The sequence below is a fragment of the Leucoraja erinacea genome, chromosome 39 (genome assembly GCF_028641065.1).
Source record: "Leucoraja erinacea ecotype New England chromosome 39, Leri_hhj_1, whole genome shotgun sequence".
NCBI classification, from domain to species: domain Eukaryota; kingdom Metazoa; phylum Chordata; class Chondrichthyes; order Rajiformes; family Rajidae; genus Leucoraja; species Leucoraja erinaceus.
In genome coordinates, this window is record NC_073415.1 from 1,975,605 (window position 1) to 2,047,693 (window position 72,089).

The window sequence follows — 72,089 nt, forward strand, 5'->3', positions numbered from 1 at the left end:
AGCCCACACCCCGACAGCCCCCGCTTATCGCCCCCCTGCTGGGGAAAATGAGACCGATGGTGGTTAATTCAAGTTCAAGTTCAATTTTATTTGCCACATGCACCAATTGGTACAGTAGAATGATTTTACCATGCAATCCAGACCGTAAAATGCAATAAAACACACAAGCACAATTGAACACAGACATCTATCACAGTGAATATCAAGGCATCTCCTCACTCCGATGGAAGGCAAAACGTCTAATCACTTTCCTGCTTCTTCTCCCGCGATCAGTCAGTCAAACTGCTGCATTGAGCTGATCGAGGCTCTCGATGTTGAAGCACCCGCCGGGCCATGGAAGATGCCACGGCCGATTTCCACCCATGCCAGGCGATGAAAGGCCCCGCGAACGAGCCAATTCAAACCCCACGATTTGGGGCGGATGAAGCTGTTTTTGCGGGAGCTCCCGAAAACCGGCCACCAACCAGGGACCAGCGAGCTCCCGATATTACACACCACAGGGCTCTCGGCCGAAGCCTCCGAAGCCCCCTGAAGCTCCGAAGTTGGGCCGCAGCCACAGCGCCACCACAACCTCTGAAGTCAGCCACCTCTATGATGGTAAGACCACAGGCTCTATGACCGGAGCCCCCAAGGTCAACTCCAACTCCACGTTGTTGGGCCTCAATGCAAATGGAGATAAGACAAGTAAAAGGTTGCGCCCCCGTTGAAGGAAGAGATTTTAAAAAAGTTTCCCCTCCACCCAACATATACACAACTAAAAATAAACTAAAACATACATCTAACAAGACAAAAAAAAGAAATCCAGGACTGCAGGCTAACCAAGCTGCTTGGGCAGTGCTTATTCATGAATTGTGTATAGACTGCTTTTTCAACATAATGCCAAGAAGAGGGAGATAAAGAGCTGGAGGATGGTCAAGGAACAACGCAAATGGACGTCGAGAATGGTATGTTAGCTTTCATAGCAAAAGGATTTGAGTCTAGGAGCAGGGAGGTTCTACTGCAGTTGTACAGGGTCTTGGTGAGACCACACCTGGAGTATTGCGTACAGTTTTGGTCTCCAAATCTGAGGACGGACATTATTGCCATAGAGGGGGTGCAGAGAAGGTTCACCAGACTGATTCCTGGGATGTCAGGACTGTCTTATGAAGTAAGACTGGATAGACTTGGTTTATACTCTCTAGAATTTAGGAGATTGAGAGGGGATCTTATAGAAACTTACAAAATTCTTAAGGGGTTGGACAGGCTAGATGCAGGAAGATTGCTCCCGATGTTGGGGAAGTCCAGGACAAGGGGTCACAGCTTAAGGATAAGGGGGAAATCCTTTAAAACCGAGATGAGAAGAACTTTTTTCACACAGAGTGATGAATCTCTGGAACTCTCTGCCGCAGAGGGTAGTCGAGGCCAGTTCATTGGCTATATTTAAGTGGGAGTTAGACGTGGCCCTTGTGGCTAAAGGGATCAGGGGGTATGGAGAGAAGGCAGGTACGGGATACTGAGTTGGATGATCAGCCATGATCATATTGAATGGCGGTGCAGGCTCGAAGGGCCGAATGGCCTCTACTCCTGCACCTAATTTCTATGTTTCTATGTTTCTATGAGAAGCAGCAAAGAACAGAAGGGAACAAGAAACGCAACTAGAGACAACTCAATGTCTTGCAGATCAACGAGAAAGAACGCAACGCAGTAGCGGTGAAGAGTCGCAACAAAAAAAGATGTGAATATCTCGAGGATCAACGAGAAAGAACACAAAAAAGGGAACAAGAGTTGCCACAAGAAAGAACTGAACGTCTCAAGGAAGATCGAGAAAGAACGCAAAAAAGAAGGGATGAAGAGACGCAATAAGAAACAACTGAATTTCTAGAGGATCAACGAGAAATGATGCAAAGAAGAAGGGATAAAGGGGTAGGAGTTGAAAGAACTAGAAGATTGGCTGAACACTGGGCCAGAGCAATAACAAGATGAAATGTACAACTCACAAAGAGAAATCTTTCTGCTGATGTTGGCGAAATGAGCAATGTTTGCCCTCAGTGTCATGCGTACCGTTTCTCTGGAGAAACTGCCAAGTTTTGCTGCATGAAGGGTCAGGTGAACATTGCTCCTCTGCTGTCACTGCCTGAGACTGTATACATTTGACACACCACAAGCAAACGAGTTCAGAGAGAATAATTGACACTACAACTGTCTCTACAGACGTCATTTGGTGCCAAGGAAGTGGTGCCACCTGGATGGAATCCTTCAGTGATCATTCATGGCCAGATTCATCATTACCTTGGCCTGAACTACACCAGCATAGTCGTTTCTTGCAGATCTATTTTATGGACCCCCAAGATAGCATTGAATTGCGAATGGGTATACTGCAAAATGCTGGTATTCAAAGGGAAATTGTTGCAATACTTGAAACCTTGCTAAGACAAAACAACTACATTGAAATACTTAAAATAGCGAAGGAAAGAATTTGAGGTTTACCAGAGGCATCAATCGTCATTCATCCAGATTGTCAGCCAGCTTCGCACAAATTGCCAATGAAGCTGCAGTTGTAATACCAAACGATAATGACCCTCAGGCAATATCATGGCACATTGTCTTGAAAGAAGGAGGAGGATGCCAGAAAACCATTTCAGAGTCTAATAGGTTGTGTGACAGTTTTCAATACGTACTTTTATTTCCACTTGGAGATGATGGATGGCATCACCAATTCCAAATGAGTAAGCACAAGATATTGACAGTAATGTGACATTATGTCTATAGGATCAGGAATCATGATAATGAATTAAACCACCTTTTCAGAGGAGGATGACTCTTTCAACAATATGTTGTTGATATGGCAGTTAAGATTTAGCCTGATAGGCTCAATTACATTCGCATGAATCAAGCATCGTCGAGATCAACAAATTACAGAGGCCTTAGGGATGTAATAAACTATAATGATGATTTGGAAAACATCGGAAAGTGCACCGTCCTCTCCTCAACATTTGATGATGAACCGAGATACATGATGGAACGATGCCAGGATGTACGTTCGGAAGTATGGCAATGCTTCATTCTTCATTACGATGACATGCAAACTGAAGTGGAGCATGATGTGACAGTGCCTCTTTCACAATCAGCAGCCGTGTGATAGACCAGACATTATTGCAAGAGTATTTGATCTGAAAAGGAAGCTACCTCACTGGACTACGTGGCCTCTTTGGCAACTGTATGGCTTTCGCCTTGACTGTGGAATATCAGAAGAGAAGTCTGCCTCATTTGCACTGTCTGATGGGTGGGCTGGGGTGACCGATGTCGCAGAGGCCTCTGCAGTCTGTCTGTCTTTTTTTATTTTTTGTCCCATTGAGAGTATAGTTTGTAGTGGGCTTTTAAATGTGTATGTGTGGAGGGCGGGGGGTGGGTGGGGGAAACTTTTAAATCTCTTCCCTGTACGGGGACCCGACCTTTTCCCTGTCGGGTCTCCGTTGTCGTTGGGGTCTAGCAGCGTGGAGCGGCCTCCAACCGGAATGACCTGGGGGCTCAAGTCACGGAGCCGGCGGAGCTGCGGACCGACCATCGGCTGGCCGGCTTCGGAGCGTGGAGAGTTCGGAGCGTGGAGAGCTGCGGTGGCGCGCGACTGCGACCCGACTGCGGTGGATGGTGACACCGGGAGCTCGCGGGTCCCCGGCGGGAGACCGCTTTGCGGGGCACCGGCAACGGCGACTTCTCCCGCTCGAATTGCGGGGTTGAAAGTGACCTGGAACGGGGCCTTACACCGCCCGGCGCAGCTTTAAGTGGACGCGGACTTGCTAGCGCCCGCCGGGGGCTCCAACATCAAGACCCGGAGCAGGGCCTTACATCACCCGGCACAGCTTTAAATGGCTGTGGACTTGCTAGCGTCCGCCGGGGGCTTTGACTTTGACATCGGGAGAGCAGGGGAGAGACAAGACTTTGCCTTCCATCACAGTGAGTTGGAGATTCACTGTGATGGATGTTTGTGTAGATTGTGTTGGTGTGTGTCTTGGTTCTTTTCTTATATGACTGAAGAAACCAAATTTCGCTTGAACCTCATGTGAAGTTCAAATGACAAATAAATGGTAAATGGTATTGTATTGATGTGGCTTGACAATGCGAGTAAGCCAAGCCCAAGACATTTTGACAGATTTATGCACGCTGAAATACCAGACCCACAAGTATATCCTGAGCTGCATGAATTGGTACTCAAGCACATGATGCATGGACCGTTCTGCACCCACACCTCTCCATGTTGGAACGATGGAAAATGCAGCAAGAGATTCACAAAACCATTTTTCGAGAGCACAAGGTGTCGACATAATTCATATGCGTTGTACAGGAGAAGATCTCCAGACAGGAGAGGATTTCAGGGACATCAAGGCATCAACCTATTAATTCTGATTGGGTGGTGCCCTATAATATATTGTAATAGCGCTCATTTGCAAAGGCATCATCGGGGGGCGGGGAGGGGTCTCTAACATTGGCTAATTGGCTAATGTCTCTAACATAGGCTAATTGTAGCTTAAAATGAATACTAATCAAGTAAACATCAGAGCATTCGATTCTTGGTCAGGATGTGACATTTACATCAGAAATAAGACAGGTCTGTCACCCAGCCTGGCACTGCCCCAGTCCCACTATGGCCGTGACCCCCACTCTGCACACTGGTGGTCAGTGGGGTTCAGTAAAGGGAGCAAGAACAGCCCTCATCCATTAATTAGGCTGGTTCAGGAGCAGGGACTCTGCGAGTGTCATTAAAAAAACACTCACAATTATATTCATCATATTATTTTTATAGAGGGTAACCAGGACAGCGCAGAGGATCGTTGGTTGCCCTCTCCCCTCCCTGATGGACATCTACACCTCCCGCTGCCTTAGCAGGGCAAAGAAGATCACCAAAGACAGCTCCCATCCTGCGTTTGGACTGTTCGACCTGCTGCCCTCTGGAAGGCGCTATAGGTGCATCAAATCCAGGACAAACAGACTCAGGAATAGCTGCTTCCCGAGAATTATATCTACCATGAATTCAAATCCACACATTCACTGACTACACCGCCCAACACGGACTTCCATCTGTATATATGTATATATGTATGTAGCGCCGTAGAATTTGTGCACCTATTCCCCCCCCCCACCTCCCTTCTGTTTTGTTTTCTGTTTCTTGTTTTTTGTGTAAAATTGTATGTATGCACTGAGTACGAGCAGCTTTCAGTTTCACTGTACATGTATAGTGACAATAAATGGCATATCTATATCTACTAAGTGGGACCCAACGCAATATTCCACCTCTCCACCAATTCCAATATTGGTGGCCAATGGGGAGGGAGGGGGCTTTCTGGAACGCTAGTATGGGTGATGTGGGCTGAAGGGACTGGTTTCCAGAGGGCTAGTATGGACATTGTGGGCCGAAATGGATTCTTGGGCTGTCGGCTCAGTCACTCAGCACCTGTTGTGCTGGCAGCCCACTCACTCGCAGCTGGTGGGCTGGCAGTTGACTCGCGGCTATTCCTTGAAATTCCATTTCAAGCAGGATGCAGGGCCACTAAAGACAGCGAGTCGTGACCTCTCCCTCCTCCATCTTGCAGAGACTGAGCCATGCCCACACTTCTGGGTTTTATAGTCCCTCCCGCCCTCCCACCAGAAGGGGCATGGCTTCATGGCGTGATTGACAGGAGAGAGAATCTCAACATTTTTAAAACATTAATAACTTTTATTTTTCATCAATGGGAAAAATCCTCGGTACCTGATGAGCAGAGGGGGACTCTGAGTAAGATGGCCACAATTCACAGCCGTATGTGGTAGCGTTTTTTCTAAAATCAATATAAAGCGCAAACAGGAAGTGGTCAAGATTAGACTTTTAATTATATAGAAGGCAAGGCAACTTTAATTAGGCAAGGCAACTTTAATCAGGCAACACAGCTATAGCATTTTCTAACCAAAGGCAACACAGCTTTAGCATTTCCATACTATATTTTCAAACCACATTAAGGGAACTGACAGGTCAGTAAAACCACTTACAGTTTAGTAGACATGTGTTCAGTGTTATTCACAGCTCAGACTGAGAGCTGTGACCCTCTCGCTCCCCCATCTTGCAGAGACTGACTGAGGCACTCAACACTTCTGGATTTTATAGTCCCTCTGGAAGGGGCGTGGCCTTCAGGAGAGAGGATCTCAACATTTTTTAAACACTAATAACTCTTGTATTTATCATCGATGGGAAACATCCTCTTGTCCTGCGCAGCGGATGGGGACTCTGAGTAAGATGGCCAAATATCACACCCGTAAGTGGCAGCGTTTTTTCTAAAATCAATATACAGAACAACAGGAAGTGGTCAAGATCAGACTTTTAGTAATATAGATAATTATACTTAATTATATATGATTACAGTAATATTTACAAGTCATATATATATATAATTTAAATGGACTGCAACACGGAAATAGGCTGCCCATGATGTAATATGAGTATTGGCCACTAGATGGCGCTCATTTCCCCGATCTCATTTTCTAATTAGTTTAATTAATTGATTTATATGCAACTTTTGGCACTGACGACTTAATTACCCAGGACTGTTTCATTTTAACAGAGTGAAGCCAAAGAAAATTGGTCTCAGTTGTCAGAGACCAATTTTCAAAATATAAGAGGTACAAATGATACAGAGGTCACACAATTTATATACACAAAACATATTGTTCCCATTATGGGGGAAGAATGCTATCTTTGTGAATCTGAGCGCAGAGTCTAAGGTTTCTAATCCTAATTCAAACAAAACACACTTCACATATAGAGCACAGATGGCTTATCACAAACTACATAGTTTCCAAAGTTTTACATACAAAGAATAAAATTAAATATCTTAAGTGTATATCTTAAGTACTACAAACACTAAATATAAAAGAATTACAAACACTAAATCAAGACTGTCCGGGATTTATCTAGAGGTGGAGGTTAAATGAGATACATGTTTGGGCCCACACTGTCATCTGAGCCATATGTTTTTCCTTTGTGTACGATAACATAATTTTTGGGCCAGCTACTTTAATATAATGTCTACCATAATGGGAACACCTCTACAGCCCTGTCCATTGATTGCCATTTTTGGGGCCCCGGATGAGTGCCGAGAAGATTTACGAGGATGTCACAGAGTCATAGAGTGATACAGCGTGGAAACAGGCCCTTTGGCCCAACTTGCCCACATTGGCCAACATGTCCCTGCTACACTAGTCCCACCTGTTCGAGCTTGGTCCATATCCCTCAAAACCTGTCCTATCCATGTCCCTCTTTCTTAAACGTTTGGATAGTCCCAGCCTCAACTACCTCCTCTGGCAGCTCGTTCCATACACCCACCACCCTCTGAAAAAGTTACCCCTCGGATTCCTATTAAATCGCTTCCCCTTCACCTTAAACCTATGTCCTCTGGTCCTCGATTCCCTTATGCTGGGCAAGAGACTCTGAGCATCTACCCGATCTATTCCTCTCATGATTTTATACACCTCTATAAGATCTCCCCTCATCTTCCTGCGCTCCAAGAAATAGAGACCCAGACTACTCAACCTCTCCCTATAGCTCAGTGTTGCCAGGACTCTAGGGTCTGAGCTACATGGAGAGGTTGAGCAGGCTGGGAATCTATTCCTTGGAGCGCAGGAGGATGAGTGGTGATCTTATAGAGGCGTATAAAATCATGAGGGGATGATATCAGGTGAAGACCCTTCTTCAGACGGAGAAGCAGGGGAGAGAGAAACGAGAGATATAAACGGTGATGTAGAGAGATATAGAACAAATGAATGAAAGATATGCCAAAAAACTAACCATGATAAAGGAAACAAGCCATTATTCCAGAGATGCTGCCTGTCCCACTGAGTTAGTCCAGCATTTGTAATATTAGTGACTCTAGCTTTTTGTGTCAATCTTCGGTTTAAACCAGCATCTGCAGTTCCTTACTACACGTTCCCAGTTCTGTTTAGTTTATGGTCACGTATACCGAGGTACAGTGAAAAGCTTTTGTTAGGTGCTATCCAGTCAGCGGAAAGACCATACGTGATTACAATCGAGCAAGTTAAAGTGTAGTGGGTGGAACAAACTGCCAGAGGAGATACAGTGGTAAAGGCAGATACAGTAACAACATTTAGAAACATAGGAAATAGGTGCAGGACGAGGCCATTCAGCCCTTCGAGCCAGCACTGCCATTCATTGTGATCATGGCTAATCATTCACAATCAGTAACCTGTGCCTGCCTTCTCCCCATATCCCTTGATTCCGTTAGCCCCCAACTGCATGGTTGGGAAAGGTTTGGAGGTAGATACAGGGAAATACAGGTAGAAAGATCCGAAACGTCACCCATTCCTTCTCTCCAGAGATGCTGCCTGTCCCGCTGAGTTAATCAGCATTTTGTGTCTATCTTCGGTGTAAACCAGCATCTGCAGTTCCTTCCTCCACTGCCCTCACTGACTGACTCTTGTCAATAGTGTCTAATTCTCAGACAGACACAAATGCTGGAGTAACTCAGCGGGACAGGCGGCATCTCGGCAGAGAAGGAATGGGTGACGTTTGGGGTCGAGTCCAAAGAAGAAACGTCACCCATTCCTTCTCACCACAGCTGCTACCTGTCCCGCTGAGTTACTCCAGCATTGGTAGTATTAATGTGACCAAGACCATTCTTCAGACTTGTGGCTTGCGATCACTCACTTCTCTTTTCTCCGTAAATCAGATTACAATCACACTTCTGCTCAGCTTATTTGTGTTGAATATCCTCTGGTCATTTCCCCTGCACAACTAGAGCCAGGGTCTAGATCCTGCTGTATTGTGCCCCCTGTTTTGGGGACCCGACGGCATCTCCAACAATGTCCGTCATCCCCTGATGCCTTGACTCCACCCAGACCGACTCTACCCCTTGTGTGGGAGAGAACTGTAGATGCTTGTTTATATCGAAGGTAGACACATATCAGCTGGAACCCTACTTCAGTCTGAAGAGGGCTCCGGTCCTGAAACGTCACCTGTTCCTTCTCTCCAGAGATGTTGCCGGACCCGCTGAGTTACTCCAGTACTTTGTAACCCTCTGTTGCTCTCATCCCAACTACTTCATGTTCCCTTGGGATTGGAGATAATGGGAGATGTTGGTGGCATGGTGACGCAGCGGTAGAGTTGCTAACTCACAGCGGCAGAGACCTGGGTTCGATCCTGACTCAGGATGCTGTCTGTATGGAGTTTGCACGATTGCCCTGTGACCGCGTAGGTTTTCTCCATGTGCTACAGTTTCTAAAGACGTTCAGGGTTGTAGGTTAATTGATTTCTGTAAATTACCCAAGCGTGTAGGATAGAACTAGTGCACAAGTTGCTTGATGGTCGGTGTGGACTAGATGGGCCGAAGGGTCTGTTTCCACGCTGTATCTCTGAACAAAACTAAACTAGTGTGCTGGGATCGCTGGTCAGCATGGACTCAGTGGGCCAAAGGGCCTGTTTCCACGCTGTGCTCTAACTAAACAAAACTAAAATAACTCTATTCCACTCCAGTTCTGCAGATGTAGAGGTGGCTCAAGGCTGACATGAGACTTTAAGCACATGATTTCTGCTTTCCAGTTCAACAAACCTGCATGTCAGCCTGTTGGAGTGTTGTTTGTAGAGCATCACCATTTCCTTTATCGCTTGATGCATTAGTTAGATTAACGTTCTCGCCCACTTCTGCTTTGCTAGCAAGACCTGAACGAATCTCCAACCATTCCACAGCAGAGCAGTCTTGCTCGAGAGATATCGTCCCATCACACTATGTGCCGCTTCTCGATCATTCTAGAAGCATCTAGAAGTTGCACTCCCACCCCACCGCAGAAGTAACGAGAAGACGTCGTCGTCGGAAGCTTCTGGAAGCTGAAAGCACCCGTCGCCTCTTTCATTGGAGTGTGTCCCATCCATAAAGCTTCAAGTTGTTATCACTGAGGTAACTCGCTCAATAAGTGACAATGTTTTGTTCGACCGGTGATGTTGAAGTTCTTGATCTGACCACAGTTAAAAACTAAATTCCAGCATAAACCCAGAGCACTAACATGGGCAGAAGCTGCACAGTGAACGGTAGGGCTCTGGGGAGGGTGTAGAGCAGGGGGGACTGGTAGTACAGGTAGACACAAAATGCTGGAGTAACTCAGCGGGACAGGCAGCATCTCGAGAGACGGATGGGTGATGTTTCAGGTCGAGACCAGTCTTTAAACTGTTTGACAGGCGTGCTACTGGTACATAGTTCCTTGAAAGTGGCATCACAATAGATAGGGTGGTCAAAAAGCCTTTTGGTTCAATGGCCTTTGTCCATCAGGGCATTGAGCATGGAAGTTGGGAGGTTGTGTTGCAGTTGTACAAGACATTGGTGAGGCCGCATTTAGAATGCTGTGTTCAGTTCTGGTCACCGTGTTACAGGAAAGATGTTGTCAAGCTGGAAATGGTGCAGAGAAGATTTACAAGGATGTTGCCAGGACTAGAGGGTGTGAGCTATAGGGAGAGGTTGAGCAGGCTGGGACTCTATTCCTTGGAGCGCAGGAGGATGAGGGGTGATCTTATAGAGGTGTATGAGGAAATCATGAGAGGAATAAATTGGGTAGATGCACAGAGTGTCTTGCCCAGAGTAGGTGAATCGAGGACCAGAGGACATGGGTTTAAGGTGAGGGGGGGAAAGATTTAATAGGAACCTGAGGGGTTAACTTTTTCATGCAACGGGTTGTGCCTGTATGGAACAAGCTGCCAGAGGAGGAAGTTGAGACAGGGACTATCTTAACGTAACGTTGAAGGAATATTTAGACAGGTACATGGATAGGACAGGTTTGGAGGGATATGGACCAAGCGCAGGCAAGTGGGACTAGTGTAGATGGGGCATATTGGTCGGTATGGGCGTTGGGCCCAAGGGCCTATTTCCACGCTGTATCACTCTATGACATGGTGAAAACACACAGCAGGTCAGGCAGACTCCATGGAGAGAGAAACAGAGATCATGCTTCAGTGTCTGAAGATGGGTCTCGACCAGAAACATCACCTATTTCTTTTCTCCAGAGATGCTGCCTGTCCCGCTGAGTTACCCAGCATTTTGTGCCTATCATTGGTGTAAACCAGCATCTACAGTTCCTTCCTACACACTTCAAGTTTCAGGGCCAGCTTCTGAGCTGGGGAGTGGCGGAAACTAAGTTAGTAGCCAAGAAATCGGGCAGAGGGGTGAGAGGAATGAAGGGAATATCTTTGATGGGGTGAGACTGACAAGTAAATGTTTTGGTTTGAATGATTGGGATCAGTCTGAAGAAGGGTCCCGACCCGAAACGTCACCTACCCACGTTCTCCAGAGATGCTGCCTGACCTGATGAGCTACTCCAGCACTTTGTGTCTATCTTTGGTATAAACCAGTATTTTCAGTTCCTTGTTTAAGAAAGAACTGCAGATGCTGGAAAAATCGAAGGTAGTCAAAATTGCCGGAGTAATTCAGCGGTGAGGCAGCATCTCTGGAGAGAAGGAATGGGTGGCATTTCGGGTCGAGACACTTCTTCAGACTGATGTTGGGGGTTTCTACATCCAGTAAACTTGCTTTGTTAACTGTTGCCGACCTGGGCCATTCTTATTTCCCACATAATGACACAATCCAGTTTTGCAGGAAAAATAGAACTGGAAACATAGATACTGTAATATAGTTTGGTTTAGATAGACACAAAGTGCTGGAGTAACTCAGCAGGTCACTTTAGTCTATTAAAATAGGATCAGAATATGTTTCTTTATGTTTAACTATACAGTATATCTGTCCAAATGTCTTGTGAAAGTCATAATTATATCAACAACTACAGTCCACCCCAAAAATGTACAGGTGTGTAGGTTAAAATGGCTTGGTATCATTGTAAATTGTCCCGAGTATGTAGGATAGTGTTCGTGTGCAGGTGGGATTGCCAACTGTCCCGTATTAGCCGGGACATCCCGTATATTGGGCTAAATTGGTTTGTCCCGTACGGGACCGCCCCTGTCCCGTATTTGACTGCTACTACTCGGGTCGAGGGGACTGTCGGGCCGGAGCGCTGTGTCCGGCCCCGCCTCACCCGTCCCGACGTAGTGCAGCCCATGGAGTGCAGCAGCAGCAGCAGCAGCGCCTCCACCGTGTCCTTGTCGCTCGGCAGCCCAGCCAGCTGTCCGACCTTCGGACCTTCGCTTACCGCCAACAACACCACCCTTCCTTCTCATGGCCGATCATCGGTTCATGAGTTGGATGGGGTACTGGACTTTGCTCGCAACGTCGCGTGGCTCGGGCCAAAGCTCCTCAGCTGACCTGCCGGCTGGGCTTTGTATGCAGTCCAGCACCCGGGCCAACTCATTCACACAGCCACGGCCGAGTCAGTCAACGAATTGCCGTCGGGAATTTGTCCCGTATTTTGATCTTTTGTCCCTTATTTGGAAGTGAGAAAGTTGGCAACCCTATGTGCAGAGTTAGTATAGCTGGATGGCATGGACTTTGTGGGCTGAAGGGTGTATTTCCATGGTGTATCTCAAAACTAATCTAAGCTCCAGGTACCGATTACCCTCTGAGAGAAAAAATTGCCCCTGAGGCCACTCTAAGAGTTCTGTGTGTATTTGTGGTCACCCAGCTACGGGAAAAATGTCATTGTTGGAAAGGGTGCAAGCGAGATTCAACAGGGTGTTACTGCACCTGGACTTGCGGGCTTGAGATACAGGGAGAGGTTGGATAGGCTGGGACTTTGTTCATTAGAGCGTAGGGGGATGTGGTGACCTTATTGAGGTGTAGAAGATCATGAGGGGTATGAATAAATTGAACGGTAACATTCTTTTTCCCCGGGTATAGGATTTTAAAACTAGAGTGTGTCGGGTTAAGGTGAGGGGAGTGATCCAATAGGGACTTTAAGGCAACTTTTTCACTCAGAGGGAAGTCCATATTTTTGAGGACTTTCGGCCCACCGAGCCGGCGCCGACCAGCGATCCCCGTACATTAACACTATCCTACACACACTGGGAACATTTTATAATTGTACCAAGCCAGTGGGTGAGGGAAGGGAGAGGAAGGCAGGACTATGTCTTGATTAGTGTGGGTGTCAGAGGTTATGGGGAGAAGGCAGGAGAATGGGGTTAGGAGGGAGAGATAGATCAACCATGATTGAATGGTGGAGTAGACTTGATGGGCCGAATGGCCTATCTCTGCTCCTGCCTCATTTATATTCTTATAATCTTATAAATATTTGTAGAAGTTACTGCCTGATAAACTGAGTTACTCAACAGTTTGAAGGCTTCTGACCCAAAACGTTACCTATTCCTTTTCTGCAGAGGTGTTGCCTCACCTGCTCTGTTCCTCCTGCATTTTTGTCTACCTTCGATTTTTTACAGCCTCTGCAGTTCTTTCTGAAACATAGTTAGGGCATCTCGGTTAGCATGGCCAAGTTGGGCCGAGGGTCCTGTTTCTGGTGCAGCATGTTAAATATATATCATTAGATCTCTCATCACAACTGGAAAATTGGTTTAGTTTAGTTTCGAGATACAGTACAGACACAGGCCCTTCGGCCCACCGAGTCCACGCCGACCATCGATCACCCGTTCACACTAATTCCATATAATCCAATTTTCTCATCCACGAGGGTACAATTTACAGGGGGCCAATTAACCTACAAACTTGTACGTCTTTGGGATGTGGGAGGAAACCGGAGCACCCGGAGAAAACCCACACGGTCACCTGAGGTGGGGATTGAACCCGGGTCTGTGGCGCTGTGAGGTGGTGACTCTACCCGCTGTGCCACCGTGCCGTGCAGTCACGGGAGAGCCACCACGGTGTAGCCGGGCCACATTGAAGGCCGTATCCACGCCGCCCCCCCTCCCCGTCACCTTTGCCGTGTCGGCGCTGGGCATCGCCGTGGGATGGGATTTGCTGAAATTCTTCTCAACCACCAGCAGGTCCGCGGTGATCCAGAGACAGAGCCGCCGGGGAGGATGCGGAGGGAGAGTGGACGCCTGCTTCACGGTGAGTCAGCTGCTTCCCCACCCACCCCTCGATGCACGGTACCATCCACATATCCCTGCCCCATCGAAAAAAATAGTCCCGGAGAAACAGTCCTCCAGGTTTCCCAAAGCCCGTTATCACCACCCCCCCCCACCACCACCCCCACCCACACCACACCCCCACCCCACCCCCCACCCCCAACGCTACCCCCACCCCCACCCCCCACAACTCACACTCACACACCCCCACCCCCACACCCCCCCCCCCCCCCCACCCCCCACACCCACCCCCCCCCCCCCCCCACTCCCCGCCCCCCCCCACCCCCCACCCCCCCACCCCCACACACCCACACCCCCCCACCCCCACAACTCACACTCCACACCCCCCCCCACCCCCCATAACTCACACACACACACCCCCATCCCCACACCCACCCACCCACCACACCCCCACCCACACCCCCCACACCCACACCCACCCACAACCCACACCCCACACCCACACAACCCACCCACACACACCCCCCACACTCACACACCCCCATCCCACACCCAGCCCCACCCACACCCACACAACCCACCCCACACCCAGCCCCACCCCCACCCCCATAACTCACACTCACACACCCCCATCCCCACACCCACCCACCCACACACCCACATCCCCACCCACACACCCCCACCCATCCCCACACCCACACCCCCCACCTCTACACCTCTACACCTCCACTCCGTCCCCCATCCCATTCCCCACATCTCCACAACCCCATCCCCACCCCTACATCCTTCTCAACATCTCCACACCCCCCGCCCCTTCCCTACACCCCCACCCCCACAAAATGTTCCCCATGTTGAGGGACTCCAGAACCAGGGGCCACACAGTTTAAGAATAAGAGGCCGGCCATTTAGGACTGAGATGAGGAGAAACCTTTTCACCCAGTGAGTTGTGAATATGTGGAATTCTCTGCCACAAAAGTCAGTGGAGGCCAATTCACTGGATGTTTTCAAGAGAGAGTTAGACTTAGCTCTTAGGGCTAACAGAATCAAGGGGTATGAGGGTAAAAGCCAGAACGGGGTACTGAATTTGGATGATCAGCCATGATGATATTGTATGGCGGTGCTGGCTCGAAGGGCCGAATGGCCTACTCCTGCATCTAATTTCTAGGTTTCTATAAGTTGTAGCACTCTGATGAATTTCATTGCTGTAATAACTTACACAGTACGCTAATCTAATTTGAGCATTATTTCCTCTATAATATTTTCTCTCGTGATAAGAATCATTCTACAAAGACAAGGTGTGATGGATAGGCTTTGTGTTGCATCGAGCGAGCGTGAGACTGGTCAGCTCATTTTGCTCAGTGTCTTGTTCACACGATAATGTTGCAATAAGCGCTGTGTGGAGTTCCTCCTTTGATGCAATCTTTGAAGTGTTGTAAGATGTAAACCTGGTGATGGTTGCGAAATAGTCTCTGAGAAAATACAGTGAATCCTCACCTCTATAGGATGGATAGGAAAGAACGTTAGAAGGATCACTGGAGTTTCGAAGGGTGAGGGGAGACCTCATTGAAATGTGATGTGGAGAGGATGTTTCCACTAGTGGGAGAGTCTAGGATGAGAAGTCTTGTTCTTGGTTTTGGTTTCTTGGTCCTCAAAAATATTCCAAATGGAATTTAAACTGGAGGTGGTGGAGGGAGGACTTCAGCCAGGAAGGGTTATTGGGAAGAAAGAGCTACTTTGAGGTCACAGCCTCAGAATTAAAGGACTCTCCTTTAGGTCAGTCAGCATGGACTCAGTGTTTCAATGCTGTATCTCTCTATCTACCTCTACCTTATTGCTCTCCAACCCACCAACTACGAGCAGCATGGTGGCACAGCGGTAGAGTTGCTGCCTCACAGCGCCAGAGACCCGGGTTCCATCCTGACTATGGGTGCTGTCTGTACGGAGTTTGCACCTTCCTCCCTGTGACCATGTGGGTTTTCCCCAGGTGCTCCGGTTTCCTCCCACACTCCAAAGACGTGCGCGTTTGTAGTTTAATTGGCTTTGGTAATAAATTATAATTGTCCCTAGTATATGTCGGATAGAGCCAGTATGTGAGGATCGCTGGTCGGCACGGACTCGGTGGGCCGAAGGGCCTATTTCCGTGCTGTGCCTCCAAAGTCTACAATTACTGAATCTTTGCCCAGATCTTGTTGGTTAGGCTGTTAGTTTAGTTTAGAGATAGAGCGTGGAAAAAGGCTCTTCGGCCCACCGAGTCCACACCAACCAGCGATCCCCTTACATCAGCAATACCTTACACACACTGGGGACAATTTTACATTTATACCATGCCAATTATCCTACAAACCCGTCCATCTTTGGACTGTGGGAGGAAACCGAAGATCTTGGAGAAAACACGTGGTCACGGGGAGAACGTACAAGCTCTGTACAGGCAGCACCCATAGTCAGGATCGAACCCGGGTCTCTGGCGCCGTGAGGCAGCAACTCTACCGCAGAACCATTGGGTATCTTCTATTGTTAAATTTTATATAAAAATACTTTAAATCTATCATTTGTGAACTGTTCAGGTTGGAACTAAACTATCAATTTATTTTTCCAGCTATTTTCTATTTGATCATTTGGATTGAACCTATTCTTCAATCTGGTGAGTTGAATGTTTGTCCCAACATCTGTGCTAACCTTCCTCGACACCAAACTATGATGAACATTCTGGGATTGAATTAAATCACTGATCTACTGGCTGATCATCCCCAATCAGTACCCCATTCCTGCCTTCGCCCCATATCCCTGACTCCGCTATCTTTAAGAGCTCTATCTAACTCTCACCTGAAAGCAGCCAGAGAATTGGCCTCCACTGCCTTCTGAGGCAGAGAATTCCACAGATTCATAGAAACATAGAAACATAGAAATTAGGTGCAGGAGTAGGCCATTCGGCCCTTCGAGCCTGCACCGCCATTTAATATGATCATGGCTGATCATCCAACTCAGTATCCCGTACCTGCCTTCTCTCCATACCCTCTGATCCCCTTGGCCACAAGGGCCACATCTAACTCCCTCTTAAATATAGCCAACGAACTGGCCTCAACTACCCTCTGTGGCAGAGAGTTCCAGAGATTCACCACTCTCTGTGTGAAAAAAGTTCTCCTCATCTCGGTTTTAAAGGATTTCCCCCTTATCCTTAAGCTGTGACCCCTTGTCCTGGACCTCCCCAACATCGGGAACAATCTTCCTGCATCTAGCCTGTCCAACCCCTTAAGAATTTTGTAAGTTTCTATAAGATCCCCTCTCAATCTCCTAAATTCTAGAGAGTATAAACCAAGTCTATCCAGTCTTTCTTCATAAGACAGTCCTGACATCCCAGGAATCAGTCTGGTGAACCTTCTCTGCACTCCCTCTATGGCAATAATGTCCTTCCTCAGATTTGGAGACCAAAACTGCACGCAATACTCCAGGTGTGGTCTCACCAAGACCCTATACAACTGCAGTAGAACCTCCCTGCTCTTATACTCAAATCCTCTTGCTATGAAAGCCAACATGCCATTCGCTTTCTTTACTGCCTGCTGCACCTGCATGCCTACCTTCAATGACTGGTGTACAATGACACCCAGGTCTCGCTGCATCTCCCCCTTTCCCAATCGGCCACCGTTTAGATAATAATCTGCTTTCCCGTTTTTGCCACCAAAATGGATAACCTCACATTTATCCACATTAAACTGCATCTGCCAAACATTTGCCCACTCACCCAGCCTATCCAAGTCACCTTGCAGTCTCCTAGCATCCTCCTCACACCTAACACTGCCCCCCAGCTTAGTGTCATCCGCAAACTTGGAGATATTGCCTTCAATTCCCTCATCCAGATCATTAATATATATTGTAAATAGCTGGGGTCCCAGTACTGAGCCTTGCGGTACCCCACTAGTCACTGCCTGCCATTGTGAAAAGGACCCGTTTACTCCTACTCTTTGCTTCCTGTTTGCCAGCCAGTTCTCTATCCACATCAATACTGAACCCCCAATGCCATGTGCTTTAAGTTTGTATACTAATCTCTTATGTGGGACCTTGTCGAAAGCCTTCTGGAAGTCCAGATACACCACATCCACTGGTTCTCCCCTATCCACGCTACTAGTTACATCCTCGAAAAATTCTATAAGATTCGTCAGACATGATTTACCTTTCGTAAATCCATGCTGACTTTGTCCAATGATTTCACCACTTTCCAAATGTGCTGCTATCCCATCTTTAATAACTGACTCTAGCAGTTTCCCCACTACCGATGTTAGGCTAACTGGTCTGTAATTCCCCGTTTTCTCTCTCCCTCCCTTCTTAAAAAGTGGGGTTACGTTTGCTACCCGCCGATCCTCTGGAACTACTCCAGAATCTAAAGAGTTTTGAAAGATTATTACTAATGCATCCACTATTTCTGGAGCTACTTCCTTAAGTACTCTGGGATGCAGCCTATCTGGCCCTGGGGATTTATCGGCCTTTAATCCATTCAATTTACCCAACACCACTTCCCGACTAACCTGGATTTCACTCAATTCCTCCACCTCCTTTGACCCGCGGGCCCCTGCTATTTCCGGCAGATCATTTATGTCTTCCTTAGTGAAGACGGAACCAAAGTAGTTATTCAATTGGTCCGCCATATCCTGGTTCCCCATGATCAACTCACCTGTTTCTGACTGCAAGGGACCTACATTTGTTTTAAATAATCTCTTTCTTTTCACATATCTATAAAAACTTTTGCAGTCAGTTTTTATGTTCCCTGCCAGTTTTCTTTCATAATCCATTTTTCCTTTCCTAATTAAGCCCTTCGTCCTCCTCTGCTGGTCTCTGAATTTCTCCCAGTCCTCCGGTATGCTGCTTTTTCTGGCTAGTTTGTACGCATCATCCTTTGCTTTGATACTATCCCTGATTTCCCTTGTTATCCATGGATGCACTACCTTCCCTGAGTTATTCTTTTGCCAAACTGGGATGAACAATTTTTGTAGTTCATCCATGCAGTCTTTAAATGTCTTCCATTGCATATCCACCGTCAACCCTTTTAATTAATTGCCAGTCAATCTTGGCCAATTCACGTCTCATACCCTCAAAGTTACCTTTCTTTAAGTTCAAAAACCATTGTTTCTGAATTAACAATGTCACTCTCCATCCTAATGAAGAACTCAACCATATTATGGTCACTCTTGCCCAAGGGGCCACGCACAACAAGACTACTGACTAACCCTTCCTCATTACTCAATACCCAGTCTAAAATAGCCAGCTCTCTCGTTGGTTCCTCTACATGTTGGTTTAGATAACTATCCCGCATACATTCCAAGAAATCCTCTTCCTCAGCACCCCTGCCAGTTTGATTCACCCAACTTGAATTTCACAAGTTTCACAACTCTCTGGGTGAAAAAGTTTTTCCTCATCTCTGTTTTAAATGGCCGACCCCTTTTTCTTAATCTGTGGCTCCTGGCCCTGATGAGCCTTTACTGGCTTTACCTTGCACTAAACGTTATTCCGTTATCATGTATCTATACACTGTAAATGACTCGATTGTAATCATGTATTGTCTTTCCGCTGACTGGTTAGCACGCAACTAAAGCTTTTCACTGTACCTCGGTACACGTGACAATAAACTAAACTAAACTTGACTGAACTGAGAAGTATCTCGACCCTAAATGACACATCCATCTTCTCCAGTAATGCTGCCTGACCCACTGAGTTGCCCCAGCATATTGTGTCATTTAGTGCATTAACCAGCAATGGCAGTGGTTTGTTGCTACTACTTATAGTAATCTGAAGAAGGGTCTCGACCCGAAACGTCACCCATTCCTTCTCTCCAGAGATGCTGCCTGTCCCACTGAGTTACTCCAGCTTTTTTTGTCTGTCTTCGGTTTAAACCAGTGCCTGCAGTTCCTTCCTACACTCTGTAATCCCTTACTCTGTTATAGCGGACAAGCGGCAATAGCGGACAATTAAACATGGTTCATTATAACAAGGGTTTACTGTACATTAGATAAATTGATGAAAAACACATCTCAATTATCTTCACATCATACCTGAGCCATCTCGGCACGGACTTTACCATCGTGGAGCTGCCTGCGGCCTTCGCCAAGGATCACCTGAAGAGGTGCCCCGACCGCTGGGCCTGTGGATGTGGCATCGCGAAGCCGCCGTCTCCGGTGGGATACGGCCGATTCGGGAATTCCGAGCTGCGGGGTGTTCCTGATCCGTCCCAACGTCGGAGTTTCTATCGTCCCGGCGAGAGGGCCTGTACATTGGGCCGTGCGTAGTGGTGACTGCGGAGGGTTCAGGGCCCCAACCACGGGTCCACAGAATAAGGAAGACTGACTGACTGAATGTTTGTGCCTTCCATCACAGCAGGAAGTGCTGGTCTCACTGTGGTGGATGTTCTGTGTGTTATGTTTAATTTTGGTTGTGTAGTGTGTTCTTTTCTTTCTTGCTGGGACAGGACCTGCTCATCCACCCAGCTTGCCCTTGAGTAAAACTACACAATGCAGATGGCACCCCACAACCTCGATTGCTGTGAAAACCACTTAATGTAATGTAGACACAAAATGCTGGAGAAACTCAGCGGGTGAGGCAGCATCTGTGGAGCGAAGGAATAGGTGACATTTCGGGTCGAGACCCTTCTTCAGACTGATTTGGTGGGGGGCAGGAAGAAGAAAGGAGGAGGCAGAGACAGTGGGCTGTGGGAGAGCTGGGAAGGGGAGGGGAAGGAGGGAGAAAGCAAGGACTACCTGAAATTGGAGAAGTCAATGTAATGTAATGACTCTGTGATTCTAACTGAACTGAAGGGAATGTCTGTTGCTTCTGCTTTACAGAGGAGTCACAGATCAGGGGAGTACTGGGGTCTACAGTCACTCTCCCCTGCACGTCCAGCGATAGTGTACTGTACACAACCTGCTGGGGTCGAGGGAAATGCCCATGGTCGGGCTGCTCCAAAAAGTTTTTCCAAGTTGAGGTGACAAGCACGATCCATCCTGAATTAAGCTCCAAATATGAACTGCGTGGAGATTTACAGAAGGGCAATGTGTCCCTGACCATAAAGGATCTGGAGAAGAAGGATGAGGGAGTATACTGTTGCCGCATCATTGTACCTGGCATTGGGAACGACCTTAAAAAAAACCGAAACCTCAAAGCCGACTCCCCTCCTGGTGAGTATGATGCGTGACCTCCGGGACAAATGTGCCTCGGCTTCTACTGTGCTCCACCCACCCCCCCCCCCCCCCCCCCCCCCCTCCTAACCACCCTTTACAACAGGGTGTGGAGATACAGCATGGAAACGGGCCCTTCGGCCTGTCGAGTCTCCACTGACCAGCGGTCACTCATACACTAGCGCAATCCTACACCAATTTTACCACAGCTACATTGTGCCGACCAGCGTTCCCCGCATGCTACCACTATCCTACACACACTAGGGACAATTTACGATTATACCAAGCCAATTAACCCACAAACCTGCACGTCATTGGAGTGTGGGAGGAAATCGGAGCACCCGGAGAAAACCCACGCAGGTCACAGAGAGAACGTACAGACAGCACATGTAGTCAGGATGGAACCCGGGTCTCTGGCGCTGTGAGGCAGCAACTCTACCGTTGCACCACCATCGTTCATGATATCCAAGGGGAGGTTGGTCTAACATCGGAATTTCAAACTTTAGGGGCAGCACTGTGGCACAGCTGGTTCTGACCACTGGCAGTCACGCCCACCATGTCACTGTGCCACCCAGCCACTGTGCCCCCTGTCACTAATCCACCCCAGCCACTGTGTTACTCTGCCCCCTGTCACTATGCCACTGTGTTACTCTGCCCCCTGTCACTATGCCACTGTGTTACTCTGCCCCCTGTCACTGTGCCACCCCAGCCACTATGCCACCTCAAACACTGTCACTGTGCCACCCCTACCACTGTGCCACCCCTACCACTGCCACCCTTACCACTCTGTATGTGCCCTGGGGAATGATCCCATCCCCAGTCTAAATCCCAAATGTTTTCTTTGTTCTCCAGATGAAACGACTGTCAGCTATGGAACCATTAATGCCACCACAGAACAATCTACCAAAGCTCCCAAACAGGTGAGAACATGGCCACGATTCTCCCACCACCTCTCCAGCTCCCATCCTTCCCTCCCTCAGCCCTGGCATCTGTCCCCACCGTTAGAGTAGAGGCTGTGCAAGGAATCCTGTTGCAGTTGGCCTCAACATTTGATCTCCCTCCCGTCAGTACTCACTCCTCACGGTCTCAAGGCTCACTCCGCCGATACGCATAGAAACATAGACAATAGGTACGGGAGTAGGCCATTCGGCCCTTCGAGCCAGCATTGCCATTCAATATGATCATTGCTGATCATCCAGAATCAGGACCCAGTTCCTGCTTTTTCACCTTATCCCCTGATTCAGTTCGCTCTAAGAGCTAACTCCAACTCTCTCCTGAATACATACACATGCTTCTTGTTATACCAACTGACCAATTCACTGATTCTCAGACCAATTGAGCAGCAGCCAAGGAATTGCATTTGCTGGAATTTGGAGAAAAAAAACAAAGTGCTGGAGGAACTCAGCGGGTCAGGCAGCATCTGTGGAGGGAATGGACAGGTGACGTTTCGGGCCAGGACGCTTCTTCAGACTAAAGCATCTTCTCTGCTCCCAGTCTGAAGAAGGGTCCCAGCCTGAAACATCATCTATCCATTCCTTCCACAGATGCTGCCTGACCTACTGAGTACTTCCAGCACATTGTGCTTTGAGCATCTGGTTCTCTGCCCAGAATATCAAAGAGCTTCCCCAACTTTGTGCATCTACCCTCATCTTCCTTTTAGTTTAGTTTAGTTTAGTTCAGAGATACAGCCTGGAAACTGGCCCTTCGGCCCAGCGAGTCCGTGCCGACCATCGATCACTCGTTCACACACTAGTTCTATGTTCTCCCACTTTCTCATCCACTTCCTACACACTGGGGGCCAATTAACCTACAAAACCGCACGTCTTTGGGATGTGGGAGGAGACCGGGGAAAATCCACGCGGTCACAGGGACAACGTGCAAACTCCGCACAGACAGCACCCAAGGTCAGGATCAAACCTGGATATCTGGTGCTGTGAGGCAGGGCTCTACCAGCTGTGGTGCTGTACTGAACCTTTAGGAGTAGCGTCTGACCTGTGCTGTAATGCAACCCCCACCAATGCGACCTTCTGCAGCATGGGTGCCAGTCACGGGGAGAAAGAAAGTGATTAACACATTGTTTGCCTTGTTTAGCATAGTTTACTTTAGAGATATATTGTGGAAACAGGCCCTTCGGCCCACTGAGTCCAGGCTGACCAACAATCACCCATGAACTCGTTCCATCCTACACACTTGCAATAAGTTACAGAAGCCAATTAACCTTCAAACCTGCACGTCTTTGGAGTGTGGGAAGAAACGGAGCGCCCGGATAAAACCCACTCGGTCACGGGGAGAAGGCACAATCTCTGCACGGAAAGCAACTGTAGTCAGGATCGAACCTGGATCTCCGGCGCTGTGAGGCAGCAACTCCACGGTGACTAGTTTGTGTACAAAGTCATGAGAGGAATAGATCGGGTGGATGCACAGAGACTGTTGCCCAGAGTAGGGGAATCGAGGACCAGAGGACATAGTTCAAGGTGAAGGGGAAACGATTTAATGGGAATCTGAGGGGTAACATTTTTACACAGAGGGTGGTGGGTGTATGGAACAAGCTGCCAGAGGAGGGAGTTGAGGCTGGGACTATCCGAACGTTTAAGAAACAGCTGGACAGGTACATGGATAGGCCAGGTTTGGAGGAATATGGACCTAACACGGGCAGGTGAGACTAGTGTAGCTGGGACATGTTTGCCGGTGGGCAAGTTGGGCTGAAGGGCCTGTTTCCATGAGTCTACCACCACGCCACCACACTGCCCAAATGTATCTGGCCGATAAAGGTGGGCACAGGCAAAACCGATGCCAGGGCCGGCAAAAGGGAATGAATTAAAAATCCTCGGTCTATAGACACAACCAGCTGGAGTAACTCGGGTTGAGAGCCTTCCTCCTGACATTTCTGGTTGGGCAACGGGCCAACTCTCAGACACCTCCTCCTACTTATCCTTGTACACACTGCTAATCCTCGGTCGAAACCTCTTACATGTATCCTTTCCCTTAAAACATCAGATAGACGCAGCCGTGATCCAAGACGTCGTAAACGAGACCCGAAGCTTCAAGGAGAAAGCATGCAACAAATCTGCCGCAGGAGGACCGGACAAGGTGAGGTGACACCCTATCCTGCAGGATCTTTACACAGAGGCAACATTTCATTCTCAACCACATTTAATCGGCCATGTGTCCATAACATCCTTCAACTTCACGGGAAGGAGAAGTGAACCAACTTCAGTGTTCGACACAAAATGCTGGAGTAACTCAGCGGGACAGGCAGCATCTCTGGAGAGAAGGAATGGGTGATTGGTCGAGGCCCGAATCGTCACCCATTCCTTCTCTCCAGAGATGCTGCTTGTCCCGCTGAGTTACTCCAGCATTTAGTGTCTACCTTTGGTTTAAACCAGCATCTGCAGTTCCTTCCCACACACGCACGACATCAGTGTTCTCTCCACGGCTGTCAATTTACATCAGACCTTTAATTTTAGATACAGTGTTTAATTTGGAGATACAGCGTGGAAACAGGCCCTTCAGCCCACCGAGTCCTCGCCAACCAGCGATCCCCACCACTGTCCTACACACACTAGAGACAATTTACATCTATACCAAACCAATTAACCTGCAAACATGTAAGTCTATGGAGTGTGGATGGAAATCAAAGATTTCGGAGAAAACCCATGCAAGTCACGGGGAGAACGTTCAAACTCTGTACAGACAGCACCCGCAGTCGGGATTGAACCCAGGTCTCTGGCGCTGTGAGGCAGCAACTCTACCGCTGCGCCACCGTGACACCCACCCATCTTCAAAGTTTTGTACAAATCTTACAATTGTTCCATGTTTTGTTTCCTCTAACATGGAAGAAGGACACGCAGGCTCAGCTCCCAAACATTGTAAAGAAGATTCAAAGCTTCAAGGACAAAGCATGCAACAGTTCTGATGCTGGAATTGCAATGGAGGTGAGCTCTCTCTGCACACACTATCCTGCAGCAGTTTTAGGCCAGGCACCATTTCATTCATTTGGTTTGAGAGATGCAGCATTCAAACAGGCCCTTCGGCCCATTGAGTCCATGCCGACCATCATCTCCTTTATACCCCCTTTGAACTTTGACCCTCTCACTTTAAAGCTATGCCCTCTAGTTTAGTTTAGTTCCGTTTAAAGATACAGTGTGGAAACAGGCCCTTCAGCCCACCGAGTCCATGCTGACCAGCGATCCCCATACATTAACACTATCCTACACCCACTCGGGACAATTTTTACATTTGCCAGGCCAATTAACCTACAAACCTGTACGTGTTTGGAGTGTGGGAGGAAACCGAAGATCTCGGAGAAAACCCATGCAGGTCACGTGGAGAACGTACAAACCCTGTACAGACAGCGCCCGTGGTCGGGATCGAACCCGGGTCTCCGGTGCTGCACTCGCTGTAAGGCAGCAACTCTACCGCTGAGCCACCGTGACCACCCATAGTCTTGGACATTTAGTTCGAGGGTCACCAATGAGGTAGATAGTAGGCTGATACAAAAAGCTGGAGCAACTCAGCGGGACAGGCAGCATCACTGGAGAGAAGGAATGGGTGACGTTCTGGGTCGAGACCCTCCCTCAGACTGAACCAGAGTTCAGGAGTGCTCTCTGGCTGGGTCATCTTGGTCGGCATGGACGAGATGGGCCGAAGGGCCACTTTCTGTGCCACGTGACTCTGTGACGCCAAGACTTTCAGCGCTCGGCACAATTTGAAAGTGAAGCATGGCCAAAATTTTCAAGAGAGAGTTAGATTTTGCTCCTCGGGCTAACATAATCAAGCAATATGGGGAATTAGCAGGAACAGGGTATTGATTCTGGATGATCAGCCATGATCATATTGAATGGCGGTGTTGGTTCGAAGGGCCGAATGGCCTCCTCCTGCACCTATTGTCTGTGTTTCAAAGACATGTAGCATTCTGATGACCCATGGTCAGTCAGTCATGACTGAGGGGGGCCTACGAACACTCTGATGAATTTCATTGCAATAATAACTCACACAATACACTAATAGAAACATAGAAAATAGGTGCAGGAGTAGGCCATTCAGCCCTTCGAGCCTGCACCGCCATTCAATATTCTCATGGCTGATCATCCAAACCAATATCCTGTACCTGCCATCTCTCCATACCCCCTGATCCCTTCAACCACAAGGGCCACATCTAACTCCCTCTTAAATATAGCCAATGAACTGGCCTCAACTACCTTCTGTGGCAGAGAATTCCACAGATTCACCACTCTCTGTGTGAAAAATGTTTTTCTCATTTCAGTCCTAAAAGATTTCCCCCTTATCCTTAAACTGTGACCCCTTGTTCTGGACTTCCCCAACATCAGGAACAATCTTCCTGCATCTAGCCTGTCCAACCCCTTAAGAATTTTGTAAGTTTCTATAAGATCCCCTCTCAATCTATATTCTAACTAGTACAAGCCGAGTCTATCCAGCCTTTCTTCATATGAAAGTCCTGACATCCCAGGAATCAGTCTGGTGAACCTTCTCTGTACTACCTCTACGGCAAGAATGTCCTTCCTCAGATCAGGGATAATCTAATCTGATCATTGTTTCCACTAAAATATCTGCTCTTGTGATATGAATCATTCCGCAAAGACAAAGTGTGATGGATTTAAAAATGTTTTATGTTTATGTAACAACACGGCCTCTCCTCTCGCAAGACGCTCAGTAATTTCTCCCAGTCGGTGTTGGCCAGCCCGGTGGAATGGGGCCGCCTGAACAAGCAGCAGCAGCAGGCAGCACTTGGACACCTGCTGCAGGCCATGGAGGTTGCCATCGCCGACGCTGCGCTCAACCTACTCCGCAACAACAAGACGCGCTATTCGTCGTCCACCATCGGTAAGTGACACCCCGCACTCCACTTCTCTCTCCCTCCGAACCCCATTCTCCCGGTAGAGTTGCTGCCTTGCAGCGCCGGAGACCCGGGTTCACCTGCACAACATCTGTCCATTGACTTATCTGTACAACATCTGTCCATTGATTGACCTGTACAACATCTCTCTATGTGTAGAAAAGAACTGCAGATGCTGGTTCAAATTGAAGAAAGACACAAAATGCCGGAGCTCAGCGGGACAGGCAGCATCAGTCTGAAGAAAGGTCTCGACCCGAAACGTCACCCATTCCTTCTCTTCAGAGATGTTGCCTGTCCCGCTGAGTTACTCCAGCATTTTGTGCCTATCTTCACTGCTGACTCACCTGTCCACCACCTCACCATTGACTCACCTGTCCAACTTCTCACCACATGTAACCTGTCCCCTTTGCCCGCAGCGGTTGATGTGGCTTCTCTACAGAAGGACAAAGTGACGGCGAGTTCCATCATCTACCTGAAGGCCTACAACAGCATCTTGGTGGCCCACTCCCTCTCGCTGCTGGGACAGGACGATCACGGTACCTGCCCGCTCTCCTTACCCCATCCGTAGGGCAGAGGGCAGCTTGCCAGCCTTCCCCTGGGTCGGATAGTAGGGTCAGATGAGGGGGGACCTCATTGAAACACACACAATAGTGAAAGGCCTGGAGAGAGTGAATGTGGAGAGGACGTTTCCACTAGTGGGAGAGTCTAGGACTAGAGGTCACAGCCTCAGAATTAAAGGACGTTCTGTTCAGAAGGAGATGAGGAAGAATTTCTTAGTCAGAGGGTGATGAATCTGTGGAATTCTTTGCCACCGTAGGCTGTGGAGGTCCAGTCAGTGGATATTGTTAAGGCAGAGATAGATAGATTCGTGATTAGTACGGGTGTCAGATGTTATGGGGAGAATGGGGTTAGGAGAGAGAGATACATCAGCCATGATTGAATGGCGGAGTAGAGGATAGGCTAGTCCTATCACTATGACCTTATGATCTTCTCACCTGGGCCAGCCCTGAGCTGCTCTGCTCACCGGGAAGTCCCATAATGCCGAGCCGGTCCAGGCCACAGCAGTGGAGACCGCCATCACTGTTCACCCATGTCCAGGCCCCTGCTCTGACCACAATGGACATCCGTGGACTGTACCAACTCGATTCAAAGGCAGAGTGAAGGAATTTGGGAGTGGGTGAGCAGGGTGGGAGGGAGGCAGAGTTTCCGGGTGGAACCCAGGTACAGCTATGACAGCCCAGGAAGGGAGGTTATGGAGGGGTTGAATAGTGGATGGAGGTTGATGGAACGATGAGGGTCTGGAGGTAGATGCAGGAACCATGGGAGTCTGGTGGGTGAGGGTTAATGAGGTTTGGGGTTGAGCATGAGGTGGGATGGGGTTAGATGGAGATGGGGTGGGATGAGATTTGATGGGGTGGGATGAGGTTAGATGGGGTGGGATGAGGTTAGATGGGGTGGGATGAGGTTAGATGGGTTGGGATGAGATGGGGATGGGGTCGGATGAGATGGGGATGGGTGGGATGAGGTTAGATGGGGTGGGATGAGGTTAGCTGGAGTGGGGATGAGTAGTTTCGAGGTGGTAGTGCTTTCTACATGGAGCCCAATCAGACTGTCCACCTTCCTCTCTCTCACACACGGGGTGGGACAGAGAACGCTCTCCTCACCTTCCTGGCTTACAGAGAGCTGGAGACCGTCGTGGAGCCAACGTTGGTGCAGGAGGGAGGCAGAGACAACGCCAGTGTGAAGTTCAATTCGAAGGTGGTGACGGTGACCAAAGTGGGCGGCCAGAGGCAGGGTCTGACACCAACCCTCAACATCACCTTCCGTGTGAAGGAGGAGGTGAGCAAGGTGAGCACTCAGCGGTGGGGCAAGGCAAACGGCAGTAACGGCGGACCCCGAGATCCCTGCGCAATAAACCCATTCCACCATCTTCTATGCTTCCACCAGTGGGAGAGTCTAGGACCAGTGGCCACTGCTTTTGGGCGGTCACGGTGGCACAGCGGTAGAGTTGCTGCCTTACAGCAAATCAGCACCGGAGACCCGGGTTCGATCCCGACTGTGGGTGCTGTCAGTACGGAGTTTGCATGTTCTCCCCGTGACCAGCGTGGGTTTTCTCCAGGATATTCGGTTTCCTCCCACACTCCAAAGACGTGCAGGTTTCTGGGTTAATTGGCTTAGTAAATGTAAAAATTGTCCATAGTGTGTGTAGGATAATGTTAATGTGCGGGGATCGCTGGTCGGCGCGGACTCAGTGAGCTGAAGGGCCTGTTTCCGCGCTGTATCTCTAAAATAAACTAACCTAAACTAAAGCTTCAGAACAAAAGGATGAAGCTTTAGAAATGAGGTGAGAAAGTAAGAAATGTTGCTTTAGATGTAGAGATTTCAGATTGTGGAGCGGTTGTAATGTGACTGTAGATCTGCTTCTATGGGCCAGCACTCAAATGTGCTCCACACCCACCGTCCACATCTTTGGACACCCTGTGTGTAGGGGAGAGGGTAGGGGGGCTGAAGATGTCCTGGTTAGGTTGCACCTGGGCCTGGCCAAGTTGGCCATCCGCGAGTCACAGCGCCAGGTCGGAAGAGAGCTCTGCCCGTGCCGGCTACCTGCCCTTTTTCTGGGGTTACCTCCGCGCCCGGGTGGTGTATGAGAGGGTCTACGCGCTGTCCACGGGCACCCTGGGGGATTTCCGGGACCGCTGGGCACCGCGGAGGGTGGAATGTGTCATTAATATGGATGACGATATAGTTACTTGAAAATTGAGTGATTAGATAATTTGGTGATTTTGTATTATGCTGCTGGGTGCGTTACCACTGGTTTAGTTTGTAAAATATTATTTAATAATAAGTGAATAAATTATTTTTGATTTTTAAAACTATCGTCGCCTGGGTTGGGTGCCGGCTTTGGAAACTTGTGCAATAAATCGATTCCAACATCTTCTATGTTTCCACTGGTGGGAGAGTCCAGGACCTCACCGCACGGTCATAGTGTGAGTGTGTGTGTGTTTGAGTGTGTGTGTGTGTTTGTGTGTGAGTGTGTGAGTGCGTGCGTGTGTGTAAGGGAGGTGTACTACTCGGGTGTGCTTGCTTCCAGCCGTGCGATGATGGCAAGAGGAAGAGACTCTGCGGCACCTGGATGGGCAACGGCTGGGAAACACAGCAGGAGAGCAGCGGCAACAAGACTCACGCCACCTGTACCTACAACACCCTGTCCAGCTTTGCCCTGCTGCTGGCTCAGTACAAAATGGTGAGACGGGTGGAGAGCGGGCATGGAGCTGGGCATCGGGCAGCCACTTGGCCCACAGACCGGCAGCGCAGGAACACTGGCAGCAGGAACACGGGCGCCACACAGTGGAGTAGCTGGTAGAGTTGCTGCCTCACAAACGCCAGAGACACAGGTTCAATCCTGACCTCTGGTGCTGTCCCCATGTAAATACAGGGACACTTTAGTTTAGTTTAGTTCAGTTTAGCTTCTTTTAGTTTAGATGTTTCCTTTCTTTCAGTTTAGTTTAGTTTAATTTATTTTACATTAGTTTGGTTTATTTTAATTTAGTTTAGTTTAAATCATTTTATTTTAGTTTTGTTTTGTTTAAACACTTTTAGTTGAGGAGTTTAAATTTGTTTTGTTTAGTGTCACATGCATCGAATAGCGTTTTTGTTGCGTGCTATCCAGTCAGTGGAAAGTCTTCACAAATGTTTGCATGTTCACCCCGTGACCGCGTGGGTTTCCTCCGGGTGCTCCCGTTTCCTCCCACATCCCAAAGACGTGCGGGTTTGGAGGTTAATTGTAAATTGCCCCCAGTGTGTGAGATGTGAGAGTGGGATAACATAGAACTATTGGCCAGGTTCGATCATGACCTCGGTAAGCTCACTCAGTGGAGTTTAGTTTAAATTAGTTTCATTTAGATTAGTTTTGTTCCGCTAAGTTCCGTTTAATTTAGACAATAGACAATAGGTGCAGGAGTAGGCCATTCGGCCCTTCGAGCCAGCGCCACCATTCAATGTGATCATGGCTGATCATCCACAATCAGTACCCCGTTCCTGCCTTCTCCCCATATCCCCAGACTCCGCTATCTTCAAGAGTCCTATCTAGCTGTTTCCTGCCTCTAGCATGTCCAAACCCTTAATGACTTTATATGTTCAATGAGATACCCTCTCATCCTTCTAAACTCCAGAGTGTACAATTTAGTTCAGTTCAGTTTCATTTAAATTTGTTTCATTTCATTTTGTTGCTTTTCCAGTCTGTTGATAATAGCCCACCGAGTCCACGCCGACTACTGATCACATGTACACTAGTTCCATGTTATCCCACTTTCGCATCCTACACTCTAGGGGCACTTTGAGGAAACCTACAGACCGAGACAAAATGTCACCCATCCTTTTTCTCTGAAGGTGCTGCCGTTGAATTACTCCACAATGTAAACCAGCAACTGAGGAAGGATTTCGATGCGAAACATCACCAATTCCTTCGCTCCATAGATGCTGCCTGACCCACTGAGTTACACCAGCATTCTGTGCATATCTTCAGTGTAAACCAGCATCTGCTGTTCCTTCCAACACATTTCGGCTGAACTGCTGATACTGGTTTAGAAAATAACCTAACAAAAGACTGGAAGGTAGACAAAAATGCTTGAGGAACTCAGTGGGTGAGGCAGCATCTACGGAGCGAAGGAAATAGGCGACGTTTCAGGTCGAGACCCTTCTTCAGGCTCACAAAGTACTGGAGTAAGTTGGTGTGGTTTGTGCTGCATCGTAAACTTGGACCATTTACATTGCGGTTGCCTGATGTTGATCTGTGTTGCCCACAGGACCCGGTGCACAGTACCGCCCTCTGGTGGATCACTGTGCTGGTGCTGCCCGTGTCGCTCTTCTTCCTCTTGTTGTCCTTAGCAACCTTCTTCTGGTGCAAGGCCATCCGCGGTCCCAACACGCTGATCCGAGCGCACCTCTGCCTCAACCTCTTCCTGGCCGAGCTGCTCTTCCTCATCACCATGTTCATCAAACGGCAATCGGTAACCTGTGGGTGACGGGTGCGGGGTGGGTGAGGGGAACGGGATGGGTGAGGGGTGCGGGGTGGGTGTAGGGTGCATGTGATGTGGGATGGGGGGGTCTTGTGTGGGGTGAGGGTTGAGTGTGGGGTGTGGGGTGAGGGTGCATGAGGGGTGAGGTAGGTATTGGCCAGGGGGCATGGAGTGTGTTGGGTTGAGGGTGGGTGAGAGTGGGTAGGGATGGGTTGGCTGTTTGGGTGGGTGGCCTTGATTGGATGGGTGGAGTAGGTGAAGTGTGGGTATTGGGTGGTCTCCAATGGGCATGCAATGACCACTGTTGTCTCTGCAGATGGTGTGTGCGTTGGTGCTGGTTAGTCTGCACTACCTGCTGCTGGTGGCGTTCAGCTGGATGCTGCTGGAGGCCGTACACCTGTGGCTGATGGTGCTCAACCTGAAGGTGGTGAACTTCACCCGCACACGCGTGATGAAGCGGCGATACATGTACATTGTCGCCTACCTGTGCCCGGCGCTGGTGGTGACCGTGGCAGCCTCTGTCAACACCTGCGGCTACTGGAGTCATGACCGGTCAGTATGACACACACCGTCACACACGGTGACACACACACACACCATCACACACGGTGACACACATGGTGACACACACTGTCACACACACCGTCACGCACACCGTCACACACGGTGACACACATGGTGACACACACCGTCACACACGGTGACACACACGGTGACACACACGGTGACACACACCGTCACACACGGTGACACACACGGTGACACACACGGTGATACACACGGTGACACACACGGTGATACACACAGTGACACACACACCGTCACACATGGTGACACACACGGTGACACACAGTGATACACACAGTGATACACACAGTGACACACACACAGTGACACACACGGTGACACACACCATCACACAGACTGAAGAAACGTCACCCATTCCTTCTCTCCAGAGATGCTGCCTGTCCCGCTGAGTTACTGCAGCTCTGTGTCTATCTATGCAGTTTAAAGCAGCATCTTCCTTCCTACATATACCTGTTTGTACTGTGTGCTGCCTTTACAATCTCTGCTGTCCCAGAGCCACAGACTAGGCCCAACTCCTCCATGCCCACCCAGACGCTCCATTCAAGCTGACGCAGCCTCCAGTCCACTCATCCTGATTGGTGTTAATATCATATGGAGGAAGGAACTGCAGATGCTGGTTTAAACCGAAGATCGACACAAAATGCTGGAGTAACTCAGTGGGACAGGCAGCATCTCTGGAGCGAAGGAATGGGCGACATTACGGGTCAAGACCCTTGTTCTGCCTCAAATACCACTTCTGAAGAAGGGTCCCGACCTGAAACGTCAGCTCTCCATGTTCTCCAGAGATGCTGCCTGACCCGTTGAGTTATTCTGCGTCTATCACCCTGGCTGTCAGAAGTTGTGATGCAAGACTTTAACAGAAGCCCCAGAAGGTTAAAAAAAACTTATTACTTTTGAAAATCCCATTGCTAAATGAATACATGTTTCTTTACTTGCAGGTGTTGGCTGGATCTGGAGAAAGGTTTTATCTGGAGTTTGTTGGGTCCGGTGTCCTTTGTGGTTTTGGTAAGGTTGGAAGGAGTGATACAATAGACAATAGAAAATAAGTGCAGGAGTAGGCCATTCAGCCCTTCAAGCCAGCACCGCCACTCAATGTGATCATGGCTGATCATCCCCAATCAGTACCCCGTTCCTGCCTTCTCCCCATATCCCCTGACTCTACTATCTTTAAAAGCCCTATCTAGCTCTCTCTTGAAAGTATCCAGAGAACCTGCCTCCACTGCCTTCTGAGGCAGAGAATTCCACAGATTCACCGCTCCCTGTGTGAAAAATTGTTTCCTTGTCTCCGTTCTAAATGGCTTATTCCTTATTCTTAAAATAAGGGGAAAGCCATACGGTAGTGGGAGAGTTGAAGGTGGTGCCTTCGTGTGTGTGTGTGTGACCTTCCCATGGCGGGTGACTGCCTGTGGTCAGTCTATGAGTGACCAGTGCCTGGACATGTCACCGGCCACGGTTGCCCAAGCTGCTGGCTGCTAGTCCTGTTAACCATATAACATATAACCATATAACAATAAGAGCACGGAAACAGGCCATCTCGGCCCTACAAGTCCGTGCCGAACAAATTTTTTTCCCCTTAGTCCCACCTGCCTGCACTCATACCATAACCCTCCATTCCCTTCTCATCCATATGCCTATCCAATTTATTTTTAAATGATACCAATGAACCTGCCTCCACCACTTCCACTGGGAGCTCATTCCACACCGCTACCACTCTCTGCGTAAAGAAGTTCCCCCTCATATTACCCCTAAACTTCTGTCCCTTAATTCTGAAGTCATGTCCTCTTGTTTGAATCTTCCCTATTCTCAAAGGGAAAAGCTTGTCCACATCAACTCTGTCTATCCCTCTCATCATTTTAAAGACCTCTATCAGGTCCCCCCTTAACCTTCTGCGCTCCAGAGAATAAAGACCTAACTTATTCAACCTATCTCTGTAACTTAGTTGTTGAAACCCAGGCAACATTCTAGTAAATCTCCTCTGTACTCTCTCTATTTTGTTGACATCCTTCCTATAATTGGGCGACCAAAATTGTACACCATACTCCAGATTTGGTCTCACCAATGCCTTGTACAATTTTAACATTACATCCCAGCTTCTATACTCAGCTTCTATACTGTTTCCCTCTCTCCCGCCCTTTCATCGCAACGAGTATGACTGTGGAGGACGCCTGTGCGTGACTTTGTTTAACGTGGGGAGACTGGTGCACAGACAGCCCACCCCACGGTCCTTGACGGATCTGGGTCAGGATCCAGTGGCATGGAGTCCAAGGCGACTGGAGACCCTTTTCTGCCGCAACCTTCATCCGCCTTCCCAACCGAGTCCAGAACCAGGTATCACAGTTTAAGAACAAGGGGTAGGCTGTTTAGGATTGTGATGAGGAAAAAGCTTTTTCAACCAGAGTTGTGAATCTGTGGAATTCTCTGCCACAGAAGGCAGTGGAGGCCAATTCACTGGATGTTTTCAAAAGAGAGTTAGATTTAGCTCTTTGGGCTAACGGAATCAAGGGATATGGGGAGAAAGCAGGAATGGGGTATTGATTTGGGATGACCAGTCATGATCATATTGAATAGTGATGTTGGCTCGAAGGGCCGAATGGCCTACTCCTGCACCTATTGTCTATGTTTCTCTGATGAGGCAGAGTAAGTGGAGCAAGCACGGGTGGTATCTCAAGGCCTGTCCATTAGGGTGGCACGGTGGCGCAGCGGTAGAGTTGCTGCCTCACAGCTCCAGAGACCCGGGTTCCATCCTGACCAGCGGTTCTGTCTGTACGGAGTTTGTACATCCGCTTTGTGACCCGCGTGGGTTTTCTCCGGGTGCTCCGGTTTCCTCCCACACTCCAAAGACATGCAGGTTTGTAGTTTAATTGACTTGGTGTATGTGTAAATTGTCTCCAGTGTGTGTAGGATAGCGTTAGTGTGCGGGGATCGCTGGACCTGGTGGGCCAAAGGGCCTGTTTCCGTGCTGTATCTCTAAACTAACCTAAACCAAACTCTCATCAAATCTCCACCAACTCTTTCTACATCATTGAAAGCATCTAATCTCCCCCTCACACTAGCTCCTGTATTTTGGTCTGCTTTGGACTAAACCAGCACATTCCCTCCCTCTTGTGAAACTTGAATCCTCTTTTAACCTAGTCTATTATTAGCTACTTGTTGCACAGGGATTTTTATTTTTCATCGGGGTGAAGTTTGCACCAAGTATGTCTATGAGTACCCTGGTGACATGTTGAATATTTCATTTGTGGACTGCACCTCAGTCCATGTTTTACAGTCATAGCGTGATACAGTGTGAAAACAGGCCCTTCAGCCCAACTTGCCCACACTGACCAACATGTCCCATCTACACTAGTCCCACCTGCCCGCCTGTGGCCCATATCCCTCCAAACCTGTCCTATCCATGTACCTGTGTGTTTGTGTGTGTGTACATGAGAGAGAGGTGTGTGTGCGTGCGTGTCTGCAAATGTATGAGTGTGTGCATGTGTGTGTGCGTGAGAGTGTGTGTATGAGTGTCAGTGTGTGTGTGTGTGTGTGAATGTGTGTGTGTGCATGTGTATGTGTGTGTATCTGTGTCAATAGACAGTAGATGCAGGAATAGGCCATTCGGCCCTTCGAGCCAGCACCGCCATTCACTGTGATCATGGCTAATCATCCCCAATCAGTACCCCGTTCCTGCCTTCTCCCCATGTCCCCTGACTCCGCTATCTTTAAGAGCCTTATCTAGCTCTCTCTTGAAAGTATCCAGAGAACCGGCCTCCGCTGCCCCCCGAAGCAGACGTGCTGTCCGTACAGACAGCACCCGTGGTCAGCTTTGAGCCCGGGACTCTGGCGCTATCAGGCAGCATCCAGAGATAGGTTGAATAAGTTAGGTCTTTATTCTCTGGAGCGCAGAAGGTTGAGGGGGGACTTGATAGAGGTCTTTAAAATGATGAGAGGGATAGACAGAGTTGATGTGGACAAGCTTTTCCCTTTGAGAATAGGGAGGATTCAAACAAGAGGACATGACTTCAGAATTAAGGGACAGAAGTTTAGGGGTAATATGAGGGGGAACTTCTTTACTCAGAGAGTAGTAGCGGTGTGGAATGAGCTTCCAGTGGAAGTGGTGGAGGCAGGTTCATTGGTATCATTTAAAAATAAATTGGATAGGCATATGGATGAGAAGGGAATGGTGGGTTATGGTATGAGTGCAGGCAGGTGGGACTAAGGGGAAAAAAAAATTTGTTCGGCACGGACTTGTAGGGCCGAGATGGCCTGTTTCCGTGCTGTAATTGTTATATGGTTATATGGTTATCTCTACCGCTGCGCCACCGTGCATAAATACAATCAAGCCAAACTCAAGTACAACAGTACGAGTGAAGAGACCAGAGTGCAGAATATAGTTTCTCAGCATTGTAGTGTAGCAGTTCCACAGTGAGATTGGAAGATCACTTGGTCTAGTTGGAACTATAATTACGGTGCTGCTGTGTTGCAGGTTAACACGGTTTTGTTTGTCATGATCATATGGAACTTGAGGAATATCAAGACTGCCCTGAACACCAATGTCTCAACCATCAAGGACTCCAGGTACGTGTGAAACCTCACAAGAAACAGGGGGAGGCAGAGGTCAACCATCGTAGGGTTGCTGGGTCTGCTCAGCTACAGTGAGGATATTGATCGCTAGCCAACAATAACTGAGGAGATACTTAGCGGGTCAGGCATCATCTCTGGAGAGAAGGAATAGGTGACGTTTCAAGTCAAGACACCTTCTTCAGACCCAGATTCAGGGGAAAGGGAAACTAGAGATATAGAGGGTGATGTAGAGAGATATAAAACATATATATAGAAGGTATATAGATCACTTCGCCCAACACCTCCGCTCAGTTCACAATAACAAACCTGATCTCCCGGTGGCTCAGCACCTCAACTCCCCCTCCCATTCCGAATCCGACCTTTCTGTCCTGGGCCTCCTCCATGGCCAGAGTGAGTCCCACCGCAAATTGGAGGAGCAGCACCTCATATTTTGCTTGGGTAGTTTACACCCCAGCGGTATGAACATTGACTTCTCCAATTTCAGGTAGTCCCTGCTTTCTCCTTTCTTCCCCTCCCCTACCCAGCTCTCCCCCAGCCCACTGTCTCCGCCTCTCCTTTCTTTATCCCGCTCCCCCCCCCCCCACCCCACATCAGACTGAAGAAGGGTCTTGGCCCGAAACGTCGCCTTTTTCCTTCGCTCCATAGATGCTGCCTCACCCGCTGTGTTTCTCCAGCATTTTTGTCTACATTTGATTTATCCATCATCTGCAGTTCTTTCTTAAGTTACTCCAGCTTGTTGTGTCTATCTGTGGTTTAAACCAGCATCTGCAGTTCCTTTCCTCATGTTCCCAGTTCAGTTCAGTTTAGTTTATTGCCATGTGTACCGAGGTACAGTGAAAAGCTATCCAGTCAGCGGAAAGACAATATGTGATTACAATTGAGCCATTTACAGTGTATAGATACATGATAAGGGAATAACGTTTAGTGCAAGGTAAAGCCAGCAAAGTCCGATCAAGGATAGTCTGAGAGTCACCAGTGAGGTAGATAGTAGTTAGACACAAAATGCTGGAGTAACTCAACGGGATAGGAAGCATCTCTGGGGAGAAGGAACGGGTGATGTTTCGGGTAGAGAGCCTTCTTCATACTTGGTGTATGTGACCACTTCTTCAGACTGAGAGTCGGGGAGAGGGAGACGAGAGAGAGGGGAAGGAATGTTGGGGGTTGAGGGGATTTTGGGCATGGTTCACTGCTGGGTTGAGGTCCTCACCCTGTCTTTGTAAATCACCAGGATACGGACCTTCAAGACCATGGCCCAATTCGTTGTGTTGGGCTGCTCATGGGTCATTGGACTTTTCCAGCTGAACAAGGACACCATAGTGTTGTCGTATATATTCACCATTGTAAACGGCTCCCAGGGAGTGTTCATCTTCCTGGTCCACTGCCTGCTGAACCAGCAGGTAATCTGCTCTCACCCTCGCGCTATTCTGCTGTAGCTGGGACATGTTGGCCGGTGCGGGCACATATATCACTCTATGACTCTGCGATTCTATCCTAAACATTAGGGACAATTTTCATTTTTTACCAAAGCCAATTAACCTACAAACCTGTACGTCTTTGGAGTGTGGGAGGAAACAGGAGAACCCGGAGAAAACCCACACTGTCACGGGGAGAACGTGCAAACTCCGCACAGACAGCACCCGTAGTCAGGATCGAACCCGGGTCTCTGGCGCTGTGAGGCAACAACTCTACCGCTGCGCCACCGTGTCGCCCTTCACCAACAACAGAATTCATCAGTTCATGAGAACAGAATTAGACCATTCGGCCCATCAAGTCCACTCTACCATTCAATCATGGCTGATCTGTCTTCCCTCTTGACCCCATTCTCTTGCCCTCTCACCATAACCTTTGACCCCCATACTAGTCAAGAATCTGTCATTCTCTGCTTTAAAAATAACCAATGTCTTGGCCTCAACAGCCGTCTGTGTCAACGAATTCCACAGATTCGCCACCGACTAAAGAAATTCCTCCTCATCTCCTTTTTTTAAATTTTTTTTAACTTTTTTTTTTTTTTTTTTTAATGTTTTTTTTTTTTTTTTTTTTTTTTTTAATATTTTATTTTATTAGAAGTAAGCACAGTCACATGGCACCAAAGTGCCTAATATATATTTTCATAATACATTTTATGTACAACTTCTTTTTTTTTTGTTACATTGAAAAAAGATGAGAATAAGAAAAAGAAGTTAGATAGTAAAGGATAGAAAAATGTGAAATATATAGTGTGTGAAGAAAGAAAACGAGTAAATGAAGAAAGTTGAGAGAGAAAATAGTGAAAAGAAAAGGAGATCATTATTTATAATCTTGACCAACCCTCGTCCAGTCCTGAAACCGTTATTTTTTACAATTGTGTTGCACCATATGATTCCAAAAAAACGACGAATGGAGACCAACTCGTTATGAATTGGTCTGATTTATCCATTAGGAGGAATCGCATTTCCTCAAGATGAGCGGTGTCCAACATACTTGCAATCCACATTTTAAGCGTTGGTATTGATGTACCCTTCCAAAATTTAAGTATTAATTTTTTTGCTATTATTAAACCATAATTAAGGAATAGATTTTGAGATGTGTTCAATTTATTCCCATCTTCCATTACACCAAATATAATCATTTCAGTATTAGGTTCCATTCTTGTCTTGAATAATTTTGTAAGTATTTCAAAAATATCATTCCAAAATCTATAAAGTTTTATGCAGGAAACTAAGGAGTGTGTTATAGTTGCCTTTTGGGCTAGACATTTATCACAAGTGGCGGATATATTTGGATAAAATTTGTTCAATCTTGTTTTTGAATAATATAATCTATGTACAATTTTAAATTGAATTAGATTATGTCTTACATTAATTGAACATTTGTGAATATATATCAGGTATTTTTCCCATTTAACCTTCGTAATTTTTATCATTAATTCCCGTTCCCACTCTTCTCTAAGTACCTCTGTCGATGGTAGGTCTATATTTAGAATACTATTATATAAATAGGATATTAATTTTTGTGAGTCGGCTTCAATATTCATTGCTTCTTCCAATAAGTCAGGAGTTACTTTTTGATATCCTTGTATATATTTTTTCACAAAGTCGCAAATCTGAAGATATTTAAAATATTGGTTGTTTTTCAATTTAAATTTTAATTGTAGTTGTTGGAATGATAGTAGGTTTCCCATTTCGTACATATCCCTGATCCTTCTAATTCCGAGACTTTCCCATTGGTTATATGTCTTATCAATAAGAGATGGTTTAAATAAAGGGTTATTCGCTATTGGCATTAACAGTGATAGATTTCTTAATTTTAAAGATAATTTTATTTGTTTCCAAATTCTTATTGTACCATATATAATTGGGTTCTTCTTATATATTGTGTTATTCAGTTTTTTTGGGGGAAAAGAGGATCGTTCCTATATTACAAGGATGACAATCCTCCTTCTCCATTTTTATCCATTCTGTCTGTTGTGTAGAACTATCCAACCAATAAATCATATTCTTAATATGCACTGCCCAGTAATAATACATAAAATTCGGAAGTGAAAGTCCCCCGACCTCTTTTGGTTTACATAAGTGTTTTTTTTGTGATTCTATGTGATTTATAGTCCCAAATATAATTTGTAATGTTAGAGTCTAATTTAAAAAAATATATATTTTGGTATATATACCGGTATAGACTGAAATAGGTATAGTAATTGTGGTAAGAAGATCATTTTTATTGCATTTATTCTATCTAATAATGATAAGGGAAGTGTTTTCCAAAATTTAATCCGTGTATTAAGTTTATTTAATAAAGGTATGAAATTAGCATTGAATAATGCTTTATATTTTCTAGTAATCTGAATACCCAAATATTTAAATTTTTCTGTTGCGATTTTAAAGGGGAACTTCAGTAAGTGTGTAGGTTCTTGAGGTTTTAATGTCATGATTTCGATTTTGTTCCAGTTTATTCTATATCCAGAAAAACACCCAAATTCCTCTATTAAGTTTAATAAATTTGGTATGCTCGTTTGTGACTTTGTAATATATAAAAGTATATCGTCTGCATATAATGAGATTTTATTCTTTGAGTCCCTGGTATTATAGCCCTGAATATTCGGATGAATTCTTATACTTTCAGCCAGGGGTTCTATCATAAGGGCAAATAGCAGGGGTGATAGTGCACATCCCTGCCTATTACCCCTTGATAGTTGAAATTTTTGAGATAACATGTTATTAGTTAAAATTCTTGCCATCGGTTTATCATATAATAATTTTACCCATGTTATAAAATTCTCTCCCATGTTAAATTTTTGTAGTACTTTATATAAGTATTGCCACTCTACCTGATCAAATGCTTTCTCTGCATCCAAAGAAATAATTGATATATCTTCTTCCTCTACTTTATGCGAGTACATTATATTAAACAGGCGTCTCAGATTATTAAATGAGTATCTTTTAGGTATAAACCCCGTTTGATCAGGGTTTATCAGTTTACTAATATATTTGCTTAATCTACTTGCTAAAATCTTTGCTAAAATTTTCTGATCTGTATTTAAAAGTGATATAGCTCTGTACGAGCCCGGATCTTCTAAATCTTTATCTTTTTTTGGAATAAGCGTAATAGTTGATTCTGTTAGTGTTTCAGGTAGTTTGTTTTCTTTAAAAGCATGGGAGTATAAATTAAATAAATAAGGGGCCGTTATCTCCTGAAATTTTTTATAAAATTCATTATTAAAACCATCTGGTCCCGGTGTCTTACCATTTTTCAACGATTTTATTGTTTCACCTATTTCTTTGATTGTAATTTGAGCTCCTAGTTCCTCTTGTTCCAAAGGGTCCAGTATTGGAAGATTACAGTTATCTAGAATTTTTTTTATTTTACTATCTTCTATTTTAATTTTAGATGTATATAAGTTTTGGTAAAATTGGGCAAATCTATTATTAATATCTTTAGGTAGTATTAGTAATTTGCCTTTCTCTGATTTAATTTTGGTTATAGTATTTTCCCTTTCTTGTTTTTTCAATTGGCGAGCTAAAAGTTTATGTGGCTTGTCACCAAACTCAAAATGTTCCTGTTTTGTAATTTGGAATAGTCTTATTACTCTTGCCGATAAAATTCGATTAAGTTTAAATTTCAGTAATACTATCTTATTGTGTTTATCTGTCGTGGAATCTTTGGCATTATCCAACTCTAACTGTCTGATTTCTTGTTCTAACAACAATTGTTCTGTCTTATTCTTTTTATTTTGAAAACTTTGGTATGAAATTATAATTCCTCTCATAAATGCCTTAAAAGTTTCCCATAATAAAGAAGGCGAAGTACCTGGTATATCATTTGTATCGAAAAAAAGTTTTATTTGTTGTTTTAAATATTGATAGCCTTGCACGTCATTTAAAATATGTGTATTAAACCTCCAAAAAAATTTTTTACCCGGCATTCCCTCAAATTTTACTGAGAATGTCAACGGAGAGTGATCTGAGATACTACTAATGTGGTATGTTGGGTTGTTTGTATAAGGCATTAATTTCATGTCCACTAAAAAATAATCAATTCTTGAATAAGTTTTATGCACCGGAGAGTAAAACGAGTATTCCCTTCCAACTGGATTAGCAGATCTCCATACATCTATTATATTAGTATTTTTTATATATGTATTTAGAAGTTCGCTAGTTTTAGATTTTAAATTACTCTTCTTTTGTTTTGATGACTTATCTAGATATGAATCTAAAACACAGTTAAAGTCCCCCCCTATTATTACATTTTGGTAATTAAACTCTGATATTATATCAATAATTTTATCAAAAAATTGGGGGTTGTCAAAATTCGGAGCATAAATATTTATCAAAGTTAGTGGGGTTGCATAAATTTCACCCGAGACTATAGTATACCTTCCCTCTTTATCTGATATAGTATTCTTTAATTTAAAAGGAATACCTTTCCTAATAAGAATAGCTGTACCCCTAGATTTAGAAGTAAATGAGGAGTAGTATGTTTGGCCTATCCAATTCGCCTTTAATCTTATTTGTGTTTGTTGTTTCATGTGGGTCTCCTGCAAAAACATTATGTCGCTTTTCAACGATTTTAGTTGGGCAAAAATTTTACCCCTCTTAATTGGTTCGTTGGCACCCCTTATATTCCAACTACAAAATGTAATTCCTCCATTCTTTATTTGTCTATCGTCTTGCATTGTAATCAGGGTAATATTCCTGAATCATATGGTGCAACCAAATACCTCAGAATTTTAGGACTTGGGTGGTCATCCCGGTTTATTAGATTTATATTGCATCTCCTTCTTGTAAAGTGCCTTAGAAAAAGAAAAAAAGAATGTGATATACAATTACTTTCAAAAAAATTAAACAGATAAAAATCTTGACTGTGCTTTAAAAAAAAAGGTGCTATTAAGGTATCTAAGGGAAGATACCTTAAGGACGAATAGCCATCAATGATGGCAAAAAATGTATCGACCTCCGTGATGTTGTTATACATTGAGCTCCTCCCCCTTGGTGAATCCTCATAAAAAGTTACATACCGTTTCATATTTTGTCTTTTCTTATATGAGTTTATCAAACCAGTGCGTGACAGCCGAGAGAAAAAATAAAAAATTTAAAAAAAAAAAGTTACCAGGAAGAGACATAAGGAGTAAAAAAAACCCCAAAACAAATATAGAACACAACATATACACGATTATATAAGTATATATGTCCTTCCAATTATCCAATCTTAATCTAATCTAAACTTTCCAATATATATCCCCCCAGGATTCTTACATAATATCCCATTCTATAACTACCATACATCATACAGGCCGGTACCAAAGGGTTAACTACCGTACAGGCAGGTGCCAAGGGGTTAAACTTTGAGCTTTTCATCCAAGGTTGAATATAACCAAGCTCTCTGAATAACACATTCCAATGAGATAAGCTTTTTAATTGTCTGGTTAGCTCGGCCATTTTAATCAGTTCAAAGCTCTGTAAAAAGTTCAATCTTCTTCTTTGTCGGCAGCTTGCCCCGATGTTTTCTTAACGATGTCCTCTGCATACTTTAAAGCTTTTCCGGGCTCTGCAAATGAGCGTTCAACGCGATTATAAGATACCTTCATTTTTCCGGGAAAGTAAATTCCATATCTTACTCCCGGGACATCCCTCAAAGTGTGTCTTGCCGGTGTAAACAATCTCATTTTCTGGACTACCTCAGGAGAGTAATCGCGAAATATTCGCACATTATCCCCACGGTATGTTAGCTTCTTGCCATGAATGATCTTTTTCAATATAAATTCCACTGAAGAGATGTCACGGAATTTCACGATTATCTGTCTTGAATAATTTTTCTTTATGTTTCCTTTTGCAACATACCCAACTCGGTTAGCGACGTCTATTCTTGGTTCTTCTGACAGTTCAAAGACATCTTTGAGCAAATCAGTAACGAAAGTACATGCTTGAGATTCATGCCCTTCACGTCCTTCCTTTACTCCAAGAATTCTCAAGTTATATCTCCGAGTTCTTGATTCCAGGTCCAGACATTTATCAGTCATTCTTCCAAGTTTGTCCTCTTCAGTTTTCTGTGATTGTTTCAAACTCTTTATTTCCGAGACAATCTCTTTTATCTCATTCTCCATTTCTTCCATTATCTCGTCCAGCTTTCCGAAATCATCCTTTACACCTTTAAATTTCTTGTTGTAATCATTTTCAATTCTGACACACTCTGATTTTAATCTCTTATCAAATTCCTTATTCTGCTTTTTCAGTTCTTTTAACTCACTGCAAGTATTATCAATTTTTTGAGAAAGTTTCTCATCTCCTTCTTAAATGAACGTTCTTTAATTCTGAATCAACAGTGGCAATGTGGGTCGGATGACACAAGGACTCAGATTTTCAAGTGACAAGGACTGGTTTCCACACTGTATCTCTAAACTAAAAATCTAAAGAACATTAATAATCTACGGTTCGCTTTCACGTCGTCAGTGTACGGTCTCGTGCAATGTTTTTGTGCTGATTTGTTTATTTACGCTACCTTCTGTGGGCAGGTGAGGAGAGAATACAGCAACTGGTTCAGCCGTATGTGCAAGGGGAAGAAGGCAGAGGTGGCAGACACCTCCTGCCCCATCGCCATGAATGACGGTGAGTGCCGATGACCAAACGCGCATGGTGCATTGCCGCAGCGAACCCCAGCCAGCTGCTGTGACATGCGCTGCACTGGTGCCCCCTCTCCAATGCTCCAACACACCCCTCCATTCCTTCCTCCCCTTCCTGCATCATGGTACAGCGGTAGACTTGCTGCCTCACAGCGCCAAAGACCCGGGTTCCATCTTGACTACGGGTGCTGTCTGTATGGAGTTTGCATGATCTCCCTGTGAACACGTGGGTTTACTCCCAGTGCTCCGGTTTCCTCCCACATCCTTAATTGGCTTTGGTAAAAGATTGTAAATTGACCCCATTGTGCGGGATAGTGTTTGTGTACGGGGATCGCTCGGGCTGAAGGGCCTGTTTCCGCGCTGTATCTCTAAACTAAACATCCTCGTAAATCTTCTCTGTGCTCAGATTATTATGATGCTTGGACATGGCAGGTAAAGTCTGTCATGTGGTTTTATTTGAAGGTAGACACAAAATGTTGGAGTAACTCAGCGGGACAGGCAGCAATTCCGAAGAGAAGGAATGGGCGACATTTCGGGTTGAGACCCTTCTTCAGACTGATGTCAGGGGAGGGGGAGGGACAAAGATAGAATGTAGGCGGAGACAGTAAGACTGGTGGGAGAACTGGGAAGGGGATGGGGATGGAGAGAGAAAGCAAGGACTATCTGAAGTTAGGGAAGTCAATGTTTAAACCAGCATCTGCAGTTCTTTCTTACACATATTTGGTTTTATTCTCAGGTTTCGAAGGCTATGAGACTGTGAAGAGAACTCAGTTGGACATTGCGTGGGAGAATATGGACTCTGAATGATGAGCCAGTCAGCGTCTTCAGCTGCAGACTCTTCCAGCAGTGAATCATCATTTTGTACCAACCATCCATGAATCCCACGGAATTCAAACAAACCTGCAGATGCTGCAAGTCTGAAGTAAACACCGGAAATACTCAACAGGTCAGGCAGCATCTGGAGAAAGAGGAAAGGTTAGCGTTTCAGGTTGAAGACTCTTCGTAGAGTCATACAGCATGGAAACAGGCCCTTCGGCCCAACTCATCCATACTGACCAAGGAGATTTTTCCTTCAGGTTCATGACCAAACTCACGGAACAACCTGAATTTTTCACATATTGTGTAAAAATATGATATAAATCATACCTGAAACTCGTCAAGAACAAAACCTGCACATTTTGTTTAAATATGACTAAAACTTCCAATTTTCAGAGTAGTAATTGTCCAATCAATGCACGTTTGACATTGAGGTCAGACGCTAATTGACCAATGCCGCGTTTTGTTTGATGGTCGCTAGGCAGCGAGGACCCTGGGATCATGGCTGCCTCCTCATTATATCAGTAGCAATAACAAGGTTTCGAATGAATAAAGGTAATGCTCACCTTGCTGATCATTTTGTTTTTCAATTGATTTATCTTAATAAAGTTATGATGTGAACTGTTAAATAAAAATGATAAATAACAAATGTACAGCTAGGCTAGGATTAGGGTTAGGGTCAGGGTCAGGCGGTCGGGCCTGTCGGTAGGCCGGTGAGTATAAGGGCATTGGACACTAGATGGCGCTTACTTTTCTGATCTCATTTTCTAATTAGTTTAATTAATTAATGTGCAATTTTTGGCATTGACGAGTTATGACTTCCTTCACAATTATATTTCATCTAAATCTGTGCAAACGTTTATGTAGTTCTGAGACATGGGTCACAAAATTTGATTTCTCGACACATTTTTGATGCTCGGCCCACAGCCTATCTATCTCACTCCCTCTTCTCCTCTCCCCAACCAACCTCTCTCTCTCCCTCACTCTCTGTCTCTCCAGTCCCCCCCCCCCTCTCACTTTCTCCAGAGATGCTGACTGACTTGTTGAGTAATCCCAGAATGTTCAGTGTTTATTTCAGACAGGTTTAAATTAATGGCCTGCTCCTGTCTTGCTGGAGCGGTACCTTGAGTGAGTGTTCCCCTCTGTCTCCTGGTCATTCCCTGGTCCATTCCCAAGCGATCATTCCCTCAGTATCCCAAAACAATCCATGGAGCCAATCCTGAGTGGTCATTCCCTCAGGATCCTGGCGCTCCGTGCCATATTCTGAAGCCGTCTTGTTTAATTAATCTTCATGGGTGTGAAAGGGTGTTTTCATCATTCATAATTGATAGCAGCAGAATGAGGCCATTCGGCCCATCAAGTCTACTCCGCCATTCAATCGTGGCGAATCTATCTCTTCCTCCCCCACCCCATTCTCCTGCCTTGTCCCCATAACCCCTGACACCCCGTACTAATCAATAATCTGTCTATCTCTGCCTTAAAAATACCATTGACTTGGCCTCCACCGCCGTCTCTGTAGCAATGAATCTCACAGATTCCCCAGCTTTGGTGTGTTTCATTAACTGTAGCTTTACCTGGTTAATCTCCTCCTCAGCATCTCCTGAGCTTCCATTCAATTGACCCACACAAACACAAGGAATTGCACGATGCTGGAATCTTGTTAGAACACAAAGTGCTGGAGTAACACAACGGATCTGGTAGCATCTCTGGAGGACATGGATAGGTGGCGTTTTGCTTTTATTTGAGTTGAGTTGAGTTTAGAGATGCTGCGCGGAAACAAGCCCCTCGTTCTCCCCGAGACCTGCGTGGGTTTCCTCCCACACTCCAAAGACGTACAGGTTTGTTGGTTAATTGGCTTGATGGAACTGTAAAAATTGTCCCTAATTGTGGTTAGGATAGTGTTGGTGTGCGGGGATCGATTGGTCGGTGCAGACTCGGTGGGCCGAATGGCCTTATTTCCATGCTGCATCTCTAAACTAAACTAAACTCGAAACGTCAACCTATCCAAGTCCTCCAGAGATGCTTCCTGACACGTTGCATTACTCCAGCGGTTTGTGTTCTAACAAGATTCCAGCATCTGCACTTCCTTGTGTCTATGTGGTCAATGGTGACCATGCCCCGTAGTCAGGATGGAACTCGAGTCTCTGGCGCTGTGAGGCAGCAACTCTACCGCTGTGCCACCGTGCCATCTAGTATCAACCTATACTCAATATCCTGACTGACGAAGGCCTGCATGGCAAAAGCCTTGTACGCCACTCTATCCACAGTACCTCTGACACCACTTCCAGGGAAGCCCCGACCTGGGTTCCGATCGGTTTTGAGGGAGTCAAGATCGTCCCGTCAACGGAAGGCTCGAGGTCCCCCGACCGCCGGAGAACCAAGAAGGGAAAAGATTGAACCTTCCATCACAGTGAGGAATGTGGAGGGGTCACTGTGGTGGATGTTTATGGTGAAATATATTTTGTGTGTTGTGTTGCTTTTTATTGGTATGACTGTATTGCAAATGAAATTCCGCATATGTTGCAAAACATACTTGGCTAATAAAGTATATTGTATTGTATCTACATGTACTAGCAAGTCCCACTGCTCCATAACCCATCTCAGAAACCTAGCGTTTACTGAGAAAGATGAAACCGGTCTTGACCTACCATCTACCTGTTTGGAGATCCACAGTATATATTTTATTAGACATTACTTGCACTAAACGTTATTCCCGTTATCATGTATCTGTACACTGTGGACGGCTTGATTGTAATCATGTACAGACTATTCGCTAACTGAATAGCACGCAACAAAAAGGCTTTCACTGTACCTCGGTACACGTGACAATAAACTAAACCTAAAGCTATCCTGGTTTGTCTATGTTTAGGAAAGAACTTGCAGATGCTGGAAAAATCGAAGGTAGACCAAAAATGCTGGAGAAACTCAGCGGTGGGCAGCTCTCTATGGAGAGAAGGAGTAGGCGACGTTTCGGGTCGAGACCCTTCTTCAGACAGAACTGTCTCAGGTTATGGGGAGAAGGCAGGAGAATGGGGTTAGGAGGGAGAGATAGATCGTGGAGGAGTATGAGCCATGATCTTGGTGAATGTGTTTTAGACCAGCCATGATTGAATGGTGGAGTAGACTTGATAGGGCCTATGACTTACTTCGTTGCCACAGAAAACCCCCGTTCCCTGAGAAAGAGGAGATCTCCGATGCCCTTGGTTGGAAAACCTAATCCTGGGTGCAATGTGACGTAGACGTGGGAGTTGGGATGGAGTCCTTACAGGAAGCAGGGTGGGAAGAAGAGTAGGCCAGATAGTCAGTGGGTTTATAGTAGATGTTGGTCAGTAGTCTATCACCTGTGATGGAGATAGTGAGGTCTAGAAAATGTAGAGAAATGTCGGAATGGTCCGGGTGTATTTGAGTGCCGGATGGCAGTTAGTGGAGAAGTGGCTGAAGTCAGAAAGATGTGTGTGGGTGCAGGAGGTGGCACCAATGCAGTCATCGATGTAGCGGAGGTAGAGTTTGGGGGATAGGGCCACGGTACGCCTTGAACAAGGATTGTTTGACATTCCCAACAAAGACCGGACAGGCATAGCTAGGGCCCATGCGCATGCCCATGAAGCTACGCCTTGTATTTGGAGGAAATGGGAGGAGTCAAATGAAAAGTTATTAAGGATAAGGACCAGCTCTGCTAGGCGGAGGTGACGGGGAAGTGTGGTCTCACTAGGGCATGTACAACTGCATAAGGACCTCTTTTGCTCCATATACTCAACTCCTCTTGATATGAAGGCCAACATGGCATTCACTTTCTTCACCTGCCTGATGTACATGCATGTTTTCAGAAAGAACTGCAGATCGCTGGATATCGAAGGTAAACAAAAATGCTGGAGAAACTCTGTTGGTGAGCAGCAGCATCTATGGAGGGAAGGAAATTGGCGACCGTTTTCGGGTCAAGACCCTTCCTGCTGTACCTGCATGCTTACTTTCATTGACTGATGAACAACGATCCCCCAGTTCCCGTTATACTTCATCCTTTCCCCAACTTGACACCATTTATATAATAATCTGCCTTCCTGTTTTTGCTACCAAAGTGGATAACCTCACATTTATCCACATTAAACTACATCTGTCATGCATCTGCCCACTCACCCAACCTGTCCAAGTCACCCTGCATTCTCATAGCATCCTCCTCATAGTTCACACTGCCACCCAGCTTTGTGTCATCTGCAAATTTGCTAATGTTGCTTTGAATCTCTGCATCTAAATCATTGATGTATATTGTAATAGCTGCGGGCCCAGCACCGAGCCTTGCGGTCACCCCACTAGTCACTTGCATGCCCATTCTGAAAGAGACCCGTAAATCCCTACTCTTTGTGGTTCCTGAACCAAAATTTTGCCCCTAATCTCCTATGTGGACCCTTATGAAATGCTTTCTGTAAATTCAGGTACACTACATCCACTGGCTCCCCCTCGCCCATTTTCCTTGTCACATCCTCAAACAGTCCAGAGATTAGTCAGCATGATTTTCCCTTTGTAAATCCATGCTGACTCAGACCGATTCTGCTATCCAAATGTGCCACTATTTCATCTTTCATAATTGACCATATATTTCACACCACCGATGTCAGGCAAACTGGTCTATAATTCCCTGTTTGCTCTCTCACACCTTTCTTAAAAAGTAGGATAATATTAGCTACCTTCCAATGCACATTGACTGGTTGTGAATCAGTAGAACATTGGAAATCAACTCCAATGCAGCCACGATTTTCTAGAGCCACCCCTGATGTACCCTGATCGGAATGCAGACCACCAGCCCCTGGGGGATTATCAGCCTTCAGTCCCATCAGTCTACCTAACACCATTTCTTGCCTTAATGTAGATTTCCTTCAGGTCTCTCCGCCAGCGCCCCAGATCCTCTGGCCAATAGTACATCAGGAAGATTGTTTGTGTCCTCCTTAGTGAAGACGATCCAAAGTCCATGTTTCAACTCTCTGCTGCCATTTCCTTGTTCCCCATAATAAGCACACCCTTTTTCAGTCTTCAAGGGTCCAACTGGTGTTGGGTCTTAACTACGTGTTTCCTCTTCAGCACATACCTAAAGAAGCTTTTAACTATCCTCCTTTATATTCTTGGCAAAAGTCCAAATGTGAATGGATGCTGGCTACGGCATGGCCTTTGCTGACTGCTGTTGCCGATGTTCGCTTTTCATTCCTGAATAACGTTTTACTTCCAGCATGTTACTTCAAAAGAGAAGCATAGGGAAAAGCAAGACGCTGTGGTAATGCAACTATTATTTATTCATGCACACTTTTATTTGCCAATACTATCCCGATGTAATATATTTGGCAACATCTTGAGGTGTTGCAAATGTCCGACTGATTATGTGTCTTCGGGGCAAAACGACCATACAATATCCATGCCGTAATAATGCACTCATCTGTAGGGAAGAAAATGAAAGCTTTGAATAAATAGTCTGTAAATCATTTTATTTTACATATGCAGCGAAATACTATAGAAGCGTTGAATAACATTTTGTTGTGCAATGCGGAAAAACCACAACACAACCCTGTCCCACTTAGGAAACCTGAACGAGAAACCATCTGGAGACTTTGTGCCCCGGCCCCAAGTGGTTCCGTACCCGTGTGCGGTTCCCGTTAGGTCGTTTTGCTTCAGTCTCCCTACCTGCTTCCACTACCTATAACAACCTCCGGCAACCACATGCAAACCTCCGAGAAAAACCGCACATAAAAAAAAAATGGAAACCTTGTTTGGGGGCGGCAACCAGTCTCCAGGCACGGTTCCTCGTTGTTGTGGTTTAGGTCACTAGTTCGGGGTTCCTAAGTGGGACAGGGGCATAAAAGAATCATTTCAATAACCCTTCCCCTTGTTCACGATTAGACCAATGGAATAGTGAATAGAATCTAGTCAACGTAGAATGTTTTGCATTTGTTCTTGAACGGTCCAAAGGAAATGACGGCGTGTTTTGACAGAAAGTCCCAGCGAAGGAGGAAATATTTTGATACAGTTCGGGGAAGATTCACTAGAATGATATATGGGAATTCTGTATTACGAGAGATGGATTGCGTTCCTTTGCACCACAGAAAGTCGCCCTTTGAAAATGACAATATAAACAACGAGAGTCTTTCTTAAATTGCATGGACATTGTAATGACACATATTCTGATTTATGTGGACACGTGCATGTTTGCCCCCACCGCTTCGCGGTTCGGCGTCGTTCCGTCCGATTGAATCCACTGTAAATCTTTCACTTTTCACGGTTCCACACTGAAACCGAAGTTAATCCTGCACCAGCCATTCCCCAGTCCCTTTGCACCTCCGATTTCAGGATTCTCTCCCCACTTGTCATACAATAGACCACCACTTTTTTCTTCCTGAATATTCAATGTAAAGGGCAGCGGACCCCCTGCGGGACCCCACTCCTCACTGGCAGCACATCAGGCTAACCCGCCCCCCCCCCCCCCTTTTTAGTGCCACACTTTGTCTTCTGCATCCAGCACAACCTGCTATCAATGCTAGTACCTGCCCTTTGAAACCCTGGTGCTCTCGTCTTCCCCAAGCAGCCTAATGCGTAGCACCTTATCAAAGGCTTTCTGAAAATCTAGGAAAACAACATCTACTGACTCTCCCTTGTCTGTCCTGCTTATTTAAATTGATCAAACGCAGTCCATAAATAGTATGTTCCAGGCAGGAGACGTTGGAGAATTGTGCACTACTTGTTCGTCGATCGAATCCAGTCCCTTGCTTACGTTTTGTCTGGGTTACAAGTAAAGTTGGCCACATGGGGAGACCAAGTGCAGCTAGATAGAGGAGGTTGGTGGAGGTCAGGAGCATTGTGATCATCAGTCATGCACAGTAGGCTTGATGTGGTCACACGTCGATGGAGATAAGGGAGGAGGTGCCAGGGCAGCTGCCCACATCTCCTGTGTTTTAAAGGGCAAGTAACTGGGAAGTAGTATTTGGGAGGAAGGGGACTATGAACCATGAGCTTCAGAGCGGAAAAGGTGCCAGGTAATCTTAAAATGTGAGCGAATGCTGGAATCACGATTGAGTGGCGGAACTGTCGGAGAACGATGTATTGGAGACAGTGGCTGCAAGGTTGAAAGATCATGAGCACTGGACATTTCTATCTGAGGGTGGGGGACGTTCGGGATTGATCCAGATCCCTCCACAACAGAGTAATGGTTAGCATAGCCAATAAGGATTTGAGGTATAAGAGCAGGAGTTCTACTGCAGTTTTGTACAGGGTCTTGGTGAGACCACACCTGGAGTAGTGCGTACAGTTTTGGTCTCCCAATCTGAGGAAAGACATTATTGCCATAGAGGGAGTGCAGAGAAGGTTCACCAGACTCATTCCTGGGATGTCAGGACTGTCTTATGAAGAAAGACTGGATAGACTTGGCTTGTACACGCTATAATTCAGAAGATTGAGAGGGGATCTTATAGAAACTTACAAAATTCTTAAGGGGTTGGACAGGCGAGATGCAGGAAGATTATTCCCGATGTTGGGGAAGTCCAGAACTATGGGTCACAGTTTAAGGATAAGAGGGAAATCCTTTAGGACCGAGATGAGAAAATCATTTTTTACACAGAGAGTGGTGAATCTCTGGAACTCTCTGCCGCAGAGGGTAGTCGAGGCCAGTTCATTGGCTATATTTAAGAGGAAGTTAGATGTGGCCCTTGTGGCTAAGGGGATCAGAGGGTATGGAGAGAAGGCAGGTACGGGATACTGAGTTGGATGATCAGCCATGATCATATTGAATGGCGGTGCAGGCTCGAAGGGCCGAATGACCTACTCCTGCACCTATTTTTCTGTGTTTCTATGTTTCTATTCTTGCAAGAGACGGGTGTAGTCAATGTAACTGTACGTAGCATTGGGTTTGAAGTAGGCGCAGTAGTGTTTCACCTCTCCTCACTGATATGCTCACCTTAGCAATATTTCTCTCCTCTTTGGGGCCTCTCTAATGATATCATTCATTGATATATCTTGACGATGAAGATGCAACAGATGGAGTTTACAGTTAACAAGTAATTTACACCATCAGAAACACACAACACGGGCTGGTATGTCGGTCGAGAGGGAGATTACTAGTTGTATTAACTACATCACAGAACATTCCGTACAGTTTATGGATCATCTTCAGTGCACAAACCTCCTATAAATCTACCTTCAGTATTTGCCCGCGAAAAAGACATGCTTTCCAAGTGGCAATTCAGTTTTCATCCTTCAGTGCCAACATCACACTACATGAACTTCGGAGGAAATTCAAAACGCGATCTCACTAACGATCGGGGCGCCGAAATTTGAGATAATTACATCATTGTTTTGGTTCTACATTAGCATGATCGGGAGAAACAAAGAATTTTCAAAACGCAGGATATAGTGAGAGGGAGGGACGGAATGGAACCAGTTTTGGCAAGAAAATACCAAGGTCTCGATGGACGAAGAAACCACCAGGACTGGATATCTTTTGGTCTGTCCACTAAATTCAGGGGCCCCAGAATAAATCATACCATGACATGTTTCCCCAGCGTTCAGTGTACCACTTTCGACCATGAGAGGCGTCTGGTTCAGATACCCCTGGGGTGTAAACTACCCACTGAGCGAAATATGAGGTGCTGCTCCTCCAATTTAGGGTGGAGCTCACTCTGGCCATGGAGGAGGCCCAGGACAGAAATGGTTGGATTGGGACACGGGAAGGGGGAGTTGAAGTGCTGAGAGCCACCGGGAGATCAGGTTTTGGTTATTGCGAACTGAAAGCGGAGGTGTTGGGCGAAGCGATCGTCAAGCCTGCATCTTGGGTTCTCACCGATGTAGAGCCGTTTGATACCTAGAGCAGCCGATGCAATAGATGAGGTTGCAGGAGGTGCAGGTGAAACCTCTGCCGCTCCTGGAGAGACTGCTTGGGTCCCTTGGATGGAGTCGAGGGGGGAGGTAAAGCGACAAGTGCGCATCTCCTGCGACTGCAAGGGAAGTACCTGGGGAGAGGGTGGTTTTGGGGTGAACAAATTGACCAGGGAGTTATGTAGGGAGTTTCCTCTGCGGTAAGCGACAGGGCGGAGATGGGAAGATGTGGGCCAGTGGTGGTTTCCCATTGGATTGGCGAAAATGGGCATGGCAGTAGTTTGGGCAACTTACAAACTTGGCGGCTATTCAACGTGACGCTTTAATCAAAGGTTGGGGGGGTATGAAAGTGTGAAATATTGGTAACTGGAAAACAGAGAATGAGGGGTAGTGGAGGCAGACATTCTCACTCCCCTTCATTCCGACCACTGGAAGTGCCAACACATAGCCCTGTGATCAAGTGCTAGTAATAGGACCACAGCAGTAGGGAAGTGATCATGGCCTTGGAATTGGGAGCCAATCGGCCACATTCCTGTACACTTTGTGACTCCTATGTGTATGTTATTCAGTGTGAAACACACTGGCAATACATCTGACGATTGGAAACGCATGTACGATAAACACAAGGGGAGAAGCACTGCTAAAGAATGCACATCCTTGGCCTAAAGTCCTTTGCAATACAATGCAACGGAAGTGCGCTGTGTTGTATGTACTGCTGTCTGAATTGATAACAGTTCTAATATTCTTGTTGAAGATCTAATTCATTGCGCCGGGACACGTTGCAAGAATCACGTGGACACCAATGCTGTGCGGAAGGAGTCGTGTCTGGAAGTTTGAGGTTCGGGCTGGAGTTGGTGTAACGGGCCAATCTTGAAATGGGGAACAAGGACACATATTTATTGCTGACTACTTCATGTCAGCTAGTAAAACAACGCCTGGCATCTGCTCAATGTTCCTGAGCCAGTGAGGAATATTCAGACTGGCTGGCGCTTCATGAACAAATCAACCACGCGCGTGCACCACCATGCTCGCCAACTCTAGGCAACCGCTCCAAATAGATATGGAGCAAAGTCTACCATCAGACACAATATCTCCGCGCATTATTTGATCCCGAAGATGAGAATCCTGCCAATCGGCTTGGGTTCTTCCCTCTTGTCCTTTCTTTCTTCTATCTCTTTTTATCTTTTTCGTTTGGATCTTCTTCTCTTTTACGTCGTTCTTTTCTTTTTTTCGTTGCTTTTTTTTATTATTCTCTGGGCCATCTCCTTCATTTTTCTCTTCTGTTTCTTTTTCTTTTTCTTCTTTTTTTATTTTCTTCATTCTCTTTCTTTTTCTTTTCTCGCCGTGCCTTGCCCATTTACTTTTTTGTTCCTCAATTTCAATCTTCTCTTCTCCCTTTTTGCATTCCTTTCTTTTCTTTGCTTTCTCCCGTGAATTATCGACATTTTTTCTGTTTGTTCTTCTCTTCTCTTTCCGCATTTTTTCCATCCTCCTGTTGCGAACTGAGCGGAGGTGTTGGCGAAGCGATTCATTTTTCCCTCGCTTGGTCTCTTCCGATGTAGAGCAGTCTGATCACAACTCATAAGAGCCTGTGCAATAGATCATGTTGCATTCTTTGCATGTGAACCTCTGGCCGCTTCTGGAAGAGACTGCTTGGGTCCTTGCATCTTGTCGACTTTTTTCTCAAGCTTCAAGTTTTTAGCTTCTTTTTCTTTTTTTCTTTTTTTTCCTGGGGAGCTTTTTGCATTTCCTGCGCATTTTTCCTGCAGTTTCTCTAGGGAGTATCCTCTTCATTTCCCTTTTCTCCCGTTTTTGGAAGAAATGCTTGCCAGAGGGATTGGGGTTCCCCTTTGGCACAGTCTCCCTGAAAGTGGGAATCATCATGTGCCATAGGCATCTTTTCACATTTCTTTTGGTATTTCTTGCCTATACTTCTCAAGATCGATGAGAGTTAGAGAGTTGGGGTTTAATGTATAAAATTGTGAACAAAGGTAATTGGTGAGGCCACTCTGGAGTATTGGAGCAATTTTCTTCGCCAGCTATGGCCTATCACCAATCGACCACAGCCAATTTCCTTTCTATTTACTAGAATGTTTCACGTGTGCCCATCAGCAACACCTTACAGAAGGAAGGTTAACGTAGAGCTTTATTCTTGGGAGCCATTCGGACCCTCTTTCTTGACTTAATTGAGGCTCCGCTTCTGATGTTTTTTCAGTTCTTGATTTTGACTGGCAATAAGCTTTTCCTGACTTTTGAAGGCATTTCTCGATTACACACATGGGAGACTTACTTCCCCTAAGGGAACCACACGTTTGGCTTAGCATAGGGGAACTTTCTTACGCAACGAGTGGTGCGCTGTGTGTCTTTATCTTCTTGTATGATTGAGAACGGTCTTAAATATTCTTGTTTTCTTTTCTTATCATTCTTAAAAATTCAGCCTTGCAATAGTCAACTATGGCCGGGAACTCTCTGAGGGTTATGGTCTGAGCTTAAGGTTTTGAGACTCGGGCTGGATTTGTTTTCCGGACTCTCCTTGCGATCGAGAAAGATGGCATCTCTTTTTTTGCTGTTATTTTATGATTATCTATTTAGGTTATATGGTTCTTCTCAATTTTGGCTGGCTAGCAGTGCCGAGCATGTCCTGTTTCCGTGCCGTTTCATTGTTTATATTCCATACCATTGGGCTTGCATCTTGACCACAATCCAGACTCTATTTTCGCACCTCTAAACGTCTTCTTGACCCAGTCTACCATCATTTACAATAATCCTGCAGTATTCAACTTGATTCCGATTGGAAAACGACAATGGATCTCTTCATCTCAGGATTAATCATCTTTGCAGTGTTTCTCCCGGCTGATCATGTGCTCGCACAGCCAATATACTATGGTAAAGGGCGATAAACATTTGTGCACCTACTCCACACATGGATGGTGTTTGGAGAGCCGTTGATTTAACGCTGTGCTCTTTAATATTGTGTGCAGTCCTGAAAGAGCTATTTCCTCTGGTCTCCCACACCCACACACACCCCACACACACACCCACGCCTTACGCCAGCGGTTTGTGTTCTAACCAAGATTCCATCATCTGCACTTCCTCCTTGTGTCTATGTGGTCAATGGTGACCCTAGCCCCCGTAGTCACTTGATGGAACCGTGATTTCCCTACACGAAAGTGCCACCGTGCACACATCTAGTAATCAACTTCTATACTCAACATCCTGACTGAACGACAGTGGCCTGCATGGCAAAAGCTTTGTACGCCCACTCCTATCCACATTACCTCTGACAACCACATATCCAGGGAAGTCCCTGTCCTAGGGTTTCCGATCGGTTGAGGGAGTCAAGATCGTCCCGTCAACGAGAAGGCTCGAGGCCCCCCGGACCGACGGAGAAGCAATAAAGGGAAAAGATTGAACCTTCCCATCACAGTGAGGAATGTGGAGGGTCAATGTGGTGGATGTTTATAGTGAAATGTATTTTGTGATGTTGTGTTGCTTTTTTAATTGGTATGACTGTATTGCAAACTCAAGAAATTTCCGCATATGTTTGCAAAACATATTGGCTAATAAAGTAGTATTGTATTGTATCTACATGTGACTAGCAAGTCCCCCTGCTCCATAACCATCCCCAGAAAACTATGCTTTACCTGAGAAAGATGAAAATGGTCCTTGACCTACCTCTACCTGTTTGTGGAGAATCCGCAGTATATGTTATTATAACATTACATTGCCTAAACGTTATTCCCTTTACATCACTTGTACATCGGCTGATTGCGAATCATGACCCAGCCATATTCGCTACTGGATAGCAGCCGCAACAAAAAGGCTTTTCACTGTAACCTCAGGTACACGTTACAATAAACTAAACTAAAGCATTATCCTGGTTTGTCCATCCTTTTGGAAATTGACTGCAGTATGGCTTGTAAAAATCGAAGGTAGACAAAAATTCGTGAGAGACCCTCAGCGGGTGAGGCAGCATCCTATGAGATAAGGAAGTAGGCTGACGTTTCGGGTCGAGACCCTTCTTTCATACAGAACTTGTTGGACTCAGGTTATGGGGAAACGCAGGAATGGGGTTAGGCGGGAGAGATAGATCGTGGAATATCAGCCATGATCTTGGGTGAATGTTTTTAGACCAGCCATGATTGAATGGGTGGAGTAGACTGATGGGCCGATTTGGCCTAGAACTTCTTTGCCACAGAACCCCCGTTCCCCAGACACGAAGAGACATCTCCTGATCGCCCTTGGTTTGGAAAACCTCATCCTAGGGTGCAGATGTACTTAGACGTGGAGGAGTATGGGAGTAGGGGATGTGATTCCTTACAGGAAGCAGGGTGGGAATAGGTGTTTACCAGATAGCCATGGAGTTAGTCATGGTTTTTCGAGTAATCGATGCATTCGGTCATAGTCTATCCCTGTGATGGATATAGTGAGGTCTAGAATGGTAGGGATTTGTCGGAAATTGCCCGGTGTATTTGAGTGCCGGATGGAAGTTAGTGGTGAAATGCGCATCAATGAGTAGTGTGTGTGGTGCAGGAGTGGCAAACCATGCAGTCGTCCCATCAGTAGGGGTGGAGGTAAGGTTTTGGGGTAGGGCCACTAGGACGCCTTGGAACAAGTATTGTTTGACGTACCCAACAAAGAGACAGCATAGCTAGGGGCCCATGCGCAATGCCCATAGCTACGCCTTGTATTTGGAGGAAATGTGAGGAGTCACCATTCCAAAGTTACATTAAGGCCATAGAACCAGCTCTGCTAGTTTCGAGGATAGTATCAGTACGAACGGGAAGTCGTGTCTCACTAGGGCTCTCTGTACAACTGCAGAAGGACCCTCTTTTCTCCGCATACTCCACTCCTCTTTAATATGAAGGCAACAATGTCATTCTCTAAATCCGGCTCCTAAATGTACAGTCATGGTTTTTTTTCAGAAAGAACTCCAGATGCTGGATAATCGAAGGTAAACAAAAAATGCTATGAGAAACTCCTGCGTATAAAAGGCCGCATCTAGGAAGAAGGAAATTGGCGACGTTTGGGTCGAGACCCTTCCTGCCTGTACTGCATGCTTACTTTCATTGACTGATGAACCAAGACCCCCAGATCCAGATCCGTCACTTCCCCCTTCCCCAACTTGACACCATTTAGAATAATAACATCTGCCTTCCTGTTTTTGCTACCAAGTATAACCTCACATTATCCACATTAAACTACATCTGCCATGTATCGCCCACTCCCCACCTGTCCACGTCACCCTGATCTCATAGCATCCTCCTCATAGTTTCACACTGACACCCAGTTTTTGTTTTATCACAAAATTGCTAAGTTGCTTTGAATCTCTGCATCTAAATCATTGATGCATTTGTAATAGCTGCGTCCCGCACCGAGCCTGCGGTACCCACTAGTCACTGCTGCCATTCTGAAAAGAGACCCGTAAATCCCTAATCTTTGTTTCCTGAACCAAAACTTTTTGCCCACTAATCTCCTATGTGGACCCTTAATGAAATGCTTTTTCTGTAATTCATAACAACTACCATCCACTTGCTCCCCCTCGCCCACTTTTCCTATTACATCTCTCAAAACATTCTAGAGATGTAGTCAAGCATGATTTTCCCTTTGTAAATCCATGCTGATTTTGGTCCAATGATACTCAGACCGATTCTGCTATCCAAAGCTGCTCTCTGCCATCTATTTCAATCTTTTCCTACGATTTAGACGACTGCAGCATCTTTTCCCTCCCACCGATGTCAGATTTACTGGTCTTATAATTTCCTGTTTGCTCTCTCACTCTCGCATACCTTTCTTAAAAGTAGGATAATTTAGCTACCTTCCATCCCACTTGACTGATCGTGAATCAGTAGAACATTGGAAAATCAACTCCAATGCAGCCACGATTTCTAGAGCCACATCCTGATGTACCCCTGGGATGCAGACCACCCAGACCCGGGGATTTTATCAACCTTCAGTCCCATCCGTCTACCTAACACCATTTCCTGCCTAATGTGGATTTTCCTTCAGTCCTCCGCCACCCCAGATCCGCTGGCCCATAGTACATCAGGAAGATTGTTTGTGTCCTCCTTAGTGAAGACGGGATCCAAGTACATGTTAAAAACTCATCTGCCATTTCCTGTTTCCCCATATAAGCACACCCTTTTCATCTGCACGATTCCAACTTTTGGTCTTAACTAAGTTATTTTCTCTTCACATACCTAAGAACTTTTACTATTCTCCTTTATATTCTTGCAGTCAAATGTGCATGGTGCTCCGGCAGCCTTTGCCCATCGCTTCTCGTTCGGTTCCGTCCGATGTGATCCTAATCTCTCACGGTCCACACTGAAACCGAGTAAGCCTCCATGTGGTGTGTTATCATGCCTCCATGTTGTGTGGTGTGTGGGTATCGGTGTGACGGTCCAATGGGGAACATGACACCATATTGAAAGTGCTGACACTACTTCATGTCAGCTTAGGTCAAAGAGTGCTGTCATCTACTCGGTTTCCTGTACGTGAAATAGTCGGGGACAGGGCGGGCGCTTCATGGACCCAAACCAACACCGCGTGCACTATCATGCTCGCCAACTCTAGGCACCACCCTCACAGACAAATAGAGCAAAGTCCTTCCCTCACCACATTATTGATACGATTGGGAAGCGAAGATGAGATCCGTGCCTTCTTGTAAGCTTTGCAGTGTTTGCTCCTGGCTCATCATGGTCATCGCACAACTGGCATCTAACGGTAAGGCGATAACATTTGGTTCAAGTTTACGATGCAGCCCAAACCACACCAATTAAACTCCATACTTTTGAGACTGAAGAAGGTCTCGACCGAAACGTCGCCTAGTTCCTCGATCCGTAGAGTTGCTGCCACTCACTCGCTGCGTTTCTCCAGCAATTTTGTCTACCTTCCCTTACTTGTGAGGTTATTGTCTAAACCAGTATCGCATTCAAGACGAAATGGTTGGAAGAACTGCAAGCATGTTTGATTAAACCGACGATAGACACACAAGCTGGATAACTCAACCGGACAGGCCTCATATTCTGAGAGAATGAACGGGTGAGTGTCGTCAGATGTCTGAAGACGGGTCTCACCCTCACGTCACTCGTTCCTATCAGAGATGCGCCTGTCCCTTTGAGTTACTCCATCATTTTGTGGCTATCTGCAGTTCATCATATCCTCCTACCTACCTGCCACTTCCAAACTGTCGATTCAGATAAAGGGTGTACCGTTTATGAAGGAGAAGGAAGACTACTTTAGTCAGAGGTTGAATCTGGAATTATTTGCCGCAGAAGCTGTGGAGGCCAGTCAGTAGATATTTTTATCGCAGCGATAGATATATTCTTGATTAGCTGATGCGTTCAGTGGTTATGGTAGAAAGGCGGAAAAAGGGATTGGTGGGATGATCGGCCTTATTGCTACGGAGTAGACTTGATTGGGCCGAATGGCCTAATTCTGCTCCTATGAATGAATTCTGTTGTTGTGAAGCGCAGGTGTGTCGCAGTGTTACATTTACTTGCCCTCATGAGACAGATATTCTGGTCGATCCTGACAACCTCGTTGCTGTCTGTATGGCGTATTGTAAGTTCCCCTGTGTATCACGTGTTTTTTCCCGGGGCCCGTTTCCTCCCACAGCTCCAAAGACGTGGCGGTTTTGTAGTTAATGGCCCCCGTGTTGTAGGACGTGGATAGAAAAGTGGAAACATAGAACTTGTGTGTGAAAGAGGCTTCGATGTCGCACGGACTCGCGGGCCGAAGGGCCTGTTTTCCAGGCTGCTCTCGAACTAACTAACTACAACTAACAGGAAGATGAGGGTGGATGCACAAAGTTGGGGAGCTCTTGATATTCTGTGCAAGAATCAGATGCTCAAACCACAATGTTCTGGAAGTACTCGTAGGTCAGCATGCAATCTGTGGAAGGATGGATAGTACTTTCCAGGCCTGACCCGTTCTTCATACTGGGAGCAGAGAAATGCTTTAGGTCCTGAAGAAGCGTCCTGGCCCAAACGTCACCTTCCATTCCCACCACAGATGCTGCCTGACCTTCTGAGTTCCTCCAGCACTGTTGTTTTTTTTCTCCAAATTCCAGCAAAGCAATTTCTGGATGCTGCTTCTTGAACTTAGAATCAGTGATTGGTCAGTTGCTGTAGAACCAGAACATGTGTAGTAATTTCAGGAGAGTTGGCGTTTCTCTTAGAGCAACTGAAATCAGGGATCGGGTGAAAAAGCGGAACTGGTTCCTGATTCTGGATGTCACTATATATATTGAATGGCAGTGCTGGCTCGAAGGGCCATGGACTACTCCCGACCTATTGTACTATTGATTTCTCTGCTTATCTGCGTATGAGCCTTGAGACCGTGATGATGATTACTGACGGGAGGAGATCAAATGTTGAGGCCACCTGCAACAGGATTCCTGCACGAGCCGCCCCTCTAACGGTGGGGGACAGATGCCGGGTCTGTGGTAGGTAGGATGGGAGCGGAGAGGTGGTTGGGAGAATCGGGCCATGTTCTCACCTGATCTGAGCTTTGTTAGTATTTGGGGGGGGGTCTGTGGTGGCCATTAGTGGTCTTGTGGGGCATTAATGTTCTTCTTCTGTGTGGGCATTATTAGGTTTTCTGTGGTGCGCATTAATGGTTTTCCTGTTGTTGCACTTATGGTTCCATATCTGCACAGTCTGTTTCATCTGGGGAAACAACGAACGCATTTTGGGACTATTAACTGGGGATGGGGATTCATTCCCCCGGGCACAGACAGAGTATGATGGTGTCAGTGTTAGGTTTGTCACAGTGGGTAGTCGTGGGCACAGTGACCGTGGTTGGGGGTGGCACTTGTGTTTTGTGGTTTGGCATAGTGACAGGGGGCCACAATAGACATCCGTGGCATAGTTCACGGGGTACGCGGCAGATGGTGGTACGTGCCTGCCAGTGAGTCGGAACCATCTGTTCACCGTACCTTGCCCTCAAGTTTGAAATTCCGAATGTGAGACCAACCGCCCCTTGGATATCATGCTCTATGGCGGCATGGTTGGGTGGTGGGGGGGGGGGGGTGGCGCTGGCAGTAGAGTTGCTGTCCTCAGCAGCGCAGAGACCCCGATTCCACCATCCGGACTACATGGCTGTCTGTAGAGTCTTTTGCACTCTTCTCTCGTGACCTCGTGAGGTTTCTCCGCGGCGGGGGGGAAGTGGTGGCCCCCCCCCCTCCCACCTCCAAAGACGTGCTTGATTTGTGGGGTACGTTGGCTTCAGTAAAATGTAATTATCCTTCATGGTTAGGATATTGTTAATGGATGGCCAGATACCATGAGCCGGCAACAGTATATCTAACTCCCTCATCCTGCCTTCTGCCAAGATCCTTTTGGTCAGGACACATCTGCCCCTTCTGTAAAATCCCAACGCAGCTTCCATACTTGGAGCTAAAGTCAGGAGGGTCGTGCTTGTCCGCCTCAAATTGGAAAAGCTCGTTACAGCAGCGCGACAACGAGCATTTCCCTCGACCCTATCAGGTTGTGTACAATACACTACTGCTGTAAATGCATTGGGGATACGTGCGTAAGACCCTAGTAACTTCCCCTGATCTGGGGTTAACTCCCTCCTGAAAAGCAGAAGCGACAGACATTCCCTTCAGTTTCAGTTAGCAAATCACAGAGTTCATTACATTACCTTGAACCTCCATGTCAGGTATTCCTTGCTTTCTTTCTCCCGCTTCCTTCCCTCCCCTTCCCAGCTCCTCCCACAGCCCACTGTCCCTCTTGCCGCCTCCTTTCTTCTTTCCCTGCCCCTCCACCAAATCAGGCTGGAAAAGAAGGTCTCGACCCTAACGTCACCTATTCCTTACTTCACCCCCCACGCTCCACAGATGCTGCCTCAACCCGCTGAGTTTGCTCCAGCATTTGTGTGTCCTACATTTACATTAAGTAGTTTTCAACCGCACATCGAGGTTTGGGTTGCCATCTGCATTGTGTAGTTTTACGTCAAGGGTCAGCTGGGTGGATGAGCCAGGTCCTCATCCCCGCACGAAGAAAGAACACAACTACAGTCAACCAAATTCAAACCTAACACACAGAAACTCCACCACAGGGAGACCATCACGTCCTGCTGTAATTGAAGGGGCACAAACAGTCAGTCAGTCAGTCTTCCTTATTCTGTGGACCCGTGGTCGTGGCCCCTGAACCCTCCTGCGATCAACCACGTACGCACGCCCAATGTACATGCCCTCTCTCGGGACGATAGAAAACTCCCACGTTGGGACGATCGGGAACACCCCGAACAGCCCGGATTCCCCGAATCGGCCGTATCCCAACGAGAGACTGCGGCTTCGGCGTGCCACGTCCACAGGGCCCATGCGGTCGGGGAAACCTCTTCAGGTGATCTTCGCTACAGCCGCAGGCAACTCGCACGATGGTAAAAGTCCATGCCGAGATGGCTCCGTTATGACGTGAAGATAAGTGAGATGTGTTTTGTTTTTCATCAATTTATCTCATGTACAGTAAACCCTTGTTATAATGAACCATGTTTAATTTGTCAGCACTATTGCCGTCTTGTTCCCCGCTATACAGAGTAATGGATTCCAGAGTGTAGGAAGGAACTGCAGAGCGCTAGTTTAAACCGAAGACCGACGAAAAAAATCTAGAGTTAACTAGTGGGGACATGAGGGCTAGCATCTTGAGAGAAGGACTGGTTGACGTTTCGGTGCATGCACTCCTTCATTCAGACTTTACTATTCAAGTTATTCGCATACAAAACACCTTCCATTCGCTGGTTAAATGCCCTAAATACATCACACTTGCTGGTGCTATATCTCAGTGGTAGGCAGCATTCCTGGCGAAGAGGGATGTTGTCCATTTAGGGTCGCGATAACTTCTCAGTTCAGTCCAGTTTTAGTTATAGTTTATGTCACAGTGGTACCGAGGGGACAGTGAACGTTTTTAAGTTGCGTGCTTACCAGTCAGCGGAAAGACAATACATGATGCCAATCCATCTTTACAGTGTATAGTACAGTGAATTCCGATCTAATACCGTCTTAGTGCAAGGTATCCCCGTAAAGGTATCAGAACCAGGGCCCCAGTTTAAGAAAAAGGGTTGGCCATTTAACAGAGATGAGGCCAAACTTTTGTTCACAGACCCTAGAGATCTGTGGAATTCTCTGCCTCAGAGGCAGTGGGCCAGTTCTCCTGGATGCTTTCAGAAAGATTAGATAGGGCTCTAAAGTAGCAACGTCTATGAGGCGCAGCTTCGGCAGCCGAACTGGGGCAGTGTAGGTCTCCGGTAATCTTCTGCTGTACCACAACCCATTATAAAGAAAGAAGCCGTTACAATGAGGGTTACTGGTATTTGTGACGAGGACAATAGCCATTAGGGCAGGAGGGCCATTCGGCCCTTTGGTCCCGGCACGCCATTCATGTGATCAATGGTTGATCATCCCCAATCAGTACCCCGTTCCTGCCTTCTCCTCCCATTTCCCCTACTTCCTCTATCCCTTAAGAGCCCTAGCTAGCTCTCTCTTAAAGTAATCCAAGAACCTGCCCTCCACACCCTCTGCGCAAAGAGCTTCCCCCAGACTCACACCTCTCTAGTTATAACGTAGTGGTCCTCACTCCGCTTAATGGCTTACCTCCTTATCCGATCACTCGAATATCAAGACTGTTGTGTTATTAAATGATTTAAATTTCAATCCCTGAAGTGTTCATCATAGTTTGGTATCGATGAGTTGATCACAGATGTTGGGACATATTCAACTCACCAATTGAAGATTTGTCAAAACTCCAAACTGATCAAATAGAATAGCTGAAAAATAATGATAGTTTAGATCCACCTATCATTCACGAAACGATAGATTTAAAGTTTTTTTATATAAAATTAACCATAGAAGATTCCCAAGGGCGGCCCCAATGTTTCTGAACGGTAGAGGTGCGGCCCTACACAGCGCCAGAGAACCGGGGTTTGATGCTGACTATGGGTGCATGCCCTGTACAGAGCTTGTACGTTCTCCCCGGACCTGCGTGGGTTTCATCCGGTGCTCCGGTTTCCTCCCACACCTCCAAGACGTACAGTTTGTGAGGGGATAAGTGCTTGGTGTAATTTGTAATTGTCCCCAGTGTTGTAGGCCCTTGTCCAAGCCTTTACTATTTGTACGTTCAAGGAGGGTCCCCTCACGCCTTTGAACAACCCAGCGTTCCTTCTAGCTAAGTTCCTCACCTATCCGTCTCTAGAGGTGCGTTAGCGAGGCTTGAGCGTATTTTCCGCACCAGAGGCTATTTCGCCACTGTCACCATGTTTAGCTTCTTAACACCTCAAAGAAGTGCCTCAAAGGAGTAACTCCACACAGCGCTGTTGCAATAATTATCGTGTGAATCAGAACACTGAGCAAAATGAGCTGAACCAGCTCAGCTCACCTATCATCACGCTTGTTCTTTTGCGAATGATTTCTTATCACACTGCGAAAATATTTGATAGAGGAAACTGCTCAAATAATTAGATTAGTGTATTGTGTACGTTACTTCATGAAATTCATCAGAAGTGCACACGCATAGAACATCGAACTTGGTGCAGCCGTAGGCCATTCCGGCCCTCGATCCAATCATCGCCATCAATATCCTATGGCTAATCGTACCCCCGTTCGTGCTTTTTCCTGCATATTCCTTGATTTCGGTAGAACTCTCCCTTGCAAACATCCAGTGAATCGGCCTCCACGGCATTCTGGGCAGAGAGTCCACAGATTCACACTCGCTGGTTGGAAAATGTTTCTCTCCTCATTCAGTCCCTAACTGTTGGGGTGTTGGGTGATTGTGGGATCAGGGTGTGGTTGTGGGTGTGGGATGGCTGGGGGGTTTGGGGATGGCTGTGGGGGATTGGGGTGGAGGTGTGGTGGAAGTGGGGTGTGGATGTGTTGTGTGGGGGTGTGATGTGTGGGTTGTTGTGAGGGGGGGGTTGTGTGGGTGGGGTGGGTGGTGATAACGTGCTTTGGGAACTGGAGGACTGTTTCTCTCCGGGACTTGTTATTTCGATGGTTCAGGGATATGTGGATGGTACCCGTGCATTGAAGTTGTGTGTGGGAAGCAGCTGAGCTCACCGTAAGCAGGCATCCACTGTCCCTCCGCACCCTCCCCCGCGGCTCTGGCTCTGGATCACAGCGGACTACTTGCTGTGTGTTGAGAAATTAGCAATCCCACTCCCACGGCGATGCCAGCGCCGACACGGCAAAAGGTGACGGGAGGGGGGGGCTGCGTGGATCGGCCTTCATGTAGGCCCCTGCTACATGTTGGATGGCTCCTCCCTGACTGCCGGCCCGGTGGCACAGCGGGTAGAGTCACCCCACCCCTCACAGCGCACAGACCCGGTTCATCCCCGACCTTTCTCCCCATACCTTTTGACACTCGGACGAATCAACAACGTATCATCTCCACTTTTAAAAATACCCAAGTCTTGGCCTCCACAGCCTTCTGTGGCAAAGAATTCCACTATCACCCACCGTCTGACTAAAGAACGTCATCTCATCTCATATCTTCCACGGCCTTTCACTAATTCGTAATTTTTCAAGCGGTCCATTCTCGTCCTTCGAATGTCTTGACATGGCGCTAGTAATGAACGTTCAGTATCAGTGAATCGCTAGTCGAATCGATATGTGGTGCTTTCACCCAAAGCTGCAGTGCAAACTGACACAACCCAGGTGATTAATGCTGAGGCTTCTATCAGGTGCTTGGCAAGGCGTGTTTGAGTAGATGTAGCATTGGGCCACCATATCTGAGGAATGATATGCTTGCTATGGCGAAGGTTTACAAAATGATCCCAGCATGAGTAGGTAACCTATGGAGTGTTGACGGCACTGTTACCTGTACCCGCTTGTGTTTTAGACTGAGTGAGGGGGACCTCATTGAAAGGTACGATCGTGAATGCTTGGATATAGTTGATGTGGCGAGATGTCAGTGCGGGTTTGTAGGCTCATTGTGCCCTAAAGCACAGAAACATACCCTCGGCCCAACTTGGCCATGCTAACTGATATGCCCTCACTATGTTTAGAAGAACAGCAGATGCTCGGGACATCGAAGGTCAGACAAAAATGTGGAGACTCCGCAGTGAGGCAGCATCTTGCAGAAGGAATAGGTGGACTTTTTGATTCGCACCCTTCTTCCAACTGTTGATAACTCAGTTTAATCATCTATTAACTCTACAACCCTTTTTAAGATTAAGATGAAACGTGTAGGAGCAGAATTAGGCCATCGCCCTCAATCTAATCCACATCATCATGGTTGTCTATCTCTCCCTCCTCACTCCATTGTAAGATCCTGTCAGACGAAGCTGCTGACCACCATTGATCTGACAGCCCAGAACCTCAGCACAACCAACCATCCCTTCCTCTTGACCTCCCCTTTAAAACCTCAATTGGTACAATTATAAACCATACCTCATAACCAACAAAAAAACTTACCCAATAAACATAAATACCAATTATTACGACTCGGTGGCCTCAACGCTTGCCTCAAAATATTGAGGTCATCTGTGAAAAGGTTGAGTACACAAAAAGTAATTAAACCAGTGGCCTCAGTTCCATCATCATATCGGGGGGGGGGGGGGGGGGGGGCCTTCGAGGGGATTTAACACATATTACGTCGCCGGAAGTTGCTGCCTGCCTCAAACGGCTAGCTTGTATCATCAAAGGACCCCACACAATCCTGGCCACAAACACACTCATCAATCTCTCTCCCTGCTACCTTCAGGTAGAAGGTACGGAGCCTAAAGAGACTCGCAGGAACAACCAGTTCAGGTAATAGCTCTACTTACTTTCCCCACCAGTCCAATCAGGCTATTTAAACCGTGGCCTTTCTGGGCCGACGAAAACTTGATTTTAAATAAACTAATTATATCTGTTATTATTTTTTGCACTTTACATATAATATAGGGTATAAAAAAATATATCAGTTTATAATAATTGATTCATGTGTGTATATCATTTCTAATTATGTGATAAAAATAATGGGACACACTGATCTGTTTTTGTAGTAAATTGCCTACTAGCTATGTTCTGTGGTGCTGAAGCCAAAAGCAAGCCAACTTTTTTCAATTCAACATGTTGTCCCCTATAACAGGCAAACGTTATAAATAAACATCACAACAGGTTCGTGACTTGAACTTGAACCTTGAGAGGTCGCAAACCCCATGGCCCGGTGCTTCCCTGCATACAAAGCCCTTTTCCTCCTTCTCGCTGTCTCTCCTCCCTCCCTTCATCCCCTCGTCCCTCGCAAGTCCCGTACCCTCCTCCTTTCCTCTCCCCTCGTCCCCCTCAGAAGCAGGGGTGGTAATAGTCGGTAAGTGAAAAGGTCGAGGTCTGACACTGGCCATATTCAGGGAGATAGCTGATTACTCTTGTGGAGGCGCTTCTGCTTCCTTCTTCCACTCCATGGGCTGCACTATCAGGGCAACTGAAAATCGGGGCCCGGACACAACGCTCCACTAGAGAGTCCCCCTGAACCCGACTATCTATCTACCCCCTCGGGACAGAGGGCGGGTTCCCGTACGGGAACAACCAATTAGCCCAATATACGGGGATGTCCCGGCTACTACAGGTACAGAGACAAATCAAAAACTGCCTTTTAGCCTCTTCCGCTTTAAGAGCGCACATAGAGCAAAACAAAAAACGATTTGAATAAAAAATACAAAGCTGTCACATTTTTGGGGGGGGGGCGGGGCGGGGGGTGGGTGGGGGGTGGTGATTGGCAGTCACACCGAGGTACTGTATCTTAAAGTCAAAGTGGACAGGCCCTGCCGGAAAAGAAGCTGCTCCCCTCGACCTGCTGAGTTACGCCGGCACTTTGGAGATAACCCTGTAGCCCGGCCTGCTCTCCGTATCGATGGTAGTCCATTTCTATTTTCCTGCAGTCCATGGTTTGGGGTGAGAGGCAGTCCTTGGCGATGTGCATGCAGACCGCGCCCAAGTCCCGCAGACTAGCGCTTGCATTTGGACAGACTCAAATGGGAGGGGAGCGAGGAACATCAGTCTGATGCGTTGGGCACCTCTGTATCCCTCCAGGAATCCTTGATATTGGGGGGACTGCTTGCCGCTGTACCTTGCTACCTGTCAATTGTTGACTACCTTTTTTTTTTTTTTTTTTTCTTTTTTTTTTTTTTTTCCCTTACTTATCATACTGGGTCTATACACTGCATAGACAAAATGCTGGTCTCGATCGATCATGTCCATCATGTCTGGAGTCTTTTTCCGCTAAATCCTGGAGATAGCAGCAACCCTCGGTAGACTGTGACAATAAAACTAAACAAAAACTAACTTGTAAAACCCACACCCGTTCAAAGGTCTGGCCATCATTCCTGACACCTTATAACGATTTCCGTAGCTACTGGAGCTTCAATTCCCCATGACTGCAATTGTGAATATCAAAATCTGGCCCGGAAGTTTGAAGAGTGTCATTGAAGGATCTGTTCATGCTGGTTTCGGCCAATGATAGGACAACAGGCCCGTCTACTCAGCATCTCAGGCTTTCTCTCTTCCCAATTTTCCCATCTTTATTTTTCCTTGTCGATTTCCTCCTTCAAATCACTTTTTTCTGATTTCCCCTTCTCTCTTCTCTCCATTGGACGCTGATTCAAGACCTGCGCCCTCTACTCACAAGTAGTCCCACCTGGTTCGCCTTTTTTTTTTTTTTTTTTTTGGCCCATAAGACCGTCAATGCTAAAACCTATGGAACAGGTCCTACCCATGGCACGCTGGTTCCCGAATTTTTTTGAATGTTGTTATAATAGAAAGTACCTGCCGGATCAAAAAATCCCTCATCTTCCTAAGATTCTGGCAGTCTCCACTTCCACATGTTACCTCATTTATTCCTACATACACCTATCTCTGCTTTGTGAAAAAGTTTCTCCCTCGGGTTCCGATTTAAATCTTTAATAAAATCTTTAACCCCTCTCAACCGTTAAATCCTGCATGTCTCTGTTTCTTGATTCCCGTACCACTGGGTAAAATCACACTCCTGTGCAACTACCCAACACAGAACATCACACCCCCATATCCTCATACAACTTCTATAAAAAGATCACCCCTCATCCTCCTGGCGCTCCAAGGAATAGATTCCAGCCTGCCTCACCCCCTCTCCCTAATAGCTCACACCCCTCGAGTCCTGGCCACATCCTTGTAACTTCTCTGCACCATTGCCAGCTTGACAACATGCTTTTTCCTGAACACGGTGACCAGACCTGAACACAGCATTCCTAAATGCGCTCACCA

At 46.5% G+C, this 72,089-nt stretch overlaps 3 protein-coding genes across 3 annotated transcripts; all 3 read left to right on the forward strand.

The window, feature by feature from the left end:
- Positions 1-28,485: 28,485 nt before the first annotated feature.
- On the forward strand, positions 28,486-31,974 carry LOC129714411 (adhesion G protein-coupled receptor E3-like). Its single transcript, XM_055663990.1, has 3 exons — positions 28,486-28,789; positions 30,042-30,194; positions 31,756-31,974. Exons 1-3 carry the CDS (start codon positions 28,544-28,546, stop codon positions 31,972-31,974), a joined length of 618 nt encoding a protein of 205 aa, XP_055519965.1. The 5' UTR covers positions 28,486-28,543.
- Positions 31,975-32,245: 271 nt separating this feature from the next.
- LOC129714440 (putative adhesion G protein-coupled receptor E4P) lies at positions 32,246-32,530 on the forward strand. The gene has a single exon (XM_055664032.1). It carries the CDS (start codon positions 32,285-32,287, stop codon positions 32,528-32,530), a length of 246 nt encoding a protein of 81 aa, XP_055520007.1. The 5' UTR covers positions 32,246-32,284.
- A 4,304-nt stretch (positions 32,531-36,834) lies between these two features.
- LOC129714472 (adhesion G protein-coupled receptor E4-like) lies at positions 36,835-45,398 on the forward strand. Its single transcript, XM_055664085.1, has 3 exons — positions 36,835-37,113; positions 38,348-38,516; positions 45,104-45,398. Exons 1-3 carry the CDS (start codon positions 37,043-37,045, stop codon positions 45,209-45,211), a joined length of 348 nt encoding a protein of 115 aa, XP_055520060.1. The 5' UTR covers positions 36,835-37,042; the 3' UTR covers positions 45,212-45,398.
- Positions 45,399-72,089: the final 26,691 nt, after the last annotated feature.

Coding starts and splice junctions, on each gene's coding strand:
- LOC129714411 (XM_055663990.1), top strand. CDS start 28,544: ATGGAGCCCAATCAGACTGTCCACCTTCCTCTCTCTCACACACGGGGT. Junction 28,790..30,041: donor CCTTCCGTGTGAAGGAGGAG/GTGAGCAAGGTG, acceptor GCTTGCTTCCAG/CCGTGCGATGATGGCAAGAG. Junction 30,195..31,755: donor TGCTGGCTCAGTACAAAATG/GTGAGACGGGTG, acceptor TGTTGCCCACAG/GACCCGGTGCACAGTACCGC.
- LOC129714440 (XM_055664032.1), top strand. CDS start 32,285: ATGGTGTGTGCGTTGGTGCTGGTTAGTCTGCACTACCTGCTGCTGGTG.
- LOC129714472 (XM_055664085.1), top strand. CDS start 37,043: ATGATCATATGGAACTTGAGGAATATCAAGACTGCCCTGAACACCAAT. Junction 37,114..38,347: donor TCAACCATCAAGGACTCCAG/GTACGTGTGAAA, acceptor GTAAATCACCAG/GATACGGACCTTCAAGACCA. Junction 38,517..45,103: donor ACTGCCTGCTGAACCAGCAG/GTAATCTGCTCT, acceptor TTCTGTGGGCAG/GTGAGGAGAGAATACAGCAA.